Raw genomic sequence first — 72,089 nt, forward strand, 5'->3', positions numbered from 1 at the left:
TAGACATAGATCAAGGGCAAAGAGAGAAAAAACAGAGAACACAAGAATAGAATTCAAAAAAAAAAAAAAAAGAAGCAAAAAGCAAAAAAAAAATTTTAGGAGTTTTTTGGGTTTAAAAAAAAAAAGATTTTCCTAGAAATTCCAAATTTTGGTGAAATTTTTCAGCTCCGGTTAAATTTTTTGACAAGCATCCTAAAATCCAATTGAAGATTTCGGCCAGCTTGAATTTTTCGGTGAACATCCAGTGAAGATTCAATTAGAGTTCTTCGATTTACTAGAGAGAGAGGGGGAAAGGAAATTGGTGAAAAAAGATCGAAATTAGCCTTTTATACTATTGCAAAACGACATCATTTTAGCGTTAAGAGACACTTAGGATCCACGTGTTTATATTCGGACCAACCCGACCCAATCGTGACTTGTTTTTGACCCGCGCATCAGTCGATCTCTCGAGCTGAGCCAAATTCCAACCGCTCCAACCGAGCCATTTTTTTGGTATTTTTTATATTTTATATTTTATATTTTATTATTTATATTTTTTCTTATTATTTTACGTGATTAAATTTAAAAAAAATAAAAAAATAAAATTTGGGAAAAATATTAATTATCCAATGATGGAATTTATAGAAATTTCAAATGGTAAATTTCTATAAAATTCTTAGGTGAGAAATTTTATCTAAATTTGTCCCAAAATGTGGAATAATTTAGATAAAGTTTCAAACAAAAAAAAAAAGAGAATAAATAAAAAGAAGAATTTTTGAATAAGCCCAAATGGTGAAAAATTTAGATATATTTTCAATAAAAAAATAATAATTAAATCTTTTTTCGACGACAGAGTCTCTTCAAGGAAACAAAATGGGATCCTTGAATACTCCTGAGATGAGAAAATATTTTTACAAATTCTGCTAGATTGATGAAGAATCTTAAGAATTATTTCCAATATTTAACATAAAATTTTAAAACCACTAGACTCAAGACCCTAGGATAAGTTTAAAATAAAATGGTACCATCCTCTAGATGGGCATGTGGGGGTGCTGTAACCTTCCCCACATGTAATCGAACTCTTAAATCTTGTTCTGGTTTGTATAATTACTATAATTTTATTATTATATTTAATAATATGTATAATCGATTAATAGTTATATTTATATTATTATATATATTTAATTGTATAATTATTTATTAAATAATTTATAATAATTAATATTATTATATTTGTAGTAATGGGTAATAATAAATTATAATACTAAATTTATAATTTTGGGAAAAAAATTAGGGATAATATATTAAATTATTTTTTAAATGGTAATTTATTATTACCCATTACTACAAATATAATAATATTAATTATTATAAATTATTTAATAAACATTAATTTTTGTTAAATTATTAATATATAATTAAAGATAATGTGTAATTAATATATATTTATTTATATATATTAAATAATATATGATTAGTAGTAATATATTTTACTTATGTAATAATGGAAACATATAATTATAATCTATTTAAATAATCTTATTTACTGAATTGTTTCATAATGATTTAGGTATTCTTAATTTTTAATTATAATTAAAGATAATTACATTTATTTTTTTAAACAATTAATAATTAAAAATATTTTTAATTAAATTAGTAATATTAATTATAATAATTAAATATTATTATTAATAATTTTAAATAATATTAAAATTATTTAAATTAATTAATGCTCAACTAATTTATGAATAATAAATTATAAATTATTACTAATATGATTATTAATATAGATATAAATTATATATATAATATTGTTATAAATATTATAAGCTTTTATAATACTAAATGGATGATTATAGTTAAATAATTTATTTAATTATTATATATATAACAAATTCATTAATTGTTATAACTATTATAAATTAAAGTAAATATTTTACTTATAAATAATAATTATATTATATACTAAATATATACTATTTATTAATAATTAGTATTTAATAAAAAATTAATAATATAAATATATTATAATTAATGAATATATAATTTAATATATTATAAGATTTAATAAATGTAGCTAATTATTATAAACATATATTAAATTATAATAATATTAACATGATTAGCTTAACTTTAATTTAATTATAATACAATTAAATTAATATTAATTATTAATTTTTAGTATTCAATACATTTAATTTAATTAAATTAATTCTATTCATTATCTTTAATTAATAAATATTAATTAAATTAATGTAACTATAACAATGTTTAATTTAACCCCTTATTATTTATATTAATAATTATAAATAGATAGTTTCAAATTATATAGTTATTATTTATTATATATAATAATATCATTATTTAAGACAATTGTTTTTGTTAATAAAATTGAAATTAATATTAAATAACTTCTTTTGATTAATATAATAATTATAGTTATTAATAGTAATATAATTAAATAACAAAATAATTATTAATTTAAATAAATTAAAAATAGTTAATTTTTATCTATATGGACAATTATTTATTAATATAAGTATAATTTTATACTAATTGCAAAATACATTATAAATTATAAATAAGTTAATATTATTATATAAATGTCTTAATTAATTTTAAGATTTTATTAAAAGGATATACTTTAATAGGTGGCCAATTGCACCTAGCTAAAAAAGATTGGTGGCAACTCCATTATTTTTTCATTTTTTAATTTTGTTTCCAAATTCGTCGGACAGACACAAAACCGTTACGAAAATATTTTATATTAATTTTAAAATTCAAATACTTTTTAAAATTTAAATTAATAAACACAATCTATACATTGTCAAAAAAATAAAAATAAAATATTATTAATAATTGATATTTATAATTATTTAATTATTAATTAAATATAAATTATAATAATAACTAGATTTTATATTATTAGTTTTATCAAAGATTTAGTTATAGATTATTATCTATTTATTATAGACTATAATAACAATCATATGAACTATTTATATGTATTTTATGAAATATTAGTAATCAAATATTTGAATAAATAGTTAAAATAATATACTACAATAGTATAGTAATTATAATATTCGAATAATTTTTTAAGTTATATCTAATTAAATATTATTTAATTATAAATTAGTATTATTTACTGAACAAGTTTAAATAATTATGACAATTTAAACAATTATTGATTTGGAATCGCTGTAACCTTTTGGTTTGTCATATAATGATTTTACTTGTTCATATGAGCTTACTTTGAATAAAATAATACAAATTTATTAATATTAAGACAATTAGTAAGTAAAAAATTTAAAAATAAATCTATTTATCGAAGAAATTCAAATCGTTATGACTATTTGAATAATTATTTATTTCAAATTCTTATGACTTTTTTATTTTGTCATAAAATAATTGTTTCCGTCCATACAAGCTTATTCTTAATAAGTAAAATTTATATAATCTATTTATATAAGTTTAAATTTGTTTAATTTAAAAATTAAATATTTAATTTCAAATCTATTTTAAAGTAAAAATATTTAAAGATTTGTTTGTCACAAAACAATTGTTTTTGTTAATATAAGTTTTATTAATATTTAGAAAATAAATCTGTAAGAGATTTAAAAAGAAAATTTGCTTACCAAATCATTTTAAATAGTTTTGACTATTTGAATAATTATTTATTTCAAATCGTTATAATCTTTTATTTTATCATCAAATAATTGGTTATGTTCGTACTATTTTATTTAGAATAAAATAATACTAATTTAATAATATTTTGAAACTTAATAACCAAGAAAATTAAAAAATATAATACTATAAATATATAAACAATTGTCATAACGATTATAATAATTATTAAATTTATATAATATAACTATATTGGTATAATTATTTATAATAAATAATTAAAATAAATATTAAAATTATAAATTAATATTTAGATAATATTATATTAATTAACTAATAAATAATAGTTATTTATATTTAATAACTATTACTATTAATATATTATATATTAATTATATAAATTAATTAATAATATTTATTATATACTATCTTCTTAATTAATAAATATTTGTAGTAATTAATTAATATAATCAAGCATATATATAAATATCATATAAGTAATACTATAAATAACTATTAATTATAGTTATAATTATTTAACTATAATTAATAATTAAATCTCTTGCTTAATAATTTTTGAAATATTAATAAAGTAGTATTATTTTATTTCAAATAAGTTTTTACGAATTGAAACAATTATTTTATGACAAAACAAAAGCTTATAACTAAAATATAATGATTATATTAATTATAATATTATTAAATATAATTATTTTTAATTATTTTTAATAATAGTTTAAATAATGAATAATTATTTGACTATTTATTAGTTATGACTATTTAATATCTAAAATAGTTATTCATATTATAATATTAATTATATAAATATAATTATTAAATTTATAAAATTATTAATTAAATCATCAATGAATTCATTATAATCCTTATTAATATTAATCTTATTTAAATTATATTAACTTACATTCTATATAAGTTATATATTTGTTCTTACTATAAATAATTTAAATTTTTTTGATAAAATAATTAATAGTTTTATTATTAATTAATATTACAAAATCATATTTATTTAATAATTGTTATTAATATAATATTAACATTATAATAATATATACGAATTAAGATATACAAATAATATAATATTTATTAGATAATCTGATATAATACTTATTAAAATTATTATATTATATAATTAACAAGTAAATTATTATTATTATAAATTATATAATAAGAGATTTAAATAATTAAGAAGATTAATAATTGAGTAAAAATTTTATACTTATTATAATTTTAAAAAATAATTAATATTTTTATATTAAGGCCAATTTGTTTTAATTATAAGTTGAACAACCAACTATTTGAATATTATTCAAATATATTAATTATATTAATAATTATTAATATTAAAACTAATATTATAAGTATATTATTTAAATTATAATTTATAAATATCATTAGATTAAATTTATCTTACTTAATTAGCTTTTAATTAATTATAATAAACTTAATTAATAAGCAGGATATTTGAAAAAGTAATAACTATTATTAGTGCTACCTTGTTAAACAAATTATTCAAAATTAATTATAAAATAGATGACAAAACAAAAAATTATCTATTTATAGTATTTTAAATATTAATATTAATATTTTCAATTATTGAATATATTTGATTAATAAATATAATGTAATAATAATTGAATATTTTATTTGATTATTATTTCAAAATAATAATTATTAATTTAATAATACTAATTATGATAGTTATTATATATAAAAATTGATATTATTAGTCTCTTATTATTAAACTAATATAAATTAGTTTTAAAATATTATTATATTTAATAAATTATTCCATTATTTAAATATATAATTTTAAATTAATACTATTTCAATGTTAAGTCATTAAATGAATAAAAATATTATTCATTTAATTTAAATATGTCAAATTTAAATTAAAAAATTTAATTAATTTAACTATAATTAAATTTTTATATCTTAAATTAATTTTTATAAAAATCTAGTTAATATTTAATTAAATTCCTTGAATGGTTTAATCATTTAATTTAAAATATTAATTATAATTAAATAATTATCCAAATAATATTTAATAAAATTAATGAGTAAGATTTAATTTATAATTAAATCTATTTTAATTTATATATACTTAAACAAAAAATAAATTATTTATTTAATTAAATAATTATAATATTAATTAAACTATATTAAATGTAAGATCATTAATTATTAATATATGTTGTTATAATATATAAAATTATTATATTAAAACAATTCAATTATTTTATGATTAAGCAAAAGGTCAAAACGATTTGAAATAGATAATTATTCTAATAATCTTAACTATTTGAACTGATCGGCAAACACATTTATTTTTAATTAATTATAATATAGTTTATAATACTAGTATAAATTTAATAAATTAGTTATTATTAATAATAAATAATGTTGTATGTTAATTAAATTATCATAAAATTTATATATAACTATTAATAAATACAATACTAATTGTTAATAGTTATAACTTATAATAAATAATAGTATTTTATAAGATTAAATTATAATATTTATTTAATAATAAATAAATTAATATTTTTATTATAATTATAATCAAATCATAATGATCTTTATTTTGTCATACAACAATTGTTTCTTTTCATACAAGCTTATTCAGATTAAAATGATATTAATTTAATAGTATTTCAAAAATTAATAAGAGATTTAAAAAATAAATATGGTAGCCGAACTAGTTCAAATAGTTAAGACTATCATAATAATTATCTATTTCAAATCATTCTATCCTTTTGTTTAGTCATAAAACAATTATTTCAGTTCATACAAGCTTATTTGGAATAAAATAATACTAATTTATTAACATTTGAAAAATTAAAACAAGAGATTTAAAAAAATAAATCTGTTTACTGAACAATTTCAAATAGATATGACTATTTAAATAATTATCTATTTAAAATTATTTTGAGATTTTGTTTTGTCATAAAACAATTGTTTTAGTTAATAAAAACTTATCTAAAATAAAATAATACTACTTTATTAATATTTCAAAAATTATTAAGCAAGAGATTTAAAAAACTAAAGCTATTTTTCAAAGCAGTTCTAATAGTTATAAGTATTTAAACAAATATTAATCTCAAATCGTTATGATCTTTGTTTTGTCATAAAACAATTGTTTTTTATCATATAAGCTGATTCAGATAAAAATAATACTAATTTAATAATATTTTGAAAATTAATAAGTAAGAGATTTAAAAAATAAATGTGTTTGCTGATCAGTTCAAATAGTTAAGATTATTAGAATAATTATCTATGTCAAATCGTTCTGACCTTTTGTTTAATCATAAAATAATTGTTTCAGTTCATACAAGCTTATTCAATAGAAAATAATACTAATTTATTAACTTTTGAAAGATTAATAAGCAGGATATTTGAAAAACTAAATTTGTTTACCAAACAAGTTCAAATAGTTATGACTATTTGAACAATTATCTATCTAAAATTGTTGTGAATTTTTGTTTTGTCATAAAATAATTGTTTTAGTTCACAAAAGTTTATCCAAAATAAAATAATACTACTTTTCTTAATATTTTGAAAATTAAGACATTTAAAAAATAAATCAATTTAGTAAAATATTCTATTTGACATAATCTATACAGTTAATCTATTTAAATTAACTATTTGAATTGGTTAGTAAACAGTACAAAACCTTACAGTTAGAGTATATTTAATTTTATGTTAAAATAATTAAAATTAATTAAAATTAACTGAATTTAATTAATTATTTTGGATAATTTTTAATATTATATATAAATAATATTAAACTTTTTATTAATTTTAATAATCAATTTATTTAATTGTTATGATTAAAAGATTTAATCTAATCCTTTGTTAAATTAAATTAGTACCTCTTTTATATTTAAAATTATAAATATATAAGCATTCTTTATTAATAGTATTTATATTATTAAATACCTGTTATTTAAACTAATCTAGCATTAAAAAAATGTTATTAATAAACATTTAATTATTAATAATTAATAATATAAATAGTTTTGTTAGAAACTAAGTAATAATTAAATGTAATATTTAATTACTAATTTAATTATAAATTAATAATTAGTTAACAAAGTTATTATTGTAATGCTTTGAAATATTAAAATCGAGATTTGGATCATTATAATATATTATTATAATAGTTAATAAATTAAATAATTATTATTTAAATATTATAATATGAATATTAATAATAGCCAACAAAAATTAATAAAAACAAGAATTTATTAAAAATTATATAATAATATATTGATATTATATTTATAGTATAAATTATACTATAACTTAATATTATTATATTATTATGGAATATATAAAATTAGTTATGACTATTAATATAATTGATATTTATAATATTATACAATATAATGTATAACGATTATTAATTATAAAGTAAATTATAATTATCATTATTAAATTCATTTTAAATATTTTATAATATGTATATTATTATCATTTATAGTTCATTATACTATTAATTGTCTCATTGTTATAAGAAATTATAATATAAATATAATTAATAGTCTATTTATATTCATTAATAGTTATTATTAATATATAATAATTTAACTAATAATCTAAAAATTATCCAATACATAATTAATATTATTAATAAATTAGGCTAAAAAATTATAATTTATCTAATTAATAAATTATTTTATTGTAAAATAGTCTAATTAAAATATATTTTTACTATATACAATATGAAAAATATAGTTTAACTATTACAACTATATTTTTCATATTATAAATTGTATGAAAAATATCTTAAATAACAATTTGAAATTATTAATATTCATAAGAATTATTAATAAATCTTATTATAAGCTTTACTAATAATTTATAATCAAATTATATATAATTAATATTAAAACAATTAATTAAAAATTATTAATATATAATAATTATTAATAAGTAATTTAAATTATTACCAAATAAAGACAATTGTTTTTTAAATAACTAATAATATTATAATTAATAATTAGATTATTAATTAAACATATTGAATTTATAACAATTATAATATGAATATATGTTAGCTTTTGGATTAAAAAATTAATATAATATATATTTTATATATTTAAAATATATATAATATGCATTGTATTAATAAGATATTATTTCAAATCGTTATCACCTTTTGTTTGGTCATATAACAATTGGTGAGAAATTTTATCTAAATTTATCCCAAAAGGTGGAATAATTTAGATAAAGTTTCAATAACAATAATTAATATTTATTTTCAAACAAAAAAAGAGAATAAATAAAAAATAAAATAAATAAATAATAAAAAGAAGAATTTCTGAATAGGCCCAAATGGTGGAAAATTTAGAAATTCCAAAAAGAGAAAATATTTCTAAATTGACCCAATGGTGAAAAATTTAGAAATCCAACAAAAAAATAAAATAAAAGAAAAAGAATTTCTAAATAAGCCCAAATGGTGGAAAATTTCGATATATTTTCAATAAAAAATAATAATTAAACCTTTTTTCGACGATAGAGTCTCTTTAAAGAAACAATGAGATCCTTGAATACTCCTGAGATGAGAAAATATTTTTACGAATTCTGCCAGATTGATGAAGAATCTTAAGAATTATTTTCAATATTTAACATAAAATTTTAAAACCATTAGACTCAAGACCCTAGGATAAGTTTAAAATAAAATGGTACCATCCTCTAGATGGGCATGTGGGGTGCTACAACCTTCCCTATATGTAATCGAACTCTTAAACCTTGTTCTGGTTTGTATAATTACTATAATTTTATTATTATATTTAATAATATGTATAATCGATTAATAGTTATATTTATATTATTATATATATTTAATTGTATAATTATTTATTAAATAATTTATAATAATTAATAGTATTATATTTGTAGTAATGGGTAATAATAAATTATAATATTAAATTTACAATTTTGGGAAAAAAATAGGGATAATATATTAAATTATTTTTTAAATGGTAATTTATTATTACCCATTACTACAAATATAATAATATTAATTATTATAAATTATTTAATAAACATTAATTTTTGTTAAATTATTAATATATATTTATATATATTAAATAATATATGATTAGTAGTAATATATTTTACTTATGTAATAATGGAAGCATATAATTATAATCTATTTAAATAATCTTATTTACTGAATTGTTTCATAATGATTTAATTATTCTTAATTTTTAATTATAATTAAAAATAATTAGATTTAATTTTTTTAAACAATTAATAATTAAAAATATTTTTACTTAAATTAGTATTATTAATAATTTTAAATAATATTAAAATTATTTAAATTAATTAATAATCAACTAATTTATGAATAATAAATTATAAATTATTACTAATATGATTATTAATATAGATATAAATTATATATATAATATTGTTATAAATATTATAAGCTTTTATAATACTAAATGTATAATTATAGTTAAATAATTTATTTAATTATTATATATATAACAAATTCATTCATTGTTATAGCTATTATAAATTAAAGTAAATATTTTACTTATAAATAATAATTATATTATATACTAAAAATATACTATTTATTAATAATTAGTATTTAATAAAAAATTAATAATATAAATATATTATAATTAATGAATATATAATTTAATATATTATAAGATTTAATAAATATAGCTAATTATTATAAACATATATTAAATTATAATAATATTAACATGATTAGCTTAACTTTAATTTAATTATAATACAATTAAATTAATATTAATTATATTAATTATTAATATTTAGTATTCAATACATTTAATTTAATTAATTTTAATTAAATTAATTCTATTCATTATCTTTAATTAATAAATATTAATTAAATTAATGTAACTATAACAATGTTTAATTTAACCCCTTATTATTCATATTAATAATTATAAATAGATAGTTTCAAATTATATAGTTATTATTTATTATATATAATAATATTATTATTTAAGACAATTGTTTTTGTTAATAAAATTGAAATTAATATTAATAATTATTATTAATAAATTTAACATTAATAATAAATAACTTTTTTTAATATAATAATTATAGTTATTAATAGTAATATAATTAAATAACAAAATAATTATTAATTTAAATAAATTAAAAATAGTTAATTTTTGTCTATATGGACAATTATTTATTAATATAAGTATAATTTTATACTAATTGCAAAATATATTATAAATTATTTGATTAGTAAAGGATTGCAATTAGATTATTTATAAATTATAAATAAGTTAATATTATTATATAAATGTCTTACTTAATTTTAAGATTTTATTAAAAAGATATACTTTAATAGGTGGCCAATTGCACTTGGCCAAAAAAGATTGGTGGTGACTCCATTATTTTTTAATTTTTTAATTTTGTTTTCAAATTGGTCGAGCAAACACAAAACTATTATGACAACATTTTATATTAATTTTAAAATTTAAATTAACAAACAAAATCGATACATTGTCGAAAAAAATAAAAATAAAATATTATTAATAATTGATATTTATAATTATTTAATTATTAATTAAATATAAATTATAATAATAACTAGATTTTATATTATTAGTTTAATCAAATATTTAGTTATAGATTATTACCTATTTATATGTATTTTATGAAATATTGTAATCAAATATTTGAATAAATAGTTAAAATAATATACTAAAATAGTATAATAATTATAATATTTGAATAATTTTTTAAGTTATATCTAATTAAATATTATTTAATTATAAATTATTATTATTTACTGAACAAATTTAAATAATTATGGCCATTTGAACAATTATTGATTTGGAATCGCTGTAACCTTTTGGTTTGTCATATAATGATTTTATTTGTTCATATAAGCTTACTTTGAATAAAATAATACAAATTTATTAATACTAAGACAATTAATAAGTAAAAAATTTTAAAATAAATCTATTTATAGAAGAAATTCAAATCGTTATGACTATCTGAATAATTATTTATTTCAAATTCTTATGACTTTTTTATTTTGTCATAAAATAATTGTTTCCGTCCATACAAGCTTATTCTTAATAAGTAAAATTTATATAATCTATTTAATGATTATATATTTATAATAAAATATTTAATATTAAATTATTGCAATTGTTAATATTAATCAAACTTATTAATTAATTAATATATATAAATTACAATTACAAATAATAAATTATAAATTTTATTTTTATATGAATTTATTCAAATATTTTATATAATTATATATTAAATATTATTAATAAAAATAGTAATAATATATTACTTAATTAATATAATATATATTTAATTATAACATTAAATAGTCATAACTATTTGAATTAGTATATTATATATTTTAATATACTTAAATAAATATAATTATTTAATCTAATTTATTATTATAATTTTATAAATATTATAAAATAAAATTTTGTTATTTATGATCATATTATAATAATATATATTAATTATATAGTTAATTAATAATTAATTAATTTTATTATAATATTTGTTAAATTAATTAATAATATAATTAATTTATTATATAATTTATATAACTTTAAATTAGATAAAATAGTTATCTTCATTTTTATAAGATAAACTATTATACTTAAATATAATATATTGTTATTTATCTAAATATATTGTAATTATTTGTTTATATATATAATTATATTATTTATTTAATTAATAATAATATATTGATACTATATAAATATTAAAATAAATATTATTTAGATTATATATAATTAAGTAATATTAAAATATATTATATTTTATAATAGAATTCATAAAAATCCTAATTAAAATAAACAATAATAAAATATATAATAATTATATTAATATAATTTATAATAAGTTAAATTATTAATTGGTGTGTATATTAATAGATATTATATTAATTAATTAATATAATATTATCCTTTTAATAATCATACATATTATTTGAAAGTTAAATATTATAATAGTATAATAAATTATACTATTATAACATTTAAGTGCAATGTATAATTACATAATAGTTATTATATTTATAGTTAATTTACAATAATATTATATTGCAATAATATTTATAATTGTATACAAATTAATTAATAATATAAATTATATGTATTCAAATAATATATTAATAATTTATATTTAATTATTTATCATAATTAATAATTATGATTATCAATTGTATCATTTAATATAATTAATTAATTATATTAATATATTAATAAACTAATATATCAACAATTAAATAAACTAGTTTGGTAAAAAGATTTATTTTTTAAATCTCTCATTTATTAATTTTTGAAAGATTAATAAATTAGTATTATTTTATTTCGAATAAGCTAGTGTGATAAAAAAACAATTGTTATATGACCAAACAAAAGGTAATAATAATTTGAAATAGATAATTATCAAAATGGCCATAACTATTTGAACTGATACGGTAAACAAATTCACTTTTTAAGTCACGTACTTATTTAATATTAAGTAAAATACTATAATTAATTAATAGATAATAATGATTAAATCTAATTATTAATTTATACTTATTTTTTAATATAATAATTGTTAATAAATAATTGATTTAAGTAATTAAAAATTTAATTACTTAATTTTTAAGTAAAAATTTAATTTATAATTTAATATATTATAACAAGCATATAAGATTACATGCGTATTAAATTAATTATCCAATTAATTATTTATAATTTATAATAAATATATATAATTAAAATTTATATTAATAATTAAATAATAATTAATATTATATGATTATATACTTATAATAGCAAAATATAATAGTAATATATTGTAGAATAATTAATTTTATAAATTAATATATTAACTAATTATGCTTGTAGAATTATATTATAATTCTTAATTTCTTATTAAATTTATTCCATTTAAGCTTGCATTAATTGAAACAATTGTCTTATGACAAATCAAAAGGATATAACAATTTTAAATAGACAATTGTTCAAATTGTAATAACTATTTGAATTTGTTTGGTAAACATATTTATTTTTTTAAATCTCTTTCTTATTAATTTTTGAATGTTAATAAATTAGTATTAATATGTATATATTAATTATTAAAATTGAAAAATTTTAATAAAAAAATATATTAATTTGAAATAAAATAGCCAAATATTATATCAAATAATTTAATTTAATATGAAACAATTGTTAGTATTAATGTAACATTATAGAAATATTATAATATATTTATATTAATATATTATAATTAATAAAATTATTAATATTAAATTTATAATTAATATAAATTAACAAATATTTTTATTTGTAATGAATAAATATATTTATTAATTTTATATTAATTAATTAATTAATTTAATTAATTATATACAATTCAAATATTTATATACAAAATATAAAATAACAAAAATTATGAAATAAATTTTTATTTACAAATAACAAAATAATATCAATATTATTTGGTGTTAAAAATTTAGAAATAGATATAATAAATGCTTATAAGCAATTTTATTTATTATCAATTTTAAATTATTTTAATTTATGATATTAATTATAATTATAAACATATAATATTATTATATTAGTAATTATATAATTATTAATAATAATAATTCATTAATATACTATAAAATTAATGAATATTAAAATTAATTATTGGTAATAATAATATATAATAATATTTAATAATATTAATTTAATTTAATTAATAATATTTAATCTTCATTTATAAATATAGTATAATAATATCTAATTTATTAGTTAAATTAATTATAATAATATGTAAATTAAATAAAAAAATAATTTTCAAAATATTATTAACTATTATAAACAACAATTATATATTATTTATTTCAATTAATATATAGTACTATATAATTAGTAAAATTAATTTAAAATTTAAGTAATAAACAATTGTTTATTTATTCTATTAATTATCTATTTTAAATAAATTAATTATTTGATAATATAATTATCAAATATTACTAATTTAATACTATATTATTCTAATATATTATAATTATAATAATTATAATTATAATATTACAAAAGGATTAAGTTATTGTATTTATTATTAGAACAAGTTAATTACTAATAATTAATATTATTTAGAATAATTTAATAATATATTTGATAAATATACAATAATTGATAATATTGTTAAGATATGAAAGTAATAATATTTACGTATCAAATAAATTAAATCTATTATATTAAACTTGTTTGATATTATATTAATTATAATAATACTAAATTATTATTATATAATAATTAGAATATAATAATACTAAATTATTATTATATAATAATTAGGATTATTAAAATTAAATATTAATTTTACTAGTTTATTTAATACTATAATATATATTTAGTAATAATATAAATTAATAAATTTATTATTATATTAATAATGCTAATTTAACATAATATTAATATATATTATTGTATTAAATATAACTAGTAAAAATATATTTAACAATAATTATTAAAAATATTTAATTAAATATTTATTATATTTATGAATTAATTTAAATATAAATTAAACTAATTTATCCTTAATAATTTAGTAATTATTATTTAAGTTTAATATTAATAAAAATTAAATTTAGTATTTAAGATAACTATATTATTATCTTAATTATTATTAATTATAACATAATAATTAGATTTATTTGTATTAATAATTATTATTAATAATAACTTTTAATTTTACATATATATTTTTGTTTTATTTTATTATAATGTTATAATGATTGTTAATAAATATTTATAATATATATCATATAATTTAAACAAAAGAAATAAAATAAATTAATATAATTAATTAAATTATACATGTCATATTACAAATATATTTCTATTAATATATGTTATTTTTATTAAATAGAAAATTAAAATAATTACAATTAAATATTTATAATTTAATTCTTTAAAGTATTAATTGTTAATTATTAATTTTCTATTTAATTAATATTAATATTTAAAATTTAATTAATAATTAAAAATAATACTAATTTGTTACCTTTTGTTTTGTCATCAAATACTTGTTTCATATCTTACAAGTTTGTTTTAAATAATTATTATTTATTTAACAAATACCTAAAAGTCAATAATATTTAAACTTATTAATATAATTCAATCAAAATAATAATAAAGAGTTTGTCATTTAATAACAATTGTAATTTATTTGAATAATTATACCTAATGTTGATATTATTATTAGTAATGATTTTAAATAGATATTTATTGAAATAGTCATAACTATTTGAACTTGTTCGGTAAATAGATTTATTTTTTTCAAATCTCATGCATATTAATTTTTTGAATGTCAATAAATTATGACCCTTAACTTATAAATTGAATATTTTGAAATAGTTGGAGATTTAAATAATAAATATGTTTACCGAACAAGTTTAAATTATTAAATCTTATTATTTAAATAATTATTAATTTAAAAGATAATTATATTCCTTATAGTCTTAACTATTTAAAGTTAAATTAGAATAATATTCAAATAGTTGTTTGTTCAACTTATTAATTTTAATAAGTTTATTATTTTAAACTTATTTAACTTATTTGATAATTTAAATAAGTTTTATAAAACAATTATAAAACTTAACTTATATTAAAATAATTAATAAATTACATCAATATTATCTATTTAATAAATTAAATAATAAACTTATTTGAACAATTATCTAATTATTATTAAAATATTGAAAATTATCTATTATAGTTTTAATAATTTAATTATTACCATAATATTAATAAAAAAAATAATATTTGAATAGGCTTTTTATTATCTAATTAATAAAATATATAATACTTTATATTATCTTTAATATTCAATTATATTCTAACTATATAATTATCTATAATTTTAAGTAAGAGATAATATTTGAAAGATAATATACTAATTAGATTTATTAGATTAATAAATAATTTAGTATAAACCATATTAAAATAATATATTAATTTATTATTTAATAATATTAAAATTAAAATCCTTACAGTAATTTAGTTAAATAAATAATTATTATTTAAAACAAACTTGTAAGATATGAAACAAGTATTTAAACTTATATTAATACTAAATTTATATGTATAATTATAATTAATATAGATTGTTCATTATAAGTTTAAATAACAAATAATTACAATATTTAATTAATTTGTTATAAACTATTAGTTTATTTGCAATTATTATGTAAATAGATTATAATTATTAAATTATTAGTATGATTAATAATATTAATTATAATTATTATTTAGATAAATTATATAATAACTTATAATATTAATTATAACTAACATACATTATCAGTATAATATTTAAGTTCATAAAAACTTATCTAAAATAAAATAATACTACTTTATTAATATTTCAAAAATTAATAAGCAAGAGATTTAATTAGTTATAATTCAATTAATATTACATATATAAAATTAGTTATGACTATTTAATAACAATCTGTAATATTGAATATTAATAGACATAATAATGTTAATAAATTAAATATAATAGTTAAATTATAATAATTAATAAGTAAATGTTTATCATTATAACATATTTTAATTTATTTAATTATATAATATTAAATATTTATTATAATATAATATATATTATTAATTTAATTATATAATAATATTAATTTTATTAAACAATTGAATAATAGTCATGTATAATTTATCAAACTAATATTTAGATAATTAATAAATAAGAAGTTATTTAATATATTGTTAAAGATATATTATTTTCTTTAAATAATTAATACTAAATTAGTACAATTATTTGAAATTGCTCATTTCAGTAATAATATTTAAATTATAATATTAATACAAATAATTATTTTGTATAATTATCAAATTTTCCTATGACTATTAATAATTTTTGGAACATTTAGGATATTTAATATTTAATATTTTAATTTAATTATATAATTAATACTAAACAAGATTTAGTATTAAAATTTTAATTAAATTATATTATTGTTATTATTAATTTAATATATATAATCTAATTATATATATTAATCATTATAATAATAATTATAATTAATTATAATTGTTAAATTATATTAAACATTATAACAATGGAATTCAATAAATATATTATAATTTATAATTATCTAAACTTATTAGATTTATAATAACTTAATTATAATTATAAATATAAATTATTATATTAATCTTTAATAATTTATAAATTACGTGTTAATTTTCAAATATTATAGTTAATTTAATAATATAAATAAACTTATAATATTTACTATTATATTATTATAGATTAATAATAGTTTATAATATTTCTATGTAAAATATAATTAATAAAATTTAAGTCAATGTTTTTGATCATTAATAATTAAACTTTTATGAACTAAAACAAATGGACAATATTGATAATTATTCTTATCAATTATATTATCCAGCAGCATAATAATAATTTTTATTATATCTATTAAACAATAAAAAGCTCCCATATGTATTAATTATTAATTTTTATTATGACATATAGTTATTAATTATTAAATAAATTAATAATTAATAAATAGATAAATAATTTTAATAATTTAATATTAAAATTATACTTATTTAATTTAATTATTATAATTTCAAATAATTATTCATATTAAGTAGTTATGATTTAATCAATAATATTTTATTTATTTATAATTATCTATTATTTATTAATTTAAATAAAATAATATTTAAAATAAATAATTATTATGATTCATACATAATTATAATATAATACAAGCTTAAATGGAATTATATATAATAATTAATATACTAAATTATATAATTAAATCATAAGAAATATTAATTATAAATTAACTATAATTTATACTAGTTATAATATAATTTATAAAGATAAATAAATTTAATAATTAACTGAATTTAATAGATAATTAAATAAATTTACTCTAATATAAATATCTTTATTTAATTAAATAAATTAAATATACTCCACTAAATTATTTTACACTGTAAAATAATCAATTAGAATATAATAATACTAAATTATTATTATATAATAATTAGGATTATTAAAATTAAATATTAATTTTACTAGTTATATTTAGTAATAATATAAATTAATAAATTTATTATTATATTAATAATGCTAATTTAACATAATAATACTTATTATTAATAAATATATATTATTTTAAACAAATAATAAAACTATTTAATATTAAAAAATATGAATTATAAATATATAATATAAATTATATTATATAACTTGATATAATAAATATTAATAATTAAGATAATTATTACAATATATTTAATTATATATTATAAAATAGTTAAATATTTATTAGTTTTAATAATGTAGATAATTATTATTCATAATTTTATAAGATTTAGTAATATTTAATTAACAATATATATATATTAAATAACAAAAATAAATCTGAATAATTAATGATTATTAAATTGAAGAGTTAATTCAAAATTTGACTATTATTAATATTTATACTAATAAAATAATTATATTAAAAAAAATTCAATTAGTTAATATTTACATTTATTAATTAATAAATTATTATAATAATTCTTAATTTTTAATATTACTATTAATTATAATACATAATTATTAGTATCATTATAAAATTGAATAATTATCTAATTTATTAATATAATAATTTATTATAGTTATATTAAATTATAGTAATATTATAATTATATAATTAAATATTAGATAAACTTATTTATAGAAAAAATATAGTTATAATATATTATAGTTTATAATTTATAATTTATTCATATAATTATTTAAATATATTTGATAATAATTATAAATCTAAATAACTAATATTTATATGTTATAATATTACTTATAAATATCTATTATAACTATTTATTATAATTAAGTAGTCTTAATTATTTATTAAGATTATAATTACTTTTAAATAAATAATTCTTTAAGTATAAGTAAACTATTTATTATAAATAACAAAAGCTTATTATAAATTATCCAATTTAATATTAAGTTATTACTTAATTATTAATTCGTTATATTATAATATAATATAATATTCAGTGCAAGCCTCATCTATTGATATATAAAATAACAATATATATTATAAATATTTCAAGTCGTTATGATCTTTTGTTTTGTTATAGAACAATTGTTTCTATTCAAACAAGTTTATTTGGAATAAAATAATACTAATATATTAAATATTCTTAAAATTAATAAGTTGAAGATTTAAAAAATTAATTAGTTTGTCGAACCAGTTCAAATAGTCATGTCCATTTGAACTATTATCCATTTCAAATTATTATGACATTTTTATTTTGTTGTAAAACAATTGTTTCTTATCGATCAAGTTGAAATAGTTATGACTATCTAAACAATTATCTATTTCAAAACATTATTACATTTTGTTTTGCCATAAAACAATTCATTCTGTTCACGCAAGCATATTTTGAATAAAATAATATAAATTTATTAATATTCCAAAAATTAATAAGTAAAATTTTAGAAAATAAAGCTATTTTGTTAAATTAATTTAAAATGATAATTTTAAAATAATTAATAAATTATTATCAATAATTTTAATAATTATAATATTTAAAATCATTATTCTTATATAATATAGTTATTATATATAGTAATAATTAATTGTTCTAATTAATATTTAAATTAATTAAAACTAATTTATTAAGAAAATTATTTGTTCAATATGCTTATTTATTAGACCCAATTATTGGATAATAATTATTACATAAATTATAGAATATATACTTATTAATCAATAAAGTTAATATTAATATCAATTCATAATACAATTTAATAATAATGATTATTATAAAATATTTAAATCTATTCATATGATATGATTAGAATTAAAATAAGTATCTAAATTATTATTATAAAATTATTGATTAATAAGTATATATTCATTTCAATAATATATAATTTAAAATTATAATTTATATAATAATATATATTTTAAAATTTTTTTATTATTTAAAATATATTTAAGACTATATTTTCATTATAATAATAATGAAAATATCAATGATTATATTTTTAATTATTTTTTAATTTATGTATTATAAATTGAAATATATATTATTATAATAAAATAATTAATTTATTAAATAATAAATAATTATTATAATTATGTTATTATAATTAATTATTAATAACAATATTTATTTTATTATTAAACTAATATCTAATTAACTATTATAAATAAAAATATAGATTATATTATAAAACATTAAAATAATAGTATATAACTTATATAATTTATTTTATTAGAATAAAAATATTTATAATAATTATTTGTATAATTATTACAAAGCAAAGGATAATTTAATATTTATTATAATATAATTTATATTAATTATTTTATAGTAATTTATAAATATAATTAACTATTAAATTAAACTAATATTTAATTATATCATAAAGTATGCAATCATAAAATAATTATAAGTAGTATAATTATTTAATATTAAAAGAAACTAAATAATTAAATATAGTTTTAATACAATTAGTTGTCATAATCGTTATGACATACCTAGTCAAATTACATGCATAACAAGCTTATTCATCAACATTATTATAATTATAATTAACTGATATAATTATGTTAATTGTTAAACAATAAAATATGATATAAATACTATATTAATAAATAAACAATTGTTTATTAAATGATGGTTATATTAACACATTTAGTTTAAATTTTAAACTATTAAAAAATTAATAATATCAACAATACTAATATGATTATAATATATTATAATATTATTATTTATTAAAATAATTATAATTTAAAAAAATTAAATCAAATATACAATTGTTTAATTAAATTAATACTTTATATTACAAATATAATAATATAAAATAATTAATTATAGTATTATTTATAGATACTATTATAATTATATAATACTGAACATATAAATTATTATAATAAGATTATTTAATTAAAAAATTAATATTTAGTAATAAAAATATTAAATTAGTATAATTATCCTGAAATTAATAATAAAATATAATTAAATTGCATAATAAATCTTTATATAAAATAATTTAATATAACTATTAATTAAGTAAGAAATTATAATAAGCCTTTTGTTTAATAATTAATTTAATAATAAATTATTAATAATTTAATATTCAATTAGTTATATTATAAATATAATTATTTTATATTATTATATGCTTTTGATTAAATTAAATAATAATTTATTATTGTAAATTATATTAATTTCATGATTAATAATAAAAACATATTTGTTTTTTAAATCTCTTACTTATTAATAATTTTAATATTATTAAATTAGTATTAGTTTTAATCGAATAAGCTTCTACGATCAGAAACGATTGTTTTATGACAAAACAAAGATATTAAGGATTTGAGATTGATAATTGTTCAAATAGTCATAACTATTCAAATTGGTTTGATAAACAAATTTATTTATATTAGTCATATAATTAATAATAATTATAACTTAATATTAATTAAGCAATTAATAAATTATTTAAAGACTATTTATATAATTAGTAATATTAAAATATTTATATAATTTAATCTTGAAAATTATATAAAATATTAAATTATTTCTAAGATTAATGAAATTAATTATATTAAATATATTATAAATTATAGTAAATAATTTAAATTTAATAAAATATTAATTTTAATTATTTAATATTAATAAAATGTAACTATTATATTTTATCTTATTATCAAATTAGATTAATAATATAATTTCATATTCCATAATATATATTAATAATTTATATTAATATACAGATTAGTACGAGGAAACTAATCGTATTTTTTTTATAATGTTTATTTATAAATATGTTATTATAAAATAACTTTAAATTGTATTTATAAATTTTTTAAAGCTCTATAATATACTTGATTTAAATATTAATCCTTATTTTATTAATAATATTAAAATTAATTCTTATATTAAAATTATTTATTTAATATGTTATCATGAGTTTTTTAATAATATCTTAATGGATAATTTTTATTATCAATTTAGTTAATAAATATTTATACTTGTTTATCTTTAAGATTACTATAAATAATATTTTTACAATTATTAAATTTTGAAAAATTGAAATTATTTATAATTATATATAAATTATTAGTATACTATTATTTTAAACAATTAGTAAACAATTCAATTATATATACCTAGTAAATTTATATATAAATATAATTTATAAATTAATACATAATTTAGTTAACATAAAACTTATAATATTAATAATAGTTAAATTATAATATAATATAAGCTATACCAAACCTTCATTTTATTAATAGTAATAATAAATATACCTTCATTTTTAGAGTTATAATTATTAATAATTATAATTAATAAGTATAAATAATTAAAAATTTTAAATTTTAAATATTTTAATTAAAATTTTTATTTTTAATTATCGATATTTATTAATAAATAAGCTATGAAATAATAATATAATTTATGAATTTTGTTAAATAATTATTAAAAAGAATCATAAATATTTTAATTATTGATTAATAAATTATTGATTCAATAAACTATTCACATATACATTAAATTATTATACTATTTGATTATTATAAAATTATTAACTAATTTAATTGTAATAAATTTATTTAAAATATACAATTATAATACTATTTATAATTCATTACACAATTTGTATTATTATAAATTAATATTATACTTAATTATAAATAAATAATTTATTAATTATATTAAATATTTATAATGAAATAATTATTATTTCTTGAAACAATTGTTGTATGACAAAAAAATATTTTTGTTAATTAAATTAATTATAAGCTAATAATAACTAATTATTATACTATTTAGTTATAATAATTATCTAATATATAATTAAGCTAATAAATTAGTTTTTTAATTTAACAAATAATATGAAATATTTTATTCAAAATAAAATAACACTAATTTATTAAATTATTTTCTGTAATTAAAATTATTATATTAAATTAAATATTAATTAATTAAATATTATTAATTTATTAATTAATAAATGTTAATTAATAAATTAACTAATATTAATTAATAACAATAATTAAAATATTTACAATTGTTTCTAATAATATTAATTATTATATGAGCTAATACAATATCTAATATATTGTTTAATGTTACTAATATTTAATATTAGTTAAATATTTTAAAATATTTTATGACTAATTTAAAATCACAATGATTTTAAATAGATAATTTTTCAAATAGTCATAACTATTTGAACTTGTTTGGTAAACAAATTTAGTTTTTCAAATATCCTACTTATTAATCTTTCAAAAGTTAATTAATTAGTATTATTTTTTTTCGAATAAACTTGTATGAACTAAAACAATTATTTTATGATTAAACAAAAGGTCAAAATGGTTTAAAATAGATAATTATTCTAATAATCTTAACTATTTGAACTTATCGACAAACACATTTATTTTTTAAATCTTTTACTTATTAATTTTCAAAATATTATTAAATTAGTATTATTTTTATCTGAATCAGCTTATATGATAAAAAAATTTGTTTTATGAAAAAACAAATATCATAATAATTTGAGATTAATATTTGTTCAAATAGTCATAACTATTAGAACTGCTTTGAAAAATAGCTTTAGTTTTTAAATCTCTTGCTTAATAATTTTTGAAATATTAATAAAGTAGTATTATTTTGTTCCAAATAAGTTTTATTAACTGAAACAATTGTTTTATGGCAAAACAAAATGTCAAAATGATTTTAAACAGATAATTGTTTAAATAGTCATATCTATTTAAAATTGTTCAGTAAACAATTTTATTTTTTAAAATCTATTGCTTTAATTTTTCGAATGTTAATAAATTAGTATTATTTTATTCCAAATAAGCTTGTATGAACTGAAATAATTGTTTTATGACTAAACAAAAGGATAGAATGATTTGAAATAGATAATTATTTTGATAGTCTTAACTATTTGAACTAGTTCGGCTAACATATTTATTTTTTAAATCTCTTATTAATTTTTGAAATATTATTAAATTAGTACCATTTTAATCTGAATAAGCTTGTATGAAAGGAAACAATTGTTGTATGACAAAATAAAGATCATTATCATTTGAGATAGATTATTGTTCAAATAGTCATAACTATTTGAACTGGTTTAATAAATAGATTTAGTTTTAAATCTCTTATTAATATTCAAAATATTAATAAATCAAAATTATTTTATTTTGAATAATTTTGTATGAATAGAAACAATTATTTTATGACAAAACAAAAGGTCGTAACAATTTGAAATAGATAATTGTTTTAATGGACATGACTATTTGAACTTGTTCGATAAACAGATTTATTTTTTAAATCTCCTACCTATTAATTTGCAAAATATTAATAAAGTAGTATTATTTTATTTTGAATAAACTTATATGAATAGAAACAATTGTTTTATGACAAAACAAAAAATCATAACTATTAGAAATAAAAAATTATTCAAACAGTTATAACTATTTGAGCTTACTCAGTAAATAGATTTATTTTTTAAATCTTTTACTTATTAACAAACTTATATGAACAAAAACATTTTTTTATGACAAAATAAGGGTCATAATTATTTGCAATAAATAATTGTTTAAATAATCATAATTATTTGAACTGGTTAGGTAAGTAAAATTATTTGTTAAATTATTAATTATAACTACTAAATATTAATAATAGTATTTTATTTTAATTAATATTAAATATTAATTATTTATAAATAATTATTAGTTAAAGATAATAATTTAATATATAATTAAATTAAATGTAGTTTATCGTAATTAATTTAAATGATTGATTTCTATTTATTTATTTTAAATTAAGACTAAATTTAATGTTATCAAATATAACAATTAAACTAATCCTTTGTCATAATTAAATATTAGTTAAGTGTATAAATTGCTTAAATAGTCTTAATTTGAACCAGTTTGATAAACAGATTTATTTTTTAAAATTTTTATTAATTTTTGAAATATTAATAGATTAGTATTATTTTATTTCAAACAAACTTATATGAACAAAAACATTAGTTTTATGAAAAAACAAAAGGTCATAATAATTTGAAATAGACAATTGTTCAAATAGTCATAATTATTTGAACTGGTTAGGTATACAGAATTATTTTTTAATTCTCTTACTTATTAATTTTTGAAATTTTAATAATTTATTTTATTTTATTCTAAATAAGCTAGTATGAATTGAAAATATTGTTTTATGATAAAACAAAAAGTTATAATGATTTGAAATAGAATTATTCATATAGTTTTAACTATTTGAACTAGTTCGGCAAACAATTTTATTTTTTAAATCTCTTAGTTATTAATTTTCAGAATATTATTAGATTAGTTTTATTTTATTTGAAATAAGCTTGTATGAATAGAAATAATTGTTTTATGACAAAACAAAAGGTTATAACAATTTGAAGTATACAACCGCTCTAATAGTCATAACTATTTGAATTGGTTTTGTGAACATATTTATTTTTTAAATCTCTTACTTATTAATTTTTGAAAGATTAATAAGTACTATTATTTTATTTTGAATAAGCTTGTATTATAAAAAACAATTGTCATATGACCAAACAAAATGTACGAACAATTTGAAATAGATAATTATTGAAATGGCCATAATTATTTGAACTGATTTGGTAAACATATTCACTTTTTAAATCACTTATTTGAATTTGTTTGGTAAACAAATTTATTTTTTTAAATCTTTTTCATATTAATTTATTCTGAATAAGCTTGTATGAACTAAAATAATTGTTTTATGACTAAACAAAAGATCAAAATGATATGAAATAGATAATTATTCTAATAATTTTAACCATTTGAACTGATTCAGCAAACAAATTTATTTTTTAAATCTCTTACTTATTAATTTTTAAAATATTATTAAATTAGTATTATTTTAATCCAAATAAGCTTGTACGAACAAAACAATTGTTTTACATTAAAAGAAAAGGTCGTAACAATTTTGAAATAAATTATTATTTAAAATAAGAATGCTTATAATTAAAATAAGGTTTTTTAATAATACTATTTTTAATAAATAATATGACAATTAATATTATTGTTTATTGATTAAATATTAATTAATTAATATTAAATTGAATTAACAAAAATATAAATACAAAAGTAAACTTTAAAACATAGCTTGTTTTATAATAAATTCATAATATATAATTAATATAGTTTGTTAACTTATAAATTAATTTGTAACATGATAAAATATCATTTTATAATTGTTAAATGACTTATGATAATATTAACATATAACATTAATAATTATTTAATTATTAATGAATTTAATTAATAAATAAATAAATCATTATGGCTATATTATTAATTTTATAAGTTATTAAATATAATATATTTACTTGTTTAGTAAATATATTTATTTTTTAAATCTTTTATTTATTAATTGTCAAAATATATCTAAATTACTAATTATACTATTTATTTATTAATAATAATAATTAATATTAACTCAATGGTTTAAAATTTTAACTACAAATAATAGAATTTATTTGTTTAAAATAATAAATAACTTATTAATTAATATTTTATGTACAATTAAATAATAGATTAGTTTATATAATAATAACTAATATTTATAAATTTAATCATTATGCTAATAATGTAATAATAATGTGAATTTGTTTATCTTTTAATAGTTATTATATTAGTTATAATCGATAATTATAATAAATTTAATTATAATATTAATATAATAATACCATTTAAATAATAGTTTATCATTTACTAATGTTAGTACTTTTATATAATCTTATATAATCTAATTAATATATATTAATAATAATATATAATTTGAATATTTATTAAATATTTATTTTAATAATAAAATAATAATAATTAATTAATTATAAATTGTTATTAATATTAACAATTTTAAACGATTTGAAATAGATAATCATTCATAGAGTCTTAATTTCAAACAATATTATTGTTTCAAACAAACTTATATTAATAAAAATAATTGTTTTATGACAAAACAAAAAGTAATAACGATTTAAAATAGATAATTGTTCAAATAGTTATAATTATTTGACTAAACAAAAACATAATTATAACTTTCTGAACCAGTTCAAATAATGATGACTATTTAAACAATTGCCTATTTCAAATCGTTATTACTTTTTGTTTTGTTATAAAATAATTATTTTATTAGTACAAGCTTATTTAGAATAAAATAATACTAATTTAATAATATCTCAAAATTAATAAGAGATTTAAAAAATAAATTTGTTTACTAAATCGGTTTAAATGGTTCAGACTATTAGAACGATTATCTATTTCAAATCATTCTGACCTTTTGTTAAGCTTGTATGAATAATTACAAAAAGCATTTTTTTTAAATAATAAAAAAATCTTGATAAGGAATTTAAAATTTAAATTATAAAAATTTAATAAATTTTTCATACAATTTACAATATAAAAAATATAGTTGTAAAATATCATTATATTTGCAATAATTTTTTATACTAATTATTTATTTAAAATTTTTTATATTATATATAAAAAAATTTATATATATTCTATTAATTATTTTAGATTATATTTATTATATAATAATATAATTAATATAATTATTATATTAAAATTGTTATATATATAATATTAATTATATTATTAAATTATAATATTATTATCATAATATAATAAACAATATAAAGATTAAAACTAATTTATTGTATAGTTTTATAATTAGTTACTTATCCTTGTTAATATTACTTAACAATAATATTATATTGTTAATTTAAAATAATTACAATCCTATAATTTATACATTATAATTATAATAATTAATATTTTAAATATTATATTAACTAAGTAACATAATAAATAATAATGATTTTAAAATTGTAGTTTTAAATAAATTAACATTATATTAATTATTTTATTAAATTAAATATAGTTATTATTTAGATTTGTGGAATATTTATTAATTATATTCATATTTAAAATTATTAATTTTAAATAAATTATATACTAATTATAAATATATAAAATAAATTTAAATCTTATTAATATTTAATATTTAATATTTTTGTATATATTAAATATAATTAATTATAAATAAATAATTATTATTTAAAATTATTTTGATTATATAATTAACTAGATTGTATTAATTTTAAAGTAAAATTATTATATAGGATTTATAATATTTAATAATTTTATTAACACTAGTAAATAGTATTATATTTAGTTATATATTATTATAATAATCAGTTCCATTACTTAATCATAAAACTATTAATAATTATACAAGTTTATTAATATTCACTAATTAAATCTATTATAGTTGATAATAATAGTTTATTATTAACAAAATAATAACTTATCTAATTAGATTAATTATAATAATTTGGTATAAATTTTATACCAAATTATTTCCAATATTAATAAGTTGGAAATAATATCAACAACTCTAGTAAATATTTTAAAATAATCCATTTCAAATCATCATGAGCTTTTGTTTTGTAATAAAATAATTGCTAGTATTATTAACAAAATAATTTTGAATTAATTAATTAAAAATATTATAATTAATTCTAAAAATAAGTCTATTTTTCAATTAATTAATATTTAATTATAATTATTTCTAATATTTCAAATTAGCATAATAAATAATTATAATAGTTTATCATATATATTTCAAGCATAATTTGTTTTGTCATAAGCAAATAGATACCAATATTTGAAAATATAATATTAATAATATTATTAATCAAGTTATATTTATAAATATTTAAATTATTATAATAAAATGCTGTAATTATAATAATTGTTTATATAATAATCAAATTAACTAACACTTATAGTTACTTAACAATATTTTATTTAGAATAAAATAATACTAATTTAATAACATTTCAATAATAGTTATATTTGTAATAATATTGATAATTTATTATTTACATATTATAAATTATATAAATTAAAAAATATTAACTTATTAATTATACATATATATGTTAATTATATATAATATTAATAAATATAATGTTATTTATATAATAAATTATATTAATATAATGATATTAAACTATTTTAATATATAAAAATATATATTTAAGAATAATAAATATTTATAGTTGTTAATTTAATTATAGTCAAATTATATCTAATTTATATAATGAAGTCATTATGTTATTATAGAACTATCTCAATTTATAATTATAATATAATTATGAATAATAACTATAAATTAATTATATTATAATAATTAATAAACTATATAATAATTTATTATTATATTAAAAAAATAATCCATTTCAAATCATCATGAGCTTTTGTTTTGTAATAAAATAATTGCTAGTATTATTAAAAAAATAATTTTATTATTTATATATAATAATAATTAATATTATTAATATTTCTTTCATGTCTATAAAATTAATGACAAATAGCAATAATTATAATATAAATAATTTATGATAAACTATAGGTTATAAATGTGTATATAATTATTTATATTAAATATAAAGTATTATATTATAACAATTATAATAATTGTAAATTATGTAATATAATTATATTATATACTAATTTATAAACTATCAATTATATAATAATAGTAAGTTATATAAATTAACATTATATTAATTATTTTATTAAATTAAATATAGTTATTATTTAGATTTGTGGAATATTTATTAATTATATTCATATTTAAAATTATTAATTTTAAATAAATATATATTAATTATAAATATATATAATAAATTTAAATCTTATTAATATTTAAAATTTAATATTTTTGAATATATTAAATATAATTAATTATAAATAAATAATTATTATTTAAAATTATTTTGATTATATAATTAACTGGATTATATTAATTTTAAAGTAAAATTATTATATAAGATTTATAATATATAAGATATTAAACTATTTTAATATATAAAAATATATATTTAAGAATAATAAATATTTATAGTTGTTAATTTAATTATAGTCAAATTATATCTAATTTATATAATGAAGTCATTATGTTATTATAGAACTATCTCAATTTATAATTATAATATAATTATGAATAATAACTATAAATTAATTATATTATAATAATTAATAAACTATATAATAATTTATTATTATATTAAAAAAATAATCCATTTCAAATCATCATGAGCTTTTGTTTTGTAATAAAATAATTGCTAGTATTATTAACAAAATAATTTTGAATTAATTAATTTAAAATATTATAATTAATTCTAAAATTAAATCTATTTTTCAATTAATTAATATTTATTATAATTATTGCTAATATTTCAAATTAGTATAATAAATAATTATAATACTTTTTCATATATATTTCAAGTGATAATTTAATTCGTATAAATTAATTATAAATATTATAATTTAAGTAATAAACTTATATTTATTAATAAGTAATAAATAGTTCAAATCCCTATATGCAAAAATTATTTTGTTAATTTTTACTATTTGAATATTATTCTAATTTAAGTTTAAATTATTATGACTAATATGTTATTGATTTAAAATAATTAACAAATTATTTATTTCATTATTTTATAAAATAATTAATAATGAATAATAAATAGATAATTTTTTGTTTTGTCATAAGCAAATGGATACCAATATTTGAAAAAATTAATAACAATTATCTGAGTAATGAATAATTAATTAACAATTATTCAAAATAAAATCATACTAATTTATTAATATTCCAAAAATTAATGAATAAGAGATTTTAAAAAATAAATAACGATTAATTTATTTCAATTATTAATAATAATAATAATTTTAACGCTTATAAAATTTTAATTGTCGAATTAGTTAAATGTTCCTAATTTATTTTTAGTTGTAATTATTGAAATATTAAAAATTAGTATTATTTTACTTTGAATAGGCTTATACAATGAAAAACAATTGTTTTATGATAAAATAAAAGTTCATAATAATTTGAAATAGATAATTGTTCAAATGGCCATAATTATTTGAACTGGTTCGATAAACTGATTTATTTTTAAAATCTCCAACTTTTTAATTTTTGAAATATTAATAAAGTAATATATTTTATTTCGCATAAGCTTTTGTTAACAGTAATTGCCTCGTTCAGATCAGGCTATAGTTTTATAATATTAATCTTAAATAATATATTTATTTATTCATTAATAAATAATTATTAATATAATTAATATTAATTATTATTATTATATTTGTATTAATTATTAAAATAATTACATTATAGATTATATAAATAGTCATGTCCATTTGAAATGTTATTTATTTGAAATCGTTATGACATTTTGTTTTATTATAAAATAATTGTTTCTGTTCATACAAAATTATTCAAAATAAAATAATACCAATTTATTACTATTTTGAAAATTAATAAGGATTTAAAAATAAATGTGTTTTCTGGAGCAGTTCAAATAGTTAAGACTATTAGAATAATTATCTATTCCAAATTATTCTGATCTTTTGTTTAGTCAAAAAATAATTGTTTTAATTCATACATGCTTATTCGAAATATAGTAATACTATTTTATTGAAATTTAGAAAATTAATAAGAAATTTTTAAAAAATCTATTTACCAAATAAGTTCAAGTAGTTATGACTATTTGAACAATTATCTATTTAAAATTGTTATGACCTTTTTATTTTATTATAAAACAATTGTTTTAGTACATAAAAGTTTTTCCAAAATAAAATTATATTGCTTTATTAATATTTCAAAAATTAAGAAGTTGGAGTTTTAAAAAATAAATTAGTTTATCAAATTGAAATAATTATGGCCATAATGATTTGAACTTGTTTGGTAAATAGATTTATTTTTTAAATCTTTTACTTATTAATTGTCTTAATATTAATTAATATGTATTATTTTATTCGAAATAAGCTTAGATGAACAGAAAAAAATTTCTTTTATGACAAAACAAAAGGTTATAGCTATTTCAAATAGATAATTATTTAAACAGTCCTAATTATTTAAATTTGTTTAGAAAACAGAGTTATTTTTTAAATCTCTTTATTATAAAATTTTGGATTAGTATTATTTTATTTTGAATAAGTTTATATGAATTGAAACAATTCTTTTATGACAAAGCAAAAGGTCAATGAAATAGATAATTGTTCAAATTGTCATGATTATTTGATCTAGTGTGGTAAACATATTTATTTTTAAAATTTTTTACTTATTAATTGTCAAAATATTAACAAATTAGTATTATTTTAATTCAAATAAGCTTGTATAAGTAGAAACAATTGTTTTATAACAGAACAAAAAGTCATAACTTTTTTAACTACTTTGATACATAGATTTATTTTTTAAATCACTTATTAATTTTTGAAATATTAATAGATTAGTATTACTTTATTCAAAATGAACTTATATGAACAAAAACATTTGTTTTATGACAAAACAAAAAGTAATAATGATTTGAAATATATAATTTTTCAAATAGTGTAATTTTTTGAATTGGTTAGGTAAACAAAATTATTTTTTAAATATCTTATTTATTAATTTTTGAAATATTAACAAATTCATTTTATTTTATTTCAAACAAGCTAGTATGAATTGAGAAAATTATTTTATGACAAGACAAAGGTCATAACAATTTGAATTGGTTTGGCAAACAAATTTATTTTTTAAATCCCTTAGTTATTAATTTTTTGAATATTATTAGATTCATATTGTTTTATTTTGAATAAGCTTGTTTGAACAGAAATAATTGTTTTATGACGAAACAAAAGGTTATAATGATATAAAGTATAGAATTGTTCAAATAGTCATAACTATTTAAATTGGTTTGGTAAACAAATTCATTTTTTAAACTCTTACTTATTAATTTTTGAAATTGTTAATTGTTTAATATTTATATATCTATTTGAATATTATTCTAATTTAAGTTTAAATTTATTCCAAACAGTTATGACTATTTGAACAATTATCTATTTCAAATCATTATGACCATTTGTTTTGTCATAAACCAATTTTAACTTATAATTAGATAAAATAATAAACTTATTAAAATAAAATAAGTTGAACAAACAACTATTTGAATATTATTCTAATTTAAGTTTAAATAGTTAAGACTATAAGGAATATAATTATCTTTTAAATTAATAATTATTAATTAAATAATTTAATTAATAATTTCATGATATATGTTTATTAATTTTTAAATTATAAATAATAAGTTTAGATGATTTATAAATAAAATAAAACTAATATAATAATATTTTGAAAATTAATAACTAGGAGATTTAAAAAATAAAATTGTTTGCCGAACTAGTTCAAATAGTTAAAACTATATGAATAATTATCTATTTCAAATCATTATAACCTTTTGTTTTGTCATAAAACAATATTTTCAATTCATACTAGCTTATTTAGAATAAAACAAAATAAATTTATTAAAATTTCAAAAATTAATAAGTAAGAGAATTAAAAAATAATTTTGTTTACCTAACTAGTTCAAATAATTATGACTATTTGAACAATTATCTATTTCAAATTGTTATGACCTTTTGTTTTGTCATAAAACTAATATTTTTGTTCATATAAGTTTGTTCAAAATAAAATAATACTAATCTATTAATATTTCAAAAATTAATAAAAATTTTTAAAAAATAAATATGTTTATCAAACTAGTTCAAATTAAGACTATTTAAGTAATTATTTATTTCAAATCATTATGACTTTTTGTTCTGCTATAAGATAATAGTTTCTATTTATTCAAGCTTATTTGGATTAAAATAATATAAATTTATTAATATTTAGATAATTAATAAGTAAAAAATGTAAAAAATTAAATATGTTTACTTAACTAGATCAAACAGTCATGACTATTTGAATAGCTATCTATTTTAAATCGTTATGACCTTTTTTTTTGTCATAAAAAAATTATTTCAATTCGTATAAGCTTATTCAAAATAAAATAATATTAAGTTATTATATTTGAAAATTAATAATAAGATATTTAAAAAATGAATCTGTTTACTGAACAAGTTTAAATAATTATAATTATTTGAACAATTATTTATTGGAAATCCTATAACCTTTTGCTTTGTCAAAAAATGATTTTTTCTATTCATACAAGCTTATTTTGAATAAAATAATACAAATTTATTAAATTAAGACAATTAATAAGTAAAAGATTTAAAAATAAATCTGTTTACTAAACAAGTTCAAATCGTTATGACTATTTGAACATTTATTTATTTCAAATTGTTATGATTTGAACATTTATTTATTTCAAATTGTTATGACTTTTTGTTTTGTCATAAAACAATTATTTTTGTTCATACTAGCTTATTTGGAATAAAATAATATTAATTTATTAATATTTTGATAATTTATAAGTAAAAGATTTAAAAAAATAAATATGTTTGCCAAACAAGTTCAAATAGTCATGACTATTTGAATAATAATCTATTTCAAATCATCGTGAGCTTTTATTTTGTAATAAAATAATTGCTTCAGTTCATATAAGCCTATTTGAGATAAAATAATATTCCAAAAATTAAAGAGTAACCGAATTAAAAAAATGAATTTTCTTATCGATCAAGTTGAAATAGTTATGACTATCTAAACAATTATCTATTTCAAAACATTATGATATTTTGTTTTGTCATAAAACAATTGGTTCTATTCATGCAAGCGTATTTTGAATAAAATAATATAAATTTAGTAATATTTCAAAAATTAATAAGTATAATTTTAGAAAATAAAGCTATTTTCTGAACACATTCAAATAGTTATGACTATTTGAACAATTATCTATTTCAAATCATTATGACCATTTGTTTTGTCATAAATCAATTGTTTATTCAATAATCAATAATATTTTAATAATTTGAAATTATTTTATTCTATTTAATAGATAAAATAGATATATGAATGATATATAAATTAAATTAAACTATATCAATATTCATTAATTAAATATTAATTATTCATTAAATAATTAATGATATTAAATAATTAAAATATACAATAACTATATATATTATATAGTTATTAATATTCATATTAATAATTTATATATTATATTATATTGACTACTATTAGATTTCTAAGATGTTAAATTTTAGGAGGGGATAATTGGTTTATCTACCCAACTGAAAAGGCTTTAATTTCTTGTCTTATTCTTTATTTTTTCTAGTTAGTAAGAGTTGCACACAGAGATGGATTAGTGTCACCTGCCTTTCTCACATAAAAATTTTTTATGCTTCTAACTATTAATCATTAAATCTAACGGTAAACAATAATTTAATATTTATATCAATTATCAATATAAGCTACTTTTGGATTATTATTGTTAATCCAATAACAATCCAATTTATTATTAAATTATTAATTTATGATAATTAGTATAATATATTATATTAATCATTAATATTATAATATTATAATATTAAATATATTACTCAATGCATTATATCATAATATAATTAGATTATAATATTATATTAATAATCATTATTAATAATAATAAGATATCTTAATATCTGTTTAACTATTAAAAATTTTTTTATTGGATATATTATTATAAATCTAGGGATAGCTATTAATAGTGTTAATATATTATAATTTATTATTATAAATTATTCTTAATTTAACTAAAGCTTATTAATATGTTAATATCTAATAATTTATTAAGAATATATTGTAATAATATATAATTATAATTTTATTATAATAATTAATTTTTCATAATATATAATCTTAATAAAATAGATAATAATTATAATAAAATATTGATTTATATATAATAATAGCTTAACAATAATTAATATTAATTATAAATATATTATAATTGAATATTTAAAAATAATAAATATTATTTAAAATATAATATATTTCACATATAAATTAATAATTATAATTTATATCTATCGAATATAATCATTATATATAAGTTATAATATTAATTTATATTAATAATTTTATAATATCATTAAAATAATATTTTATGACTAAATAAAAGGTTAATAGTTTTAACTATTTAGTATTTAGTAAAATTATAAATTAATGACTTAATTTAAATGAATTATCATTAAAATTCATTTAAATATTTAAATATAGTATTAAATATTATATAAGATAATAATAGAAATATTATAAATAATCACAATTTATTTACACAAAACAGATTAAACTATATTATGAATATTGTAATATTAATTTTCAATATTTTAATACTACTTATTAATATTTTCAAAATTATTAAGTAAGAGATTTAAAAATTAAAGCTAGTTTTCAAACCAATTCAAATAGTTAAGACCATTTGAACAAATATCATAATAATATATATTATTAGAATATTATATAATTATTTAATATTATTAATTTTAATTGTTTCTAAGAATTATTAAGTATAGTATTAATTATTTGATAATTAAATGAAAAAGAAGATAATCATGATAATGATCAAAGGGTTGATTTTGAAAATTCAATTAACACTGATGAACTTGATAACAAAGATGATTATGAAGAGTATGTTATCCCTCCATTTAAGGACCTGATTATAAAAGTATAGTATTTCAAATTTTCCAATTGAATAATTTCATTTAAACTATTTTAATGTTACTCATAAAATATTATTTAAAATAATAATATATATAAATAACTATTATATAAGTTATTATGTTAATAGTAGTTATATTAGATAACTATTATTTTATAAATAGTCAATTTATATTAAGTTAATTTAATATATTAACTATCTATCAGACCAATTATAATCTTAGTAAACATTATAAATTAATAATTATAAAAATTCTATAATAGATATAATATCATATTATTTAATAATTAAATATCATATTATAATTAGATAATATCATAATTAATGATATTATGATAAGAATCTTAATATATAATTTATTTAATAAACCATTGGTTATAATATTAATAATATCTTAATGGCATAATTTATAATATAATTATAATTATTAATATACTAATTTTTCAAATTGTTTTATAATAACTTAAATTATGAAATAAAATGTTATAACTGTTAGTATTTACTTTTGTTTTATATAATAATAACTTATTATAACATGTATTAGTATATTTATTATATTAAATTATAATTATTTGGAATAAAACTATTAATAGTTTCAATTCATACTAGCTTATTCGATATAAGTTATAAATTATTATATATAATTTATATTTAATAATTATATAATGAATTTAATATAAATTAATAAATTGCAATAAAACCAATTTATATTTAATAATTATATGTAATTATAACAATATAATTATAATTACAATTTCTAGTTAAATGATTAATAATTAAATAGTATATAACTTTATTTAAATTTTAATATTATTATTAAATAGTATATAACCAGTTTAAAATATTAATATATTTATTTTTTAAATCTCTTACTTATTAATGTTTGAAATATTATTAAATTAGTATTATTAATTGATAATAAAAATCATATATCAAATAATATATTAATTTAATATTATTTTATTAAATAATTGTTTTTAATTCAAATAAGTTTGAATTAATGATTTGAATTATAAAATAAAATAAAATTTTAATTATAATCTAGAACTTGTTATAAATGAATTATTAATTATATAATATATTAAATTTATATATTAAATAATCTAGATAAATATATTATAATACATGTAATAACCTAAAGTGGTTATTAAATATATTATGAATTTTCAAATTATAATTAAATATTATTTAGATAATAATAATAATAAATTAAATATGAATTAATATTATCATTATCATTAAATATTTCTATTTAAATATTAATTCAAATAATTAATTAAATAATTTAATTATTTACAAGTTATTATAATAATATAAAAAATTTAACTACATAATTATAATTACAATTTCTATTTAAATGATTAATACAATTATTTATATTTAATTAAATTATAATTTAAATATTATATTTTAGAATGATTAAGTATTAAATATAACTAATATGAAGTTATAATAAAGAGTTTAATTATAAAATTAGTTATATAATTAACACTAAATAATTAATAATAATTAATAATTTAATTACAAATAATAATATCAATTATATTAAATTATCAAATATAAAATTTAATAATAAGCTATTATTATTAATAATAATTTAATATAATTCACTGTTAATTTATTATAAAATAACAAAAAATTATATGTAAATAGATTTATTTTTATTATTTAATTATTTATTGTTAATTAAATATTACTAAATCTTATAAAATTATGAATAATAATGATCTATCTCAAATCATAATGATCTTTATTTTGTTTATCTGAATCTAATCAAATTATTTTATTTCAAATTAATTAAATTTAAAATTTATATTTAGAATAATTATAATTAATATTATTTTCTATTACAATATTAAGCTTGTATGAATTGATTATGATTAGATTTTGTTATAATTGACTAAAATCAATTATTGCCAATAATTATAATAATTATAAATTAACTAATTGAGATAAATAATTATATTCTTATAATTTATAACTATTAATAACTATTATTACTAATACTATATAAAAACCTAATCATTCATTAATATTCATGAATATAATTTATATTCATAACAAGTATTTTAATATTATATATTCTACTTTTGTTTATAAATTGTAATTTTTATATATAATTTAATAATTATTATTATAAATATTTAACTTATTCTAATTGTTAATACAATTATTAATTATAATAATTTAAAACTTATTAGTACAATATTATCTGTAATATAATATTTAATTAATTGGTTTAAATAATAATAATTAATAAGTTTTGTATTATTCAATTTTGTTATAAAAATTTTATTGTTATATTTTATATTTATTATTAACTTAGTTAAACTAATACTTACTTATTAATATAATTATAATAAACAAATAGTCATTTCTAGATCATATAACATAAGTCTCCTAGTACTTGTAAAATACTAATGATTATGGCCATTAAATAAAAATAATTTTCTAATTAACATTTGAATATTTAATAATTTAATTATATAAATATAATAGTAACAGATTATATTTAATAGCTTAATTTATTAAATATATTAAATAATAATATAAAATAACTTATTATTTTATATTATTATTATATAAATATTTAGTTAGTATAATAATTTTAATAAATATATTTACCATTAATAATAATTATTTAACTATATTATTATTTATTATAATAATTTAATAATTATTGAAATATTTGAAATTATAACTATTTCAAATAGAATTATGTTATATATTTTATTTATGATAGTTTGAAATTAAATTAATTAGTTATATAGTAACTAACATTATAATATTATATTTATAATAATTAATATTAATTAATTATTAATATAATTAATATATAATATTTGAATTACTCTTGCTTATAACAATTATAAATTAATAATTAATATTTTAAATATCAAATTTTATTTACTATAATTAATTATAATAAGTTTTATAATTTGTGCGAATGAGGATTTTGTTATAATATATATTATTTTTGAATCTATTTTTAGAATAAGTTATATCTAATAAATATAAATAACTTATATTTATTAGTAATTAATAAAATAGTTAAATTATATAACTAGTTTAAATAATTATGACTATTTGATTTTACCAAATTATAAAATCAATTAATTATTATTTATTTATTTATATTTGATAAATATAATAGATATAATTAAACATAATCTTCTAATTTATAGTTATAATTAACATATATATTGTTATAGTTATATTAATTATTTTTGTTTATATAAATTATTTATTAATAATTATTAAAAAGTCGTAATGATTTGAAATAAATAATTGCTTAAGTAGTCATAACTATTTAACTAGTCTGATGAACAGATTTATTTTTTAAATCTCTTATTAATTTTTGAAATATCAATAGATTAGTATTATTTTATTCCAAACAAACATATATGTTTATTTTATGACAAAGGGACATAACAATTTGAAATAGATAATTGTTCAAATATATAATTATTTGTATATAAAAATTATAAAATTTTAAGTTTATAATAAATTAATCTAATTAATATAATATAACTAATAATAATTCATATAATTATAATATAATTACTTAATAATTAATTAATTATTATAACATTAAATTAATATGAATATATTATTAATATTAACAATAATTTTTAAGACTATTTATTGATATTAATAAATAGTAATAAAAAATTGTCATAATTTTTATAAATTTGTTAAAAATTTATACCATAATTTAATTATATTTAAAATTGTCATAATAAATTACTATTAATAAATAATTTATTAATATAAATTAAAATAATTTTAATTTTAATATTATAATTTAATTATATTGTTTAATTAATAATATTATTTAAATTAGTTATTATTTAAATAAAATAATTTAAACAATTGTTTTATGACAAAACAAAAGTTCATAATGATTTGAAATAGATAATTGTTTAAATGGCCATAATTATTTGAATTGATTTGATAAACTGATTTATGTTTTAAATCTCTAACTTATCAATTTTTATAATATTAATAAAGTAATATTATTTTATTTCATATAAGCTTTTATGAACTAAAACAATTGTTTTATGATAAAATATAAGGTCATAATGATTTTAAATATATAATTGTTCAAATAGTCAAAAATATTTGAACTTGTTCGGTAAATAGATTTTTTCTAATTTCTTACTTAATAATTTTCTGAATGTTAATAAATTAGTATTATTTTATTTTGAATAAGCATGTATGAGTTGAAGCAATTATTTTATGACTAAACAAAAGGTCAAAATGATTTGAAATAGATAATTGTTCTAATAGTCTAACTATTTGAACTGATTTAGCAAACACATTTATTTTTTAAATCCTTACTTATTAATGTTTAGAATATTATTGATTTAACAATATTTTACTCTGAATAAGCTTGTTGAACAGAAATTAAATGTTTTAAGACAAAACAAAAATCATAACAATTGGAAATAGATAATTGTTCAAATAGTCATAACTATTTAAACTGGTTCAGTAAAGGGATTTAGTTTTTAAATCTCTTATTAATTTTCAAAATAGTAATAAAATAATATTATTTTATTTTGAATAATTTTGTATGAATAGAAACAATTGGTTTTGGAACATTAATTTTTAAATAAATTTATTTTTAAAATTTTTACTTATTAATTTTTGGAACATTAATAAATTTATATTATTTTATTTGAAATAAGCTTGAATGAATAGAACCAATTGTTTTATGACAAAACAAAAGGTTTTAATGTTTTGAAATAGATAATTATTAAGATAGTCATAACTTAATTTATATAATTAAATAATTATATTATTAATTATAAATAAAATTTATAATTTATTATTTGTAATTGTAATTTATATATATTAATTAATTAATAAGTTTGATTAATATTAACAATTGCAATAATTTAATAGTAAATATTTTATTATAAATATATAATCATTAAATACATTATATAATTAATTAATTAATTAATATTTATTTAAAGTTATATATAATTTATAAATATATTAAATTATATATTTAATAAAAAATAATAGTTATCAAATAGTCATATATAATCATTTATATAATTTAGATATAAATTAATTAATAATATATAATTATTATAATATTAATTATTTAAATTTATACTATATAAAATTATTATTATTATAATATTTAAATTATAATTATAAACCTTTTGTTACAAAATAAATCTATTTTTAGAATAAGTTATATCTAATTATAAGAATAAGTAATAAGTTTACAATTATTGATTTGAATAAACATATTTAATTAATATTAAATTTATGAATATTGATGTTAATTAAAATATTTTAATTATTGACTTTTATTAATTAATAGATATCTAAAAAGATTTATTTTTAAATAGTTTATTAACTTATATAAGTATATTAATAAATTAATTTGAACAATTATCTAATATAGCTATATTAACTTATAACAATTATATTAATTAGTTATATTAATATTTATTAACTTATTATAGAGTTATATAATATTTGCAAAATATTAATAAAGTAGTATTATTTTATTTTGAATAAACTTGTATGAATAGAAACAATTATTTTATTATTAAATAATAATAAAATATTATAATTATAATATTATATAAAAATACAGTTAATAAATTTAATTTATTATAATAATATAATAATGAAATTATAATATATCCCTATTTTATAATCAATTAGTACTATTATTTGAATAGTTTACTAAATTAATATAATATAATTAATTTAATATTAAACAATTGTTATAAATAATTACTTATTTGATTTCTAATTAGTATGCATTTGTTAGGATTTGAAAAGGTCTTAACTAGGCTTCAAATATAACGATAATTTATAATTTAAATATTAATATATTATAAATATTTATAATAGTTATTCATAATTATAGTATATTAATTATTAATAACTATTTATAATATTTAGTAATAGTATAATTATAAATTTTTAACTAAGTTTAAAAATATATAAAAGAAAATACGATTATATGTTAACTGTTATTTAATTAATCAAATAGTAAAATAATATTATATTATTATTTTATAAGGTATTAAACTAATAATATAAAATCTAGTTATTATTATAATTTATATTTAATTAATAGTTAACTTATTATAAATATCAATTATTAATAATATTTTATTTTTATTTTTTTTGACAATCTATAGATTGTGTTTATTAATTTAAATTTAAAAAAGTATTTGAATTTTAAAATTAATATAAAATGTTGTCGTAATGGTTTTGTGTCTGCCTGATGAATTTGAAAACAAAATTAAAAAATGAAAAACTAATAGAGTCGCCACCAATCTTTTTTGGCTAAGTGCGATTGGCCACCTATTAAAGTATATCCTTTTAATAAAATCTTAAAATTAATTAAGAAATTTATATAATAATATTAACTTATTTGTAATTTATAAATAATCTAATTGTAATCCTTTACTAGTCAAATAATTTATAATATATTTTGCAATTAGTATCTAACTAAAAATAAATTAATTAATAACAATAATAATAAACAAAATTATTAAAATTTTACTTACAAAAATATTAATTTGATAAAAAGTAATTATCAAATAATAAAAATTTTTAAATCTCTTTCAAATTATTAATTTAAAATAAATTGATATTTATATAGTATTATATAGTAATTTTATATTTAATTATATAAATATTAATAAAGTAATATTATTTTATTTTGGATAAGCTTTTATGAAATGAAACAATTGTTTTACGATAAAACAAAAGGTTATAATGATTTTAAAATAATAATTGTTTAAATAGTCATAACTATTTAAACTTGTTTAGTAAACAGATATTTTTTTAATTCCTTTCTTATTAATTTTTTTAATGTTAATAAAATAGTATTATTTTATTTCAAATAAAGCATGTATGAACTGAACAATTATTTTATGGTAAAATAAAAAGGTCAAAATGATTTGAAATAGATAATTATTATAATAGTCTTAACTATTTGAACTGGTTCAACAAATACATTTATTTTTTAAATCTCTTACTTATTAATTTTTAGAATATTAGTAGTTTAGCAATATTTTACTCCGAATAAGTTTGTATGGATAGAAATAATTATTTTATGACAAAACAAAGATCATACTGATTTGAGATAGATAATTATTCAAATAGTCATAACTATTTGAATTAGTCCAATAAACAGATATAATTTTTAAATCTTTTATTAATTTTCAAAATATTAATAAATTATTATTATTTTATTTTGAATAATTTTGTATGAATAGAAACAATTGTTTTATTATAGAACAAAGGATCATAACGATTTGAAATAAATAATTATTTAAATAGTCATAATTATTTGAACTTACTCAGTAAACAAATTTATTTTTTAAATATTTTACTTATTAATTTTTGAAATTTTAATAAATTAGTATTATTTTATTTCGAATAAGCTTTTATGAATAGAAAAAAATTGGTTTATGACAAAACAAAAGGTCATAATTATTTTGAATGTGTTCAAAAAACAAATTTATTTTATATATTTTTACTTATTAATCTTTGGAATATTAGTAAATTTATATTATTTTATTTGAAATAAGCTTGTGTGAAAAAAAAACAATTGTTTTATGGCAAAACAAAAGGTCATAACAATTTGAAATACATAATTGTTCAAATAGTCATAACTATTTGAACGTGTTTGGTAAATAGATTCCTTTTTTGAATCTCTTACTCATTAATTTTTGGAATAGTAATAAATTAGTATTATTTTATTTTGAATAAGCCTATATGAATTGATATAATTGTTTTATGACGAAACAAAAGGTCATAACGATTTGAAATAGATAATTATTCAGATAGTTATTACTATTTGAACTTGTTCAGTAAACATATTTATTTTTAAAATTTTTTACTTATTAATTATTGAAATATTAATAAATTAATATTATTTTAATCCAAATAAGCTAATATGAACAAAAATAATTGTTTTATGACAAGAAAAAATGTCATAATGATTTGAAATAAATAATTATTCCAATAGTCATAACTATTCAAAATTATTCGGTAAACAGATTTGAAATAAGCTTGTATGAATAGAAAATTTTATTTTATGACAATACAAAAGGTTATAGCAATTTGAACTAGATAATTGTTCAAATAGCCATAATTATTTGAACTTGTTTGATAAACAGATTTATTTTTTAAATCTCTCACTTATTAATTTTTGGAATATTAATAAATTAGAATTATATTATTCTGAATAAGCTTGTATGAACAAAAACAATTGTTTTGTGAGAAACCAAAAGTTCATAATGATTTGAAATAGATAATTGTTCATATAGTCGTAATTGTTTGCACTAGTCAAGCCAAATGATACATTTTCAAAATCCATTACTTATTAATTTTCAAAATATTAATAAATTAGCATTACTTTATTCCAAATAAGATTATATGAACAGAAAACAATTGTCAAATGGTCATAATGATTTGAAATAAATATTTAGTCAAATAGTTATAACTAATTGAACTAGTATGGCAAACAAATTTATTTTTTAAATCTCTTACGTATTAATTTTTAAAATATTAATAAATTAATATTATTTTATTCCAAACAAACTTATATGAACAAAAACATTTGTTTTATGACAAAACAAAAGGTAATAACAATTTGAAATAGTTTTGTAAACAGAATTGTTATGACTTTTTGTTTTGTAATAAAACAATTGTTTTTGTTCATGCAAGCTTATTTGGATTAAAATAATATTAATTTATTAATATTTTGACAATTAATAAGTGAAAGATTTAAAAAATAAATATGTTTACCAAATAAATTCAAATAGTCAAGATTATTTGAATAATTATCTATTTCAAATAATTGTGACCTTCTATTTTGTAATAAAATAATTGTTTTAGTTAACATAAGCTTATTTGAAATAAAATAGCTCTAATTTATTAATATTCCAAAAATTAATGAGTAAGAGAAATAAAAAAATGAATTTGTTTAGCAAACAAGTTCAAATAGTTATGACTATCAAAATAATTATCTATTTCAAAACAATATGACCATTTGTTTTGTCATAAAATAATTAGTGCTGTTCATGCACGCTTATTTTGAATAAAATAATATAAGTTTATTAAAACTCCAAAAATTAATAAATAAATATGTTTTTTGAACACATTCAATAGTTATGACTATTTGAATAATTATCTATTTCAAATCGTTATGGCAATTTGTTTTGTCATAAACCAATTATTTCTATTCATACAAGCTTATTCAAAATAAAATAATATTAGTTTATTAATATTTCTAAAATTAATAAGTAAAAGATTTAAATAATAAATTTGTTTATCGAGCAAGTTCAAATAGTTATTACTATTTGAAAAATTATATATTTCAAATCTTTATGATCTTTTGTTTTGTCATAAAATAATTGTTTCTATTCACACAAGTTTATTTGGAATAAAATAATACTAATTTATTATTATTCCAAAAATTAATAAGTTAGAGATTTAAAAAATAAATCTATTTACCAAACAAGTTTAAATAGTCATGTCCATTTGAACTATTATTTATTTCAAATCGTTATGATATTTTTTTATTATAAAATAATTGTTTCTATTCATACAAAATTATTCAGAATAAAATAATACCAATTTATTACTATTTCAAAAATTAATAAGGATTTTAAAATAAATGTGTTTTTCGAAGCAGTTCAAATAGCTAAGACTATTAGAACAATTATCTATTCCAAATTATTCTGATATTTTGTTTAGTCAAAAAATAATTGTTTCAGTTCATACATGCTTATTCAAAATATAATAATACTAATTTATTAAAATTTAGAAAATTAATAAGAAATTTTAAAAAAATCTATTTATCGAATAAGTTCAAATAGTTATGACTATTTGAACAATTATCTATTTAAAATTGTTATGACCTTTTATTTTATCATAAAACAACTATTTCAATACATAAAAGTTTTTCCAAAATAAAATAATATTGCTTTATTAATATTTCAAAAATTAAGAAGTTAGAGTTTTAAAAAATAAATTAGTTTATCAAAATATTCAAATAATTATGGTCATTTGAATAATTATCTATTTCAAATCGTTATGAACTTTTGTTTTGTCATAAAACAATTGTTTTTCATCATACAAGCCTATTTGGAATAAAATAATACTAATTTACTAATATTTTAAAAATTAATAAAAGATTTAAAAAGTTAATTTGTTTATTAAACCAGTTCAAATAGTTATGACTATTTGAACAATTATATATTTCAAATTGTTATAACCTTTTGTTATCTTATAAAACAATTATTTCTATTCACACAAGTTCATTCGAAATAAAATAATACTAATATAATAATATTTTAAAAATTAATAAATAAGAGATTTAAAAAATAAATTTGTTTACTAAACTAGTTCAAATATTTAAGGCTATATGAACAATTCTTTATTTCAAATCATTTTGACCTTTTGTTTTGTCATTAAACAATTTTTTCATTTCTTAGTAACTTATTCGAAATAAAGTAAAACAAATTTATTAATATTTCAAAACTTAATAAGCAAGAGATTTAAAAAACAATTTAGTTTGCCTAACGGTTCAAATAATTATGACTATTTGAATAATTATCTATTTCAAATCGTTATGTTATTTTATTTTGTCATAAAACAAATGTTTTTGTACATAAAAGTTTGTTCGAAATAAAATAATATTAATTTATTAATATTTTGAAAATTAAAAAGAAATTTAAAAAGTAAAACTATTTGAATAATTATTTATTTCAAATCATTATGACCATTTGTATTGTCATAAAATAATTATTTCTGTTCATACAGTCTTATTTGAAATAAAGTAATACTAATTTATCAATATTTTGAAATTAATAAGTAATAGATTTAAAAAATGAATCAATTAGCCTGACCAATGCAAATAGTTATGACTATTTGAATAATTATCTATTTCAAATCATTATGACCTTTTGTTTTATCACAAAATAATTGTTTCTGTCTATACTAGCTTATTTGAAATAATATAATTCTATTTTATTAATATTCTAAAAATTAATAAGAGATTTAAAAAATGAATCTATTTATCAAACAAGTATACTATTTGAATAATTATCTATTTCTAATCACTATAACCTTTTGTTTTGCCCTAAAACAAAATTTTGTATTCATACAAGCTTATTTCAAATAAAATTATACAAATTTATTAATATTTAGACAACTAATAAGTAAAAGATTTAAAAAATAAATCTATTTATTGAATAAGTTTAAATAATTATGACTATTTGAACAATTATTTATTTCAAATTGTTATGACTTTTTGTTTTCTCATGACACAATTTAATATTTATTAATTGAAATAGTCAATTATTATAATACTTAACTTTATATTTAATTAAATAATAATTTAATAAAGATTAAAATTAAATAGTTTTGATAATAATTTTAGATAATTATTAGGATAGTTAATTATTTTAATTAATTAAGATAATAATATAGTTATTTTTTGAGAATAAATAATAATTATCCAATGATGAAATTTTTAGAAAATTTCAAATATTAGTATCTTATTATTTAAAATTAAACAAATTTAAACTAAATTAGAAGAATATTCAAATAGTTATGAATATTTGAATGCATTGACATAACTATATTTATTGTTATAAATAATTTTTAATTAGCTACTTAATAAATCAAATAATATATATTTAACAAAACAGTTACAATTAACACAAATATTAATTATTAATTAAAAATAAATTATAATAAAAATAAACTATTTGTTATGTAATATAATTATATTACATAATTATATAAATTTATAGGCAATCTAATAAATTTATTCATAATTAATAAATAATTATAAATTAAAATAAATCATAAAAATTAATATTTAAATCGATTTACCGATTAGTAATTATATTCTGAATAAAAGCTTTAAATTTGTCATGAGATCTTATAACTACTATTAGCTAATTTATTATAAATAAATTTAATTCAAATTGAATTATCTAATAAAATATATATAATAATAATTAAATAAGAATATTAAATTCTTAGTTATAATCTATACAGTTATAATTAATTAATTAAATAAATTTAATTATCAATTAATTTATAATTAATAAACACTATAGCTATTTCTATAGTTTATTTATTTATTATTTATAAATATTTAATTAACTTAATTTAGTTAATTTTAATAAATTAAATTATTTCTTAGTTATAATTATTATTATAAATACTTATAATTTATTATTAATTATCTTAATATTGATTTTAATTTAAATATTTTAAATATTTTATTTTTTTTAATTAATAGATATCTAAAAAGATTTATTTTTTAGATCTATTATTAATTTAATCCGAACAAACTTATATGGACAAAAACATTTGTTTTATGACAAAACAAAATGTCATAATTATTTGAACTGGTTAGGTAAGCAAAATTATTTGTTAAATCTCTTATTAATTTTTGAAATATTAATAAATTCATTTTATTTTATTCTAAATAAGCTAGTATGAATTGAAATAATTATTTTATGACAAAACAAAAGGTCATAACGATTTAAAATAGATAATTGTTCATATAGTCTTAACTATTTAAACTGGTTCAACAAACAAATTTATTTTTTAAATCTCTTTGTTATTAATTTTCAGAGTATTATTAGATTAGTATTATTTTATTTCGAATAAGCTTGTATGACATGAATAATTATTTTATGACAAAACAAAAAAGATTTTTTTTAAATAACTGATTTAAACTATATATTTGTTCAAATAATCATAACTATTTAAACGGGTTCGATAAATAAATTTATTTTTTAAATTTCTTATTTATTAACTTTCGAAAGATTAATAAATTAGTATTATGTTATTTTGAAGCTTGTATGATAAACAACAATTGTTATACGACCAAACAAAAGGTAATATTATGTTTAAATATTAAATTAATATATATATTAATTAGATAAAACTAATTATTATAATTATAACAAATATGAACTGGTTTGGTAATTGATTTAAGAACTTATCAATTTATTAATAATATATATAATAATTAATTTAATTATTAATCTTTCAAAAGTTAATAAGTAAGAAATTTAAAAAATAAATTTATTTTTATACATATTATAATTAATTAATATATTAACTTTAGCATCAATATATTATAAAATTAATATAATTTTGATATATATTTAATTATATAATAATTTTGATGAAATAATATAATATAATTTTATTAACATTCAAAAAATTAATAAGCAAGAAATTTAAAAAAATAAATCTGTTTATTGAACCAGTTCAAATAGTTATAACTATTTGAATAATTATCTATTTAAAATCATTATGACCTTTTGTTTTATCATAAAACAATTGTTTCAATTCAATAAAACTTATCCAAAATAAAATAATATTACTTTATTACTATTTCAAAAATTGAGAAGTTGGAGATTTAAAAAATAAATCAGTTTTATTATAATTATATTAGACTATTAGTTAGGACTAACAAATAAAAATTTAATTAATTATAATTAAACAAATCATAATGACTGTAGTTATTAATTTTTAAAATAAATTAATTTGTATTATTTTAATTGAAATAAACTTTTGTAAATTTAATTATTAATTACTTATAATTAAATTCATAATTAATGAAATAGTAAAATAATATTATATTATTTAATAATTGTATACAATTATAGTTTTTATGAATTGAAATAATTACATTTCAAAATAATTTTAATTACTATTAGAATAATTATCTATTTCAAATCATTTTGATATTATATATTATTAATTTTAATTAATTATAATATTATTAATATTATACATATTTATTTAAAATATTAATATAATTAATAACATTAAAAAATATATTATTAGTAAACTAATAAGTATATATTTGTTTTATGACAGAATAATTGTTTTATGACAGAACAAAAAATGTTTATTTTTTAAATAACTGATTTAAACTATATATTTGTTCAAATAGTCGTAACTATTTAAACGGGTTCAATAAATAAATTTATTTTTTAAATTTCTTACTTATTAACTTTTGAAAGATTAATAAATTACTATTATTTTATTATGAAGCTTGTATGATAAAAACAATTGTTATATGACCAAACAAAAGGTAATATTATGTTTAAATATTAAATTAATATATACATATATTAATTAGATAAAACTAATTATTATAATTATAACAAATATGAACTAGTTCGGTAATTAATTTAAGAATTTATCAATTTATTAATAATATATATAATAATTAATTTAATTATTAATCTTTCAAAAGTTAATAAGTAAGAAATTTAAAAAATAAATTTATTTTTATACATATTATAATTAATTAATATATTAACTTTAACATCAATATATTATAAACTTAATATAATTTTGATATATATTTAATTATATAATAATTTTGATGAAATAATATAATATAATTTTATTAACATTCAAAAAATTAATAAGCAAGAAATTTTAAAAAATAAATCTGTTTATAGAACAAGTTCAAATAGTTATACTAATTATTATAACATATTATAAATCTATTTCAAATCGTTTTGATATTATATATTATTAATTTTAATTAATATATTATTAGTAAACTAATAAGTATAATTATTATTTTTACTAATTTATTATAATAAATTTAAATATATAATTAACTTCATATCTAATATTCACTATTAAATATTATACTATATAATAAATATTTATAATCCTAACTAATAGTCTAACATTATCTAATCTAATAATATTTTTAATAAGATTCTAATAGTAATTAATTCTAATAGTCTATTTATATTCTATTACAAATAGAAATTATATTAGGTACAGGTCTCAGAGATGCCAAATATAATTGCTTTCAAAATTATTTTTCTTTTAGTAAACTTATACTTTCTATAGTCTCCTTTTGTTTAGTCATAAAATAATTGTTTCAGTTCATACATGCTTATTCAAAATAAAATAATACTAATTTATTAACATTCAGAAAATTAATAAGCAAGAAATTTTAAAAAATAAATTTGTTTACCGAACAAGTTCAAATGGTTATGACTATTTGAATAATTATTTATCTAAAATCATTATGACCTTTTTATTTTATCATAAAAGCTTGTCCCAAATAAAATAATATTACTTTATTAATATTTTAAAAATTGATAAGTTAAAGATTTAAAACATAAATCAGTTAAAATAATTATGGCTATTTGAACATTTATCTATTTCAAATCATTATGAACTTTTGTTTTGACATAAAACAATTTTTTTCATCATATTACCTTATTCATAATAAAATAATATTAATTTATTAATATTTCAAAAATTAATAAGTAAAAGATTTCAAAAATAAATCTTTTTATCGAACCAATTCAAATAGTTATGACTATTTGTATTTCAATTTCTTATAACCTTTTGTTCTTTCATAAAATAATTATTTTTATTCATACAAGTTTATTCAAAATAAAATAATACTAATGTAATAATATTCTGAAAATTAATAACTAATAGATTTAAAAAATAAATTTGTTTGCTAAACCAGTTCAAATAGTTAAGGCTATAAGAACATTTCTTTATTTTAAATTGTTATGACATTTTGTTTTACGTAAAATAATTTTAAATAATTGTTTATTATATTTAATAATTATTATTAAATAATTATTTTTATTTTGGATAAACTCTAAATATTAATTATTAATCTATATATTAATATTTAAACTATTGCAATATTTAATAGATATAATAATTATAACATAATAAAGTAGTAATTTAAATAATTACAATTAATATCTATATTTTAATTGTTAATTTATTTAATAATTAGATAAATAATTTGATTTGTTTGTATTAATTATTAAGCTTTTCCAATATTTATTACTTAAAATAAATTTTAATATTTATTTTTAATTTAAACAAATTAATATATTAAAACAATATATATTAGTTTTAATATTTAAAATTTAAATATTAATATTATATTTTAATTGTTTATTTATTATAATTAAATTATATTATTATTTAATTATAACAATTATTTTAATTTTAAATTAATAAGTAAAAATTTTAATTATATAAATAAATGAGACTTAATATTTAAAATTAATATATATTATAATATTAAATATAACTAGTAAAAATATATTTGATAATTATTATTAAAATATTTGTTAAATATTTTATAATTAGATATATTTTAAATATATTTATATTTAATATCTAAAATATAATTATAATACTTATTATAAAATATGATTATATTATTAATCAAGTTATATTTATAATTATAGACGTAATATAATTAAATAACTATTAATAATTATAATAAATATAATTGTAACTTAATTATAATATTAGTAAACAATTATAGTATATAATAATATACTTAATTATAATTAATCAAAATAAATAATTTCTAATATTAATATTTATAATAATTTATAAATTATTTAAAACTATTTATAAGTTATTTAAAATATTATAATAGTATTAATTTATCTATTATATAATATTATTATAATTAATACAATTATAATAAAACTAATAGTTATATAATTATAACTAATTATTTATACTATTAGAATAATTATTAAACCAAATTTATATTAATAAAATTTATATTTAGAATAATTATAATTAATACTATTATCTATTACAATATTAACTTGTATGAACTTATTAATATCTGATAATGTTATCAAATAACAAAAATAAATTATATGTAATTTATAATTCAAACTATTTAACATTAAATTTTTGTCTTAATTATTTATCAACAAATTTAATTTTTGAATTATCAAATAAATATTATTTTTAATTTGAAATAAATATAATTTAATATTTAAACAAATTATTATATAAGCAATAAATTTAATATTACATAATTATATAAATTTATTGAATTATAAAAAATTAATATTGTACTAATAATTAATTTAAATTAATATATTATGTTATTCTATTCTGATTTAATATTATTGATATAACTTAATATATTATTGAATATTGAATTAATTATTATTAAATAATTATTGATTTAAAATTAAATCAAACAATATATAAATATTATTAAATTTATATATATTTAATTTTAATAATAACAAATACTTATACAAACTTATAAATAATTAATTTGAATTATTTAATATTATAATTTATTGCTTATAAATAATAATAAATTTAATTAATAAATTATAATATTTAATAATAATATCATTATTAATGATAAAAATGATTATTAAATTCTGAATATTTATTAGTATATTATAATCATACTAAATTGATATTATCTATCAATTTTATGAATAAAAACATTTATTTAAAACATAATTCAAATATTATATAATCTTATATAATTATCAATTAGTTCATAATTTAACTTATTATATTAGTTTAATAATCTCTATGAACTTATTTAATATTTTAAATATTAAAATAATTTTTAATAATAATTAAATTTAAATGGTTTATACATTTAATAATAATCATTAATATATTCTAATACATATATATCCTAATTAACAATTAATTATTAATTATAAATATTTAACATAATTAATATTTTATATTATAGTATAAATATTAATTATTTAAATATTTTAATAATAAAATATTAATTAAAATTATTATCAAATAGTATATAATTAATTAATTACATTTACTAATTAATAAATGTTAATTAATAAATTAACTAATATTAATTAATAACAATAATTAAAATATTTACAATTGTTTCTAATAATATTAATTATTATATAAGTTTATACAATATATAATATTAGTTAAATATTTTAAAATATTTGAATATTAATTCATTAACGATTTTTATAGTCAATTATTTTGACTATTTATTTATTAAAATTAATATTTTAACTTGATCTATTGAATAATATATATTATTTAAAATTATAATATTATATTATTTAATTAAATTTTATTAATATTATGTTATTTCAATATTTTAAAATTAATTAATGATTGATCTCTACCATTTAATTATTTTTAATATTAATATTATTATTAATTAGTATAATAATATTTGAATACATTTACTTATTAATTAATATTTAAATGTTGGTTTAATAAAGAATACAAGATCCTTTCTATTGCTTATAACAAATAAAATTAGTATAATATGTTATTAAACTAATACAATTAATCAATTATAATACATTATAATAATTAATTATATGATATAGATTAAATTTGTTTAATTCATAGCTTATAATATACTATCAATTAGTACATTAATATTTAATAATATTAGTTATTATTAATAATAATAACCATGATAACAAATTATATTTATTATCAATAAATATAAAATAGATTATTTCAATTAGTGTTAATAAATTAGTGTATTTTGAATAGTAAATTACAAGCTTATAATAAATTAATCAATTTATTAATTAATAAAATTGTATTTTATTATATAATACAAATAACTTATATACTAATTTATTACAAAAAATTATGAAATAAAATATCTATAGTGTTTGAACGATTATCTATTTTAATATTAATTATACTAAAATATTTCATATTATAACTATTATTTAATTAATAAAATAGATATTATAATATGAATATATGTTAGCTTTCAGATTAAAATAATGCCTACTATTTGCTAATAAAATTATATTTATTTATAATTATTATAAATGATAAGTAATTTGAATTAATAAATTATTATTAATACTATAATTAATTAATATTCATGATATAAAGTAAACAATTATTAATAATTAAAATATGTTAATTAATATTACTAATATTGATATTATACTATTGTTAATAATTAACAGTAAATAATAATTTATTAAATTGAATAAATAATTTATAATATAATTAATTATAATTATTGTTATATAGATAATAATTATTATTTTAATATATAATTTTATTAGTAGTAACAATTAAAGTTATTAATTACTTTAATTATCCTAATAATTACTAATAATGATTATCTTTAATTAATATTATATAATAGAATTTAATATAAATAATTTAATAATTAATATAAATAATAATTAGCAAATATTATTTTATATTAGTAAATAATATAAACTTGTATATATTATTATAATATAATAAATAATATAAAGATCAAAACATAATATAATTACTATTATATGAGTGCAAATATAGATTATCTATATTTATAATATAGTTCATAAATATTTATATTTTAATAAATATAAATAAATATTATTAAATTAAAATATTATATTTTAATATTATTAATATAATAATTAACCAATTGTATATTTGCTTAATTTATTAATATTAATTGTTAAATTTAGTAAATTAGTACTATTAGAATAATTATTAAACCAAATGACTATAATAATTAATTTATCATTAATGATTATTAATTAAATTAAAAAAATTAATAAATATTAATTAATAAATATTATTAATTATCTAATATTTCATAAATGGTTATTATATCTATATTTTAAAAATATAAATAATTATAATGAATATAGTATTTAATTAATTACTATTATTAAAATTGAATACTAATTAATATAACAAGTCACTTGTTAATTTATCATTAATTTTATAATATTAATTAATTATAAAATTAATTATAATAATTATATTTAATTTATATTATTATAAGATATTAGTAATATTTATTATCACTATTTTAATTTTTTATTATTATAATAGTTATAATACTATAATAATTATTTAAGTATATATTAATAGTTAAGGTCATAACTTTTATTGTAAAATTATTATTCAAATACTTATAATATTAACTAATATTAATTATTAGTTAATAATATATAATAACCATTTATTAATATAATCTAATTTAAATAATTAATTAATTATAAAATTAATTATAATAATTATATTTAATTTATATTATTATAAGATATTAGTAATATTTATTATCACTATTTTAATTTTTTATTATTATAATAGTTATAATACTATAATAATTATTTAAGTATATATTAATAGTTAAGGTCATAACTTTTATTGTAAAATTATTATTCAAATACTTATAATATTAACTAATATTAATTATTAGTTAATAATATATAATAACCATTTATTAATATAATCTAATTTAAATAATTATTAATTATTTTTATATTATTATAATATTATTATAATTTATATACTATTATAACTTTTTCTTAATATTTCAAAAATTAATAATTAAGTAGTTTAAAAAGTGAATTTGTTAACCAAATTAGTTCATTAGAGTAATTCATTAGATGATAAACTAATTACAATTTAATTATAATAAAATTATAATTAAAATAATAATGATACTAATTTAATAACATTACAATATTTAGTTAATTAATTTATCATATATAATATTAGAAAATTTAATAACTATATTAATTTTTAATTATATTAGATAATTTAAATTTAAATATAAATTAATTAATTATTAATATATTATAATTATACTATATTATTTATTATTTTTATAATTAATAATTAGTACTAATTTAATAATATTATTATCAATTTTTGTCATAATTATTTAGATTAGTATTATTTTGTTGCGAATAAGCTTTTATTCAGAATATATAATTTTGAATTTTGGGTTATAATAAAATATTAATAAATTAGTAATATTAATAGTATTAAAATTAACTATATAATATAATTATAAGATAATAATAAATCTAAATTAGTAATTTAATTATATAAGGACTAAACAAATAATTATATAATAATTAGAACTATAATTAATACAATTTCTATTTAATATTATTTTTTGAATATATTAATAAGAATTTTTTAATTTTTAATAACAAAAAATTTATATAGTTCTAAATAAATAATTTACTTATATATTATTAGTAAATTATATAACTTAATTTATAATATTAAGTAATAATAGTTATTAATATTAATATATCTTTATTCATATAAACATATTTATATGTTTTACACTAATTAATTAATAATATTAATAAATAATTTATTATATTTAATTTATATAAATTATTATAATTTTATAATCTTATTATAAAATAATTATAAAATTAATATAAAAATAATTATAATTATTTATTAAGTATTATATATTTAATTATAAAATTATTTGTTTAATAATAAGCTATTATTAAAATTATTTTAAATTATTGTTAATTAATTATATTATATATAATAGTATAAATTATTTGTATATTGTTATACAAAACTTTAATTAAAAAGTAATGACTATAACTATTAATTTAAATAATTATTTATAATATATTTATTAATTCATTATATTAATTATACCATATCAAATAATTAGGTTTCAAAAATATTTATATATTTTTATAAATAAATAAAGCTTATTATTATTGATAATAATTTATAATCGATTTAAGTATTATATTGAAAAACAATATTACTATTAATTTATTAATAATCATAATTTATTCAAATAATTAATTATTTTATAATTCAAACTAAAAAATATATATTTTTAATAATAATATAATAAATATTAAAATTTAATAAATTTATAAATTATAATCAATAATTTATTAAAAATAATTAATATTGATTTAATATATAAATAATTTAATTAATTTAATATTAATTATAATTTTATTAACCTAATTAAACATGTTGAATTATAAGATGACTTATAATAATTAATTACTAATTAGGTTTTTTAACTATTATTAATAGTTAATAATATTAATTACATAATATAATTAATTTTATAATTATAATTATTAAATAAATTATTTCCAACGCACTATTAAATATAAATTCAATAATAATATTTACACTATTATTCATTGTTATATAATTATTTATAAGGTATATTATAAATTTTAATATTATTTATTAATTATTATATCAATTTTAAATTATATATAATTTAATGAAATAATTTAATAAAATTCAATTCATAACGACTTTCAATAGTCAGATCAATTATTCAAATGGTTAAATCTATTTGAACTTGTTTGTTAATAATGGAAATTTAATATTAATAATATTTATGATAATTAATTATAATATTTTATAATTAATATATTAATCATATAATTTTATCCATTATTAACTTATAATCGTTGAACAATTATAATATTAAGTTAATATTATTATAATTAAATATAAGTTAATTTGATAATTTATTAATACAAAAAATAAATAATGAAATATCAAATTAATTAATTTTAAAAACAAAATGATTATAATAGTATCAACTATTATTAAATAAATTGATAATAAATAATTTATTAATTAATTATCTATATTATTTAATAAAATGTAAACAATTTGTATATTTTAATAACTTATTTTATTATTATAGTTAACTATTATTACTAATATCATATATTTAATATTTATTGAATTTTTATAATATAAAAAATTTTATGACAATTTGTAATAATTAATAATTTAATTATTGATAATATAATAATTATAATTACAATTATTGTAACTAATATTTTGTTATTATAAAAAAATTTATTCCAATATTGTTCATATTATAAAAATGAACTAATTAATATATTTTTATATTATCTATTCAAATAATTATTCATTTAAATAATCAATTAAATAATAATTATGATTATTTGATTAATAATCAATTTAAATTATATATTTGTTAATATTTATTTTATTACTATAATAATATTAATTATAATTGATATTTATAATTATTAATAACAATTATATAATATGAAAAATATTATATTATATAATTATAATATTAACTTAATTATACATTTAATTAGTATTATAAGATATTGTTATTATTATATTATGTATTATTATAGTATAATATAAATATATAATATATAAAATAATAGTTATTATACTAATAATAAAAATACTTTAATAGGTTAAATATTAATTATAATTATTATAATATTAATTTATCTTAATTATTTTAAAAATTAATTTTAAAAATTTGTTTATTATAAATATACAAATTTATTTATTATTAAATACATTATAAATATTAATTAATATATACATTATTTGGCTATTAATAATAAATAATATAAATATTATTAACTATTTGAATTTGTTCGATAATTATCTAAATATTAGTTTGATAAATTATACATAACTATTATTCAATTGTTTAATAAAATTAATATTATTATATAATTAAATTATTAATATAATTATATAATATTTATTATATTATAATAAATATTTAATTTAAATATTTAATATATAATAATATTATATAATTAAATAAATTAAATATATTATAATGATAAACATTTACTTATTAATTATTATAATTTAACTATTATATTTAATTTATTAACTATTATTATATCTATTAATATTTAATATTACATATTGTTATTAAATAGTCATAACTAATTTTATATATGTAATATTAATTAAATTATTAATAAAATTAATAAACTATAATTAATATAAACAATAATATTAATAATAAATTTATTGATATTTCATAAATTTTTTATTAATAAGTAGGAGATTTGAACAATTATCTTTTTCAAATTGTTATGACCTTTTGTTTTGCCATAAAACAATTGTTTCAGTTCATACAAGCTTATTTCAAATAAAATAATATAAATTTATTAATATTCGAAAGATTAATAAGTAAAAATATATAAAATAAACTTGTTTTTTGAACACGTTCAAAATAATTATGACTATTTGAACAATTATATATTTCCAATCGTTATAACCTTTTGTTTTGTCATAAAACAATTATTTATCTTCATACAAGCTTATTCAAAATAAGCTAATACTAATCTAGTAATATTATGAAATTTAATAACCAATAGATTTAAAAAATAAATTTGTTTACCGAACCAATTCAAATAGTTATTAATTAAAATATATAATTCGTTACTTATTAACTAATTGTAAATTATATGATTAAATTAATAGTGAAAAACTGCAATCCATATATGGTTAAAGCCATTACAATCATGTCTTGCTCATCGTTTGAATGTTCTTTAATGAAGCTTTGCAAAAGGCTCCTTGAAATCCCTTTGCTCTCACCTTTTGATTAATAATTTGTTTATATTTATAATTAAATTGTAATTAAAATTATTAATATTAATTATTATGATATTAACAATTAAAAATAGAAATATAATATAATTATTAATTAACTTATAGTTATTATTTTATAAATTATATACCTTATTTATAATTATTTATAATTTAAATAAATATTATAATCTTATAATATATAATTGATATATTAATTTTATTATTTTATAATTATAAGTAATAAATTATTATATAATTTAATTATATTATTATATTAATTATTAAAATAATTGATATAATAATTAATTATTCTTAATAATAATATAAATATATAAATATAAATTTATTATATTATAAATAATAGGTTTAGTTTAACAATAAATTAAATAATTATTCATAATATATGTTTACTAATTATTAATATTATAGTATAAATAAATATAATAATTATCATATAATAAATAGATTAATATATAAATATTATTTTATATTATTAAATAATATAAATTAATTTATATTTAATATTAAAAATAAATATTAATAATAATTAAGATAATTATAATATTATAATAAAATAGTTATTTTATTTTGGATAAACTTTATTAATAATTAGAATAGAAATTATTAATATTATAAAATATTAATTATTTTTAGGTTAATAATTTAAACTTATATTATATTAATTGAATTAAATATTAATAGTAATTATTAATATTTATTATTAATAAGTAATATAAATAAATTAACTATTAGCTTAATAAATTAGAATAATTTTTAAATTAATTATTATTAAAGAGATTATTAAAAACTATTTGAATGTTTTATAACTAATATTATTATAATTATTATAATATTCATATAATTTATTCATATAATTGATAATTATTAAATAACTAATATTTAAATGTTCAATTAGCTTATAATAATTAATATTTAATTAAAATAAATTAAAAGTACTTAATTTATAATTTAATTAATATTAATAATTACTTAATATTATTAGCATAATGATTAATATTATTAGGAAATTATATAATATTTTTATATATTAAATATTTAAAACAAATATTTATTATAATATAATAAATATTATATAATTATATTATTAATTTTATTATATAATATTATTAATTTTATTAAACAATTGAATAATAGTTATTTATAATTTATCAAACTAATATTTAGATCATTAATAATATTAATCAATTAATATTCTATTATATTAAATAATTAATATTAATTTATTTAATATATTAAATAAATTAAGTATTTATTTAATTAACTATTATAATTAAAATGTTTGGATTAATTATTACTTATTAAGTATTTAAATAAGTATTATTGTTATTATTCATAATTAATTGAATTATATATATTAATTCTATTATATACAAATTAGTATGAGGAAACTAATCGATAATTATAAAACATTATTACTATTATTTGATAATATTTAAATATTAATTAGTTTTTAATTTAAATAGATTTAATAATATTTGTTTTGTTAATCTATAACAAATTATAATTTGTAAATTATATAATAGTTTAAATAAATAATTTAATATTAAGATAATTATTGGTATTATCTATAATTAATAATATAGTAATGAATTAAAAAAAACTATATATAAAATAGTTTAGTTATATATCAAATTATTAATAATTTATATTAATTATAATAAATAATACATAATTAAATAAATAGATAATAATTTATCATTTTTTTATAATAATATTATTAATTATTATATTATATACTATAATTGTTATATTTTATTAGCAATAAAATAGATATATCAATGTTACATTAAATATTTAAAGTTTAATATTTTCTTATATATAAGATATAATTTATTATAAATATTAATAAATATTATAATAATATTTGATATTATATTTTAAAATTAAATTTAAAATAATTGTAGTTTTATAATAATATAAAAAACATATAACTTAATTAAAAATATTAAGGTTAATTTATAAATATAATTATAAATAATTTCAAATTTTAATTAATAATATTTATAATTATTATTAGTTATTTTAATAATATCAATTTTGTCATAAAACAAATGTTTTTGTTCATATAAGCTTGTTTGGAATAAAATAATATTAATTTATTAATATTTCAAAAATTAATACATAAAAGATTTAAAAAATAAATATGTTTACCATACCAGTTCAATTAGTTATAACTATTTGATCAAATATTTATTTCAAATCGTTATGACCTTTTGTTTTATCATAAACAATTGTTTCTGTTCATATTATCTTATTCGAAATAAAGTAATGCTAATTTATTAATATTTTAAAAATTAATAAGTAAAGGATTTAGAAAATGTATCTTTTGGCTTGTCCAGTGCAAACAATTATGACTATTAAACAATTATCTATTTTAAATCGTTATGACTTTTTGTTTTCTTACAAAACAATTGTTTTTGTTCATACAAGCTTATTTAGATTACCATAATTCTAATTTATTAATATTCCAAAAATTAATAAGTGAGAGATTTAAAAAATGAATTTATTTACTGAACAAGTTCAAATAATTATGGCTACTTGAACAATTATCTAGTTCAAATTTCTATAACATTTTGTATTGTCATAAAATAATTTTTTCTATTAATACAAGCTTATTTTAAATCTGCTTACCAAATAATTTTGAATAGTTATGACCTTTTGTTTTGTCATAAAACAATTATTTTTGTTCATATTAGCTTTTTCGGATTAAAATAATATTAATTTATTAATATTTCAACAATTAATAAGTAAAAGATTTAAAAAAATAAATATGTTTACCGAACAAGTTCAAATAGTAATAACTATCTGAATAATTATCTATTTCAAATCGTTATGACCTTTTATTTTGCCATAAAATAATTATATCAATTCATATAGGCTTATTCGAAATAAAAAAAATACTAACTTATTACTATTCCAAAACTTAATGAGTAAGAGATTTAAAAAATGAATCTATTTACCAAGCAAGTTCAAATAGTTATGACTATTTATATTATAAATAAATAATTTAATATTAAGCATTAATAGATTTATTATATTATATTATTAATAATACAATTTAAATAATATTCTAAAAATTAATAACTACCTAGTATTATAATAATACTATTATTAATATTAATTATAAGATATAATTATTCAAAATAAATATAAATGATATGAAATAGATAATTATTCTAATAATTTTAACCATTTGAACTGATTCAATAAACAAATTTACTTTTTCAATCTCTTACTTATTAATTTTTAAAATATTATTAAATTAGTATTATTTTAATCGAAATAAGCTTGTATGAACAAAACAATTGTTTTACGTTAAAAGAAAAGGTCATAACGATTTGAAAATAGATTGTCATTCATAGAGACTTAACTATTTGAACTGGTTTAACAATTAGATTTATTTTTTAATTTTCTTGGTTATTAAGTTTTGAAATATTATTAAATTTGTATTATTTTATTCTAAATAAAATAGTATGAACAGAACCAATTGTTTGATGATAAAATAAAAGGTTATAATGATTTGAAATAAATAATTATTGAAATAATCAAAACTATTTGAAATGGTTTGGTAAGCATATTTTCTTTTTAATCTCTTACATATTTATTTTCTAAATATTAATAAAACAATATTATTTTATTTCAAACAAACTTATATTAACAAAAACAATTGTTTTATGACAAAACAAATCTTTAAATATTTTTACTTTAAAATAGATTTGAAATTAAATATTTAATTTTTAAATTAAACAAATTTAAACTTAAATTAGAATAATATTCAAATAGTTGTGAATATTTGAATTATAAGATTTCAAATATAAAAAATTAATTACTAAGAGATTTAAAAGGCAATATTTTTCTAACTATTTAGCTATTGTTTTATGACAACTCAATTAAAAAACTTTTAATAAGTTTAAATTACAAAAGTTACAATTCAAATTTATAAACAAATTATTAATTTAGTACGATTTGAAATAAATAAATGTTCAAATTGTTATAACTAATTGAACTAGTATGATAAATAGATTTATTTATTAAATCTCTCATTAATTTTTGAAATATTAATAAATTAATATTATTTTATTTCAAACAAACTTATATGAACAAAAACATTTATAACCAATTGTATTAATAGTTTTAATATTAAAATATAATTAAATAATAACTAATACTAATAAATTGATAACTTATTTTTCATTTAAAATTATTAATATTTCATTTTTTCAAAATATGAATAAATTAGTATTATTGATATTGAATTGATATTAATCATTAATTTATTTACTATAATTATTAAATTAGTATTAAAATATTATACTATTATTAAATTCTATTATTATAACATTATTAATTAAGTAAATATGCTTGTAAAACTATTGATTTACAAATTAAATATATTAATTTAACATTATTACTTTTAAAATATTTGTTCAAATTATGCATATATTACATTAAAGTAATTTTATATTAATAATATAGAACAAGTTCAAATAGTTATGACTATTTGAATAATTATTTATTTAAAATCGTTATGACCTTTTGTTTTGACATAAAAGAATTGTTTCAATTTATAAAAACTTATCTAGAAGAAAATAATACTAATTTTTTAATATTTCCAAAATTAATAAGAAAAAGTTTTAAAAAATAAATTTGTTTATCGAACAAATTTAAAAAGGTAACATTATTTTATTTCAAATAATAATAATTTTAAAAATAGAATAATTATCTAAATTATTAATATATAAATTGATATATTATAAAATTGCTTGTTAATATCAATTATTACTAATATACAAATAATTGCTTATATAATAAAATGTAGTTCTAATTATTATATAAATTGGGATTTAAATAGTTAAATGTTATATTAATATTAACAATTTTATATAATTATTAAATTAAAAATTGTCTAGAGCATATATTATAATAATTATTTAATATTGTTTGTCATTTAAATGTTCATTATACAAGTTTTATAATTAAAGTATAATATTAATTTTATTTGTTCATTAATTATTTAATTATTATTGATTTTAATAATAACATTTAATTATTTATTGATTAATTTTTATTTTTATGATTATTTATTATTAACAGTTTAATAATCAATTGTAATTAGTATTATTATATTATTATTAAACTACTAATTGATATTGTCATTATTTAATTTAATTTATTAATATTTATAATATTACTAATAATTAATATTTTTATAATATTAGTAATTTTGTTATCCAAAATTAGTTATGACTATTTAGTAGATTACTATTATTAATATAGTTATTAATTAAAATAAATTAACAAATATTAAAAAATAAATATTTTTATCGATTAAGTTTAAATAATTATGACTATTTGAACATTTATCTATTTGAAATCGCTATAATTTTTTCTATTCATAGAAACTTTTTTTGAATAAAATAAAACAAATTTATTATAAAATTGATCAAATCTACCCTCCTGTGACGGTTTATAATTTCAATTATTAAATCTCTTACTTATTAATATTAATAATTAATATTTTAATTAATAATTTATTTTTAATAAAATAACGTTAATATTTGACTATTAATAACAAGGAATTATTAACTTAATTATAATAAAATAATTATATATGTAAAATTTACTTTTCATAACTAATTTAATGATTTAATGATTAATAGTTAAAAGCATAAAAAACTATATTTTCAAAATAATAAATCAAAATAATATCATTATAATCTATTAAATTATTTAATATTCTAACCTAATGCTCCACAGAGTGCTGGCATAAGTCCCAGGAACATGATAGTTGATATTAGAGCAGGTTCTAGTTAAGGTTATGTTTAATATTAATAATTAATATAAATTATACATATATTTATTAGAAGTTTATAATAAGCTTATTATTAAGATATACTATAATTGATTAAAAACTATTATATTTTATATTAAAGATTATAATTTAATAAAAAAATTAAATATTTATTAATATTATTATAAATTTATTAAATTTGAATAAATGGTATTAATTATTGTAATAATATAATAATAGTATTAACAATTAAAAGGTATAGGTTATATTAATTTATTAAAATTTGTTCTATTATAAAACAATAGTTTTTGTTCATACAAGCTTATTCAAATTAAAATAATATTAATTTATTAATATTTCGACAATTAATAAGTAAAAAAATTTTAAAATAAATATGCTTACCAAACTAGATTAAATAATCATGACTATTTGAATAATTATAACATTTTTTTTGTCATAAAAGAATTTTTTCAGTTCATATAAGCTAATTCAAAATAAAATAGTACTAATTTATTAATAATGCAAAAATTAATAATAAAGAGATTTAAAAAATGAATCTATTTACTGAATAAATTTAAATAATTTTGTTTATTTAATTATATTTATATAATATTAACTATTATTAAGTATATTATTTAAATATTTATTAATATACATAATTTTAATTCTAAATTAATTTTATTAATTAATTGAATATTGAATTATCTTTTGTTATAAGATAATATAATATTATAATAATATTATTATTTAAATATTAGGTTATGTATATATACTTAAAACTTTATTAATATACTTAAAAATTTATATATCTTAATAAGATCTATAAATTATTATAGATTAATTAATTTAATAATTATTAATATATTCATATAATTATATTATATAAATTTAAATAGTATATTATAATTATTATATTAAATAAATTATTAATATTATTTCAAATTAAACATTTATAATTTAAATATTAATTTTTACTATAATTAATAATATATTAATTATAAATAATATAATTATCTTAATATAATTGTTAAGATATTTAAAATATATTTATATTCAAATATAGTTAATTATAATTAAAATAAATATTAATTAAGTGTAATAATAAATACTATATTAATAAGAAGATACTATATTATAGTATTTTATCTATTATTTGTATATTTAATTATATGCTTTAATTTATTAATCATATAATTATTAAAAAGATATACTTTAATATTTATAATAATAGTTATTAATGATTACAAATTAAATATTATAACAAATAAAACATATAATTTTCATACAATTGAGTTAGATATTAAATTATATATAAATATTATAAATAATTATAATAATTATAACTTTAGTTTATTACATGTATTATAAATTATTATTAATTATAACTAGACATTATAAATTAAATAATTAATTTCAAATAATTTTGATTATATATAATAAATATATAATTATAAAATAATTATATTGTAAATTAATCATTATTTATTATAATTACTATTATAATATTTAATATAAGATATTTTCTTATTATTTATAATTTAATATGTTAAATAAAATAATTAATATAAACATATTAAAATAATATTAATATTATTTAATATAAGTTATTAAAATAATAAGTTTTATAATAATATTATATAATTTATAAACTAAGAAGTAATAGTTATAATATTATATTTAAATTAATTTAAATTAATTAATTAATATTATTTTAAAAGAATAAAAAAATAAAAAATAAATTTTGAGAATAAATATTAATTATCCAATGATGGAATTTATAGAAATTTCAAATGTTAAATTTCTATAAAATTCCTAGGTGAGAAATTTTGTCTAAATTTGTCCCAAATTGTGGAATAATTTAGATAAGGTTTCAACAACAATATTTAATATTTATTTTCAAACAAAAAAAATAGAAAAATAAAAAATTGGTTGAAAATATTTGATAATTATCCAAGGATGAGAATCTTAGAAATTTCAAAAGGTAAATTTTTTAAGAAATCTCTAGGTGAGAAATTTCTTTAAATTTGTCCCAAATGGTGGAAGAATTTAAATGAAATTTCAGGAAAAGTAATTGTCACATTATTCCCTTTCCAAAAAAAAAAGAAATAAAAAAGAATTTCTAAATAGGCCTAAATGGTGGAAAATTTAGAAATTCAAAAGAGACAATATTTCTAATTTGGCCCAAATGGTGGAATAATTAGATATATTTTCAACAAAAAATAATAATAAAAATTAATTAAACCTTTTTTTGGATGCTGGAGCCTCTTCAAGGAAACAAATAGGATCCTTGAATACTCTTGAGGTGAGAAAATATTTTTAAAAATTCCACTAGATTGATGGAAGAACTTTATAAATTATTTCCAATATTTAACATAAAAATTAAAACCATTAGAATCAAGACTTTAGGATAAATTTAAAACAAAATGGTACCATCCTTTGGATGGGCATGTGAGGGTGCTATAACCTTCCACTCATGTAACTGAACTCTCGAATCCTATTCTGGTTTGTAGACCCGAACCTATTCTTTTAGGAACCCTTAGTCAAGCTTAGGAGCTCCTTAAAAGGATAGATTCCTTAGGTGGCCAATCACACCTAGATAAAAAGATTGGTGGTGACTCAATGTATTTGTTAAGTCTAGCCTAAAGAATAGGTTCGATTAATTTAAATATAATTAATAAATCTTCAAATGAAAATCTTTGAGTCATAAATGAGAATCTTTAAGAAATTCTCAAATGAGAATTTTTGAGTCCTCAAATGAAAATCTTTGAATCTTCAAATGAGAATCTTTAAGTTTCAAATGAGAATTTTTGAGATGTGAAATCATGAAATTTATTGGATGTGAATCTTCAAACTCGAATGAGAAGCTTTGAACTTTTGGATGTTAATCTCCAAAATTCGAATGAAAAAGCTTAAACTTTTTGGATGTGAACCCCAAATTTAACTTGAATGAGAAGCTTTGAACTTTTGGATATGAATCTCCAAAATTTAAATGAGAATCTTTAAATGTGGATGAGAGTCTTGCAATTTGCAAGTACGAATCTTGAGATCTTACAGATTTGAATTATTGTAAAACTGAAATTTTGAAAATTAAATTTTAGTGAATTCTTGTGAATCTGAACGTTTGGAAATTTGAACTAGAATTGTGAATCTTTGAGTTTTCATTACAAATTTCATTAAACTTGATTAATGACTCCTCTGGACATGATTGTCAAGGAAACTTTATTTTTCAAAGTTGTTGTGTCTCTGTTTAGATGAGCCATTTATTTTTCTGAAAGTTATTAAACCCTTATTTAGAGGAGCTTTGTTTACTTTTTCAAAAAAAAAAAAATGTGTCAAGTTGATTGGGTTGTCTACGTCTTTGCATAATTCCTATTTCACAAAAAATGCGCAGAGAGGGACAGTTATAGACACCCCGATCTGTCCGGGGTGTTTATTGTTAATAATTAAAAAATGAAAAATTAGGAAAATTCTAGGTGATTGGATTTGTTTTGGATTATTTCTGTGAGGTTATTAAAGTTAGGATAAACTCAAAATTGAAGATTAGAAGAAATCAAAACTCTTTTCTTGTTTAGGGTTCTTAGGCTCAGTATCTTATAAATACATATACATAGACATAGATCAAGGGCAAAGAGAGAAAAAACAGAAAACACAAGAATAGAATTCAAAAAAAAAAAAAGAGAAGCAAAAAGCAAAAAAAAAATTTTAGGAGTTTTTTGGGTTTAAAAAAAAAAGGATTTTCCTAGAAATTCCAAATTTTGGTGAAATTTTTTGGCTCCGGTTAAATTTTTTGACAAGCATCCTAAAATCCAATTGAAGATTTCGGCCAGCTTGAATTTTTCGGTGAACATCCAGTGAAGATTCAATTAGAGTTCTTCGATTTACTAGAGAGAGAGGGGGAAAGGAAATTGGTGAAAAAAGATCGAAATTAGCCTTTTATACTATTACAAAACGACATCATTTTAGCCTTAAGAGACCCTTAGGATCCACGTGTTTCTATTCGGACCAACCCGACCCAAGCGTGACCTGTTTTTGACCCGCGCATTAGTCGATCTCTCGAGTTGAGCCAAATTCCAACCGCTCCAATCGAACCATTTTTTTTGGTATTTTTTATATTTTATATTTTATATTTTATTATTTATATTTTTTCTTATTATTTTACGTGATTAAATTTAAAAAAAATAAAAAAATAAAATTTGGGAAAAATATTAATTATCCAATGATGGAATTTATAGAAATTTCAAATGGTAAATTTCTATAAAATTCTTAGGTGAGAAATTTTATCTAAATTTGTCCCAAAATATGGAATAATTTAGATAAAGTTTCAAACAAAAAAAAAAAAGAGAATAAATAAAAAGAAGAATTTTTGAATAAGCCCAAATGGTGAAAAATTTAGATATATTTTCAATAAAAAAATAATAATTAAATCTTTTTTCGACGACGGAGTCTCTTCAAGGAAACAAATGGGATCCTTGAATACTCCTGAGATGAGAAAATATTTTTACAAATTCTGCTAGATTGATGAAGAATCTTAAGAATTATTTCCAATATTTAACATAAAATTTTAAAACCACTAGACTCAAGACCTTAGGATAAGTTTAAAATAAAATGGTACCATCCTCTAGATGGGCATGTGGGGGTGCTGTAACCTTCCCCACATGTAATCGAACTCTTAAACCTTGTTCTGGTTTGTATAATTACTATAATTTTATTATTATATTTAATAATATGTATAATCGATTAATAGTTATATTTATATTATTATATATATTTAATTGTATAATTATTTATTAAATAATTTATAATAATTAATATTATTATATTTGTAGTAATGGGTAATAATAAATTATAATACTAAATTTATAATTTTGGGAAAAAAATTAGGGATAATATATTAAATTATTTTTTAAATGGTAATTTATTATTACCCATTACTACAAATATAATAATATTAATTATTATAAATTATTTAATAAACATTAATTTTTGTTAAATTATTAATATATAATTAAAGATAATGTGTAATTAATATATATTTATTTATATATATTAAATAATATATGATTAGTAGTAATATATTTTACTTATGTAATAATGGAAACATATA

Source organism: Durio zibethinus, chromosome 25 (assembly GCF_047325235.1).
Source record: "Durio zibethinus cultivar Kanyao isolate XHJ-2024 chromosome 25, ASM4732523v1, whole genome shotgun sequence".
Lineage (NCBI taxonomy): Eukaryota > Viridiplantae > Streptophyta > Magnoliopsida > Malvales > Malvaceae > Durio > Durio zibethinus.